The sequence below is a fragment of the Vicugna pacos genome, chromosome 2 (genome assembly GCF_048564905.1).
Source record: "Vicugna pacos chromosome 2, VicPac4, whole genome shotgun sequence".
Lineage (NCBI taxonomy): Eukaryota > Metazoa > Chordata > Mammalia > Artiodactyla > Camelidae > Vicugna > Vicugna pacos.
In genome coordinates, this window is record NC_132988.1 from 67630173 (window position 1) to 67702261 (window position 72089).

Consider the following 72089-nt stretch of genomic DNA (forward strand, 5'->3'; position numbering starts at 1 on the left):
TCCAAGAACTTTGCTAGAGAAGCACTTTCAAATATTATCTCATTCTAATTCACACTACAGTCATTTGAGGTAAATATTATTATCCTTATTTTATGAATGAATATACTGAGACTTAAGAGTGTTTATGTAACTGGCTTAAATCACATATTTAGTGTAAAATCTGGGATTATTTCTTAAAAATCAGTGTGTAAAAATAATAAAGCTGTATTTTCTAAATAATACAAAAGTAAAAAGGTAGTTCAACAACATTTATTGAAAGACTATTATGCACAAGGCACTTCACTAGGTGCTGTAGGAAGAGAGACAAAAGACGTAGCTGAGGAACTGCCTGCTTTCTTCCACAATAAATAAGTATTATTTCAGCCATGACTTCTTAAACTTTTCCAATGAAGTGGTTAAAACAGACAAGTCCAAGAATGCTGAAACTTTTATATGTTATCTCTCAAAAGAAGCTGTCATTTAAAAAATCCAGTACTGTATTATCTATTTCTCTGTGCACATAAAGTTTCAGCTATTGCTCACATATTCACTATGGCTTTAACTCTACTTCTCAAATCTTTCATTAAAAAAAATATATATATCTCCCTGAGAAATATGATGCCATTGTGAAATTAAACATCTAAAATTTGTCCTTAATTTAAATCTCTTCAAATGTATTTGCAGAAGAAATTACTCACATCACATGGCTATAAATTTTATTTTAGTTTGGAAACTCACCTCTAGATACCTGAAAAATACTATTCATAATGCCAGTTTACCTGGATTCATTTTTAAACGCCTTTGCAAAGATGAACTGTATTCTTTCTGTTTTACAAGACCCTAACATAGAATGTCTACTGCAGTTTTCATTATTACTTGATGGTCCTGACGTCTTTCTTCCCTGTATCTACCTATAGCTGTGGGTGCCATCTAGAGTCCCAACTGCAAAACATACTCCAAGGGGAATCAGTTTTTAACAGAACACTGAGAGTAATGTGGTTTGAAATGTACTTGTCTTTGTTTAAAATTCATCATTTTCCTCAATTTTTAAAAAGTATTTCATTAAATAGAATAAAAACAGCTTATGCAACATGTTTAACACTGTCGATTCTTGTCAGATTTCATACCTTATTTTAGCCAAGTGCCTAAAATTTGATCAGTTCATATGCCAATGTTATTTGGGCTAATAAATGCCAGATTTTTCCTACTAATGTTACTTTCAAAGTGGTTATGGTACAATACAGAATTTGTATGAGTAGCTGTATACGCTGAGGAAAGGGTAATGGAAAGATTGAGTGAAATCTCACCATTAACATGTACGTGTGCCATGGCACCAGTGCTTACTTCATAATGGCCCAGGTCACTTGAATGTTGTGTCTCTAACAGCTCAGTAGTGGTTTACCAAAGCCAAAATTATGAAGATGGTTGATATTATGCTTTCTCTTCAGTTTTCTGTCCAGGCAATGAGCAACTCGGTGCCATGCTAGATGTAACAGGGAGGCAGTTTCCAGGATGAATTCCCTCTGATATCTTTCCATCTAAGCCCAGAGGAGTCTAAGAGGCCCATGGTCCAAGTGTGGAGTGCAAATGCGGTAGGGGGAGGAACCTGCAATCATCTCAAAATAGAGGTCCGACCTCCAGCTTTATTTGCACAGCTGCAATTACACACTAACACCTGGACCTTATTCCCCTTCAAGGCTTTGCAGTTTGGGAAAGCTTTAAATATAAATACACAAGCAATTAGTCATAATCCTATTTCATCCATTAGTTTGCACTGAATCTCTCTTCATTCCCTCCTATTCAACTGTACAAAAATCTCACCATATAAGGTATGCTGGTTGATCTTAAGTGAATTTTCATTCTAGTGAATTTTCAAATTTTAAAAGAATTTGCAATAAATTGATTATTGACATTTCCCCATCTTTCCCTTCTTCATCAATTATCATAATGTCAAGTAAAAGGATGATTTATTATTATGATTATTTATTCTTCTTATTATTAAATATTGATATTCTTAGTAGTGCAATGTTAAATAATTATTATTTGCTAGAACTTAGAATAAGCCCATTATATAGAGTTTGTATACTTAGCGTTGGCCACAAGAAAGCAGAGTCTTCCCCACATTTATCTCTGTAGTTGTTTGCTGGAAATGAAAATAAAGCTGTATCTTGGTTTCTCTTTAGTTCCTTAACTTAGTTCCCATTCTTTTTCCATCAAGAAGTATTTGGTATTCTGTTGTCTGTTTGCTTGACCTTTCGTAATGATTATGATCATTTTCCTCATTCCATAAAGAAAAAGAAACTAATGCTTTTCTACACATGAAAAATGTAGTTCTTTCCTTTTCATATTTCCTTTCAGTCTCTGTCCTACACCTTGAAAGTGGAAATTTACTGATATGAGAGAAGCTGAGGAAATGAAGGAAGGGATCACTTCAAATTGTGTACGTGCATGAGAAATTGATGTTAACAAGCTAAAATCGGATGACAGTAAACTTCTAGAGAACAAGTGAATGCAAGTTGGGATGGAATCCATCTGGCAGAAGTTAGGAAGGAAATATATGCACATACAAGCAGACAGTTTAGTTCGATCAGACAAATGTAGGTGATCTGCAAGGCTTCTTCTGCAATTCTGTATCTTTAAGAATGGCCTGTATATAAAAATGTGTTCTACTCTACTGGGTTTTTCTCTCCTAGACGCCGGTTTTGGAAGCGATCCAGCCCCGGAAAGCAGTCACTCTAGTATAAACGCTGGGCTTATTGGGTGCCCCGCAACCATCGCCCCAGCTCACTATTCCAGCGAGGTACCAGGTATCTCTAGCATCTGGAGTAACCAGTGGTCCTCCGGAATCACCCTAAAGGAAAAGGGAGAACGTAGTCATTAATAATTTAGTTCGTTACAGAGAAATCTACTACTTTTCTAATTTGAGTTTAATGAAAAGGGCGATTTTCAAAAGTCCTCTATGTGCTCCTCTCTACCTATGCCAGTGACTCACGGTAAGGAGGAGCTCCCCTACCTGGAGAACTGGCTTAGACTCAGGGTTCAGAACACTGAGATTAAAGGCTCCATCTCTTTGCAGAATGGTACTTATCTGATACATCCGTCAAAACAACTGTCCGTTTTCTTTATGAGTGTGACACAGTTCCCAAAAGAAAGGTGAAGGGTTTATTACCGATGAAAAGCATGGACATTAAAGTCAGACACCTGGGTTTAAATCTCAAGTCTGGCCCTTCCAAGCTAAGACCTTTAATTTACTTCTTTGTAATGCTTCTAATAATACCTACCTCCAAGGACAATTTTGAAGATTACGGAAGACAGTGTATGTAATGTGCTTAGCATGGAGCCTGGCACAAAACAGAACTTAGTAAATATGTATATAAAATCACAAATTCCACACAATTGTTTATGTCTTGCAAACTCCAGAGGACTGTTTCTTTATACAAGTCATAAAAACAAGGTACTGGATGATCTTTCTGAAAAATCCTGGAGTCTCTATTCACTGACCACCCGTCAACACCCCATGAAGCTCTTGATTAATTGATATATTACCTCATTAACTCATGTAATTCCGGCAACCAAACATGGAGGTAGGGCTCATTTTCTCCAATTTAGCCACAGGAAAACTGAAACTAGTGGAAATTAAGCAATTTGCCTGATGTCACATGCTATTCGGTGGCAGAATGGATCCAGAGTGATCTAATTCAGAAGCAAATGCTTTCTTCCCCTACATGATACTAACTTCCTTGTGAATTTTCTTTTGTCCACATAAAAATATTAACTAATTCTAATACTAACTTAATTTTAAATACTGTGTTTGTAGTTTTTAAATCAGTTTACTGATAAGTACTTACATACACTCTCATATGTGGTGGGAGACGTAAAAAAGTATAAACACATGTGCCCTTCCCTCAAGGAGTGTACAATCTGCTTATAGGCGTAAGATGTACCATAAGAAGCTATTTGAAAATAAACCAGTTTGATCATTGCAACCCAGGCCTCTGTGAAGACAGAGCAGATTAGGGAAAAAGAAATAGAAGATGCCAGAGACAGCAAAGCTTAAATCTGTTTAAGAGACAAGAGCAAATGAGTCTGAGAATAAAGTAATTAGAGAAAAAAAGATAGCAGTGTGTCTAACAGCCTTACAAGCTGGAAAATAAGGTGACATCTAGCAAGTATCAAATAGAGAAAGATGTAATCTGCTCTGCTAACACTAGTTAGCTCACACTCGAGGAAAAAGGAAAAGGGGAGTATGGACGTTGCGATGACTTACACGTGTTTTGTTTTAGTAAAGGACAGAATAATGGGAGTAGAATTACAATCTTCAGGAAAAAAAAGGAAAAGGTCTCAGCTCCACTACTGCACAGGCAGAAGCCTTTGAGGCTTTATTTTAAGAAAATGTTAAAAGAATCCCTGTGCCTGGGAACCTTCTCCCTGCCCAGAGAGACACACCCCAGACTTGCTTAATTCTTGGGTCCTGGCAGGTTACACTTCCTCCTCTACTGAAGCTACATTCCCATGGGCATTGTCTAAGCCTCTGCAAGCTGGTATTTCTACTCTGTTGTTTCTGTGCATTTTTAACTTCCTCTAAGTCAGCCACCAGTCACCCCGGGCATTCTGCCTACCTGCACTGTCCACGTTGCTTTTCAAGGTCCAGTTAATTGTGTTGTTAATTCTCTGCTTACAAAATTGCACAGCCTTTGAGGGGGGCTTTTGGTCTGTATCTAACCCTATTTTTCTCATAAATCCAGTTATTTTTAGCGAGCGGTTTAGTGAGAAACAGAACAAGAAGTTTATTCAAGAATATATATATACCACAACAGAAACTTTTAAAACGAGAAAAAGAAAGTCAAACCGGGAAGCAATTAAGGTGATCAAAATATGAAGTAATGATGGACTAGATGAGGATGTTAACAGAAAGAATGGAGACAAAGAGATAAATTTGGAAGAAATGGTAAAGGGGAAAAATATTCTATAACTTACTTGATTACACGTGAAGGAGATTTAAGAGTAAAAGAAGATTCCAAGCATAATAAGATCCAACAACACAAATGAGAAAGTTGAAAATGAAAAAACAGGTAACAGTTCATGATGCCTGTTGAGTTTAAGATGGCACATACACACATTTTAGTCTTATACTAACAATTTAAAATATATAAATGGAAATGGTTTTGAAGTGGGTGGAAATGTGAGACTGAATTTGGGCAAGAGGTTGATTTTGGAAATATAGGTTTGGAAGTCACTAAAGTGACATCTGATTTAAAGAAAAGAAAAGATAATTTCTTTGAGTGAGTATATAGACAGCAGAAAAAAAAAATGAAAAAATTCCTTAGGAATAGCCAAACTTAGAGAGAGGGAGAGAAAGAGAAACCATAATAAGTAACCAGAAAAGAGTGATTGAAGAAGGAGGGAGATTAGGAAGTCAGCATATTTCAGGATCATAGAACCCAAAGAAAGATCATATTTTAGGAGGAGGTAGCCACATGTACCATCATGTTTGAAAAAAATGAAAAAATAAGAAGTTTCAGCAAAGAAATACCATATATAAAGGATCAAATGAAAGTCTCAGAACTGAAAGATATAATAATCAAAAGAAAACTTCGCTATATGTGCTTAGAGAAGAATGAAGATGACAGAAGGAAAAAAAATCAGTAAACTTAAAGATAGAATGATAGAAATTTCTCAGTTTGAACAACAGAGGAAAAGCAGAACAGAAAAGAAAAAATGAACAAGAACTCAGGGACCTCTGAGAGTATAGCAAAAGAGGTAACATTCCTATCATTAGAGTCCCAGAAAGAGACAAAAACGTATAGGGCTGAAAAAGTATTCAAAGAAAAAAATGGCTGAAAATCTCCCAAATTTATCAAAGGACGTAAACCTGCAGATTGAAAAGCTGAGCAAACTCTAAACAGGATAGCCCAGAGAAAGCCATGCTAAGATACATAATCAAACTTCTGAAAACTAAAGACAGAGAAAAATTCTTGAACACAGGGAGAAATGACACCTCACCTATAAAGGGAAAACAATTCTAACAGGGGAATCCTCATCAGCAATCCCAGAGGGCATGATTTAAGTGCTGAAAAAAAAGAACTGTCAATCTTAAATTCTGTATCTGGCAAAAATCACACTTTAGAATTGCATAAGAAATAAAAAATTTTGAAAATGAAGAAAAAAAAGATCTAAGGAAATTTTTCACCAGCAGATCTACATCAAGAGAATGGCTAAAGGAAGTTTCTGAAACAGAAAAGAAATGATAAAGGAAGAACCTTAGAAAACCAGAAGGAAAGAAAGAACAGACCTCCCTTCTCCTCTTGAGTTTTCTAAGTTATGTTTGGCACTTGAATCAAAAACATTGTCTGCTGTGGCTCTCAATATATAAAGGAGAACTATTTAGTCTTTGTATTTATTAATATTCAATATTATAATGAGGAAGGGTAAAGAGCCTTAAGGGGAGGTAAGTTTTCTATTCTAAACTCCACTCAAACTAGTAAAATTCCAACACCAGTAGACTGTTGATAAGTTATGTGTATTTAGCTAAGAGGAACCACACAATTTTTCTACAGAGAGAATCTTTTGTAGGTCAAAAATACAAATAGCTAAATCAAAATGGAATTCTTGAAAAAAAAGGTTACTGTATGGTTCTGTTTACATGACACTCTCAAAATTACAAAAGTATAGAGATGAAGAACATATTAGTGATTCTCAGGTGTTAGTGATGGTGAAGTGGTGGGTGAGGAGAGTGAATGTTATTATAAAGGGAAACCTCTGTGCTGATAGAAGAGTTCTCAACTGCAGTGATGATTACACAAATCTGCACATGTGTTAAAAAAAAAAAAACCCAAAACCTAGAAGCACACATTGTACCAAGGTTCATTTCCTAGCCTTTACATTGTGCTATAGTTATGTGAGATATAACCATTGGGAAAAACTGATTGAAAGGCCTCTCTATACTATCTTTGCAACTTCCTGTAAAGCTATAATTATTTTAAAGTAAAAGGTGAACAAAAAGTTATGCAGCAAACCACTTACGAGGCATGCATCTCTATTTCCCTTCAAGGAGCCAGCACATAACATTCTAGGAGTTATGGTATTATTGTAAATTTGCGGTTGGTTACAGGTTTCAGTGTCAATAAAATCCACTTGTACTTGCTGAAGACAATTTTGACTGATATCTAAAGGGGAAAAAATAGACTTTATATTAATAGATATACATATATTCTGTAAACCTGAAGAAAATCTTTTATAACTACTGGATAAGATGGTGGCACAGAATCTTAGGATATGTATTTTGTCAGATACAGTAATATTTGTGAAAATTTTTTTCTATTTTAAATGAAAAGTTAGGTGCCTAGGAAAGGACCTCAAGTTGTTAAAGTAATTTTTATTCCATTGTTGGGCTTAGAAGGTAATTTCAGTAGGTGAGAATGGTGGCTTTATGAATCTCTGATCCTCACAATTGGGTATGTGTGTTAATGATCCCTAATCTCTGATGTAGTTAATTCCCTAATACAAATTTCAGACATATTAACTCTTTCAAACACCTTACCAAGCACCATGACTATAGTAGTAGTGATGAACTTGGTAGTAACCTAAGGCATGAAGGAATTTACGTGTCTTCTAAATGACTTGGTTCACAAGTAGAGCCTGGCTTGGCCCACGTCCACATGACCAACCATCAACATATTTCGGCATAATGACATTCCATTCTTTAAATGCATTAGAATACCGAATTAGATAACTATGACTTGACTTTCTCCCAGATGCTCACTTTCATTTCGCAGTGCTCCAAATCCTGTCACGAACATCACATTATCAGGGTGGAATTCATAGGATGCATCAGGGAGACAAATTCTGTGTACAGCATTTGTGTAAGGAACGGGGCTAGAAAGCTCTGCAACCGAAATATCATAGTCGTGTGACGGGTATTTGTAATTTTCGTGGACAATTATCCTCCGGAGGCCTCGTTCTATTTTCGGAGGCATTAAGGTTACTCCAAAGGAAGCAGTCCATCTGGCTGGGTCCTTATACCTGAGGAGAATGTATAAGGAACAAATTTCACTTTGTACATGTTATCAGTATAACCATTTATATTAAATAATTCAGTGGACAGGTGTCAATATAAGTTTTATTTTTTAAATTATAGTTTCTATATATAGAAACAAATTCCAAGCTAAGGTTTGGAGGACAGATCTTGTGGAAATACCATAGTGGCATGTTTCTCAGGCTATGCATGCCTCTCTGCATGCTGAGTCACCCACTCTAGATCCTAGGGATGTTTGACATTGCTGGGCATCAGTGTCTCCAAGGGGCATTTGGAGAGCATATCCTGGACAGAATGAGAGAACAGAATATCTTACTCTATGTGCACCATGTTGCCTATCTATGAACATACACAATTCTCTAAAAATCAAAAATGCTGGAGGCAAGGGTATAGCTCAGTGTCAGGGGACATGCTTAGCATGCACAAGGTCCTGGGTTCAATCCCTAGTACCTTCATTTAAAAAAAAAATCAAAAATGGTGCACAATAATTTAACAAAGCATTACTTATCCTATATACTGTAGACATTTTGCACTGGATTGGAAGATTGAATTGAAATTCCTTGAAATATAACTAGTCAACTTATTCAGTTGCATAATTTTTTTCATATTTAAGTTTTTTCTTACCATGTGGAATTTCCCCATTGGTGTCAAACCTATAATCTACCTGGCCTCCATTGCTGATAGATATGCAGCAGAGATATACAGCTCTTCTCTTTGACACCAAGCTCCAAATCCAAAGATGACTTTAAAATTCCTTCTTCTTTTGACCAACTGTTGTGTGGTTGTCAATGGATAATTTATCTACATGTTCTTTGATGTCACTTCCATTGCCAGACTGTAAAACCTCTTACTAAGGTTTATGAGTTCCCCGCTCTCTTTGTGATGTATGTATTATCTTTAATTTATATTGAACTCGTCTCTCATGAGGTATTTCCTTCCTGCCAAGCCCACAATCCTTTGCTGACCCTCAGTCATTCTCATGGATCAGGAGTTACCTTCTAAAGCAGTGGGCAGCACTCACAAGCCATGTGCCATTAATTAAAGTTGCTCCACAGCGATGTCTCCCATCCCATCGCAGACTAGCCTGCCATGGCCATTCATCCTCTTGTGCCTCTGTCCCACCAACAACCATGACCCTATATTTTGCAGTTTTGTTCCTTCGTGTCCCACAGCCTGCCAAAGAGAGATGTTGCATTAGTTAGCAGTCGCTTTTAAGTATCAAATTGTGTCATTATGTCTCAAATTTCTTATACTTTGTATTCCAGTAGTATCAAACATTTTTTCCTACTCTTACCTTTCCTTAAATTGTAGTGTTTCATATTTAACTCCTATTCATTTTGTAAGAGTTAAATCAGTCATTACTTCCTCTAGAATGCCTTCTCTAATAATTCCCCTGCCTCCAAACTGGACTAGTTACAACTTTCTTGATTCTTACAGAATAATAATAAAAATAGTAATACTCTTTCTTTCTATGTGTGTGTATATACATATGTACATATATCTCCATTTATATATTTCTACTGATATATATTAGTAATATATTATATATATGCTTATGATACTAACATATTAGTACTAGAATATACACACATATATATTATATTCTTGTTGCCTAACACAGCACTGGCACATAGCAGGTTTCCAATAAATAATGGTGGCAAAAATATATGCTGTTTGGGTAATGAGATCATCCTTTGGTTTTATGTTTAGTTAGGTTTGTGAACTAACCAACATTCTGAGCTGGTGAGTAGCACATTTCCTTCCAACTTTCAAGATAAATGTATTGTGCGCTAATTCTGTTGACTATGAAATGTATTCTCTAAATCAGGGTAGGGTACTATGCTATAGAGGAAGGGAAACACTAGGCCTAGAGTCGGCACTTTTAAAATATGGGTGAAGGTATTATCTGGACCTTCAGTAATTTCATCACTATATACCCCAATCTCATAATTGTCTGCAATTTTTATAATATGGAATTAATATTATCAAGATTTTATTTAGTGTACAGTAACACTGCTTCTCTCTCTAGCTGAAAAAATATCAACATACAGACCGCTTTTATATAATCTTTAGAAAACTTTCATGAGGGTATATTGTAGATATCTGCAATCAAAACAGTAAGAATTTTTTTGCCTTTTCTTGAAAAACTGCACAACTCACTTCCACTACACATCTGCCACTGGCTCCACACATCTGTTCCAAAGCCCTCCCAATTTTTATCCTTTTGCAATAAAATGTGCCTCAAATATAAGATAAAACACCATAGATGTGTACAGATCAAACTTTATTCTGACCCTATAATACCAACAAAGTAAGCCTAAATAATCTAGAGTTAACTTTTTACATTCAGGTAATGCAACTTTAATAAATAATGTATTAAACTTACAATTGCTCAGAAAGTCGTCTGTTTCTGTCTTGTTGATTTCTGAAACACAGAAATGGTGAATAGAACAGGGTCAGCATATCAGAATTACATAATGCCTCTGAATACTTCAACAACTAAAGGTTGCTCAATTCCATTATAAGATAATAGCTCTAGATTGTTTAAAAAACAAACAAACAAACAAGGAACACAGGTAGTTTATCATAGACTTAGTATGTTCACTGCCTTGAGGAGAAGGGAGGTTTGAACAATGTTTCCTAAACTTAAGTGTGACTGAAAGTCACCTAGAGAGTGTCGTTGCTGTAAACGCCTGCTCCTCCCCGGTAATTCCAATTTGGCAGCTCTGTGCTGAGAGGCAGGAACCTGAGCGTTACAGCAGGTGCAGATGTTCCACAGCCTCTCTGCGGGCAGTGCCATTCTATAGTGCTGATCCCCCAAATACAGTGATATTTTTATTGACCATTATTTCAGATTTTTTTTTTACTAAACTCATAGACATAGTTCCATTTGTATAACATATCTAAGTGGTGTGCCCCTAAATTAGTCCTCACTCCTATGTTATTAAAAACAGTGTTATGGAGGGGAGCGATAAATTAGAAATTTGGGATTAAAAGATAACACACTATTATATATAAAACAGATGAACAACAAGGACCTACTGTTTAGCATAGGGGACTATATTCAATATCTTGTAATAGTCTATAATGAAAAATAATCTGAGAAAGAATAGATGTAGATATAAGTATAACTGAATGACTTTGCTATTTAACTGACGTGTAAATCAACTATGCTTTGATTTAAAAAATAAAAATAAATAAATAGATATATATACAAAAAGAAAACAAAGAAAGGAGAGAAAAATTTAAAAATTAAAACAATGTTATCCTTTTACAGGTCTTCTTTCTGCTCAAGTTTTATTTAGCAAGACAATTTGCCCTCAAATTGCGATTCAGTTTGCCCTGAAATTGACTAGCCAATGACTCCTTAGATTGTTGATTTCTCAACAGTTAGGCCCTAATCCTATCCAGATACTAAACCAACAGTTACATCAAACTCTAAGCACTCAAATTTCATGACTCAGTAGATTTCCAATGACCAAACCTATTTCCTTTGAACGTGGCAAGATGGGAGTTCTAACTGCAAAAAAAATAATGTTAATTTTTCTTATAGTATTTAATAGTACTGATTTACAAAAAAAAAAATCTGTATTCTAGAGAGGCTTCCTTCTGACTTTCTCCATTATGGCTATATTTGAGGAAAATGACAAAAATAAGGAAGAAGTGACCATTTATTCTCAGTAAATATTTAAAAACACCACCACTAATCTCCTTTTTCAATAATGTGTTCTCTATCTCAAGCTTTCCCTAGAGAAAATGCTGGCTTTTCATGTTGCTACTGGTAAAAAAAAAAAAAGTAATAAAGGACCCCAAGTAGAGTCACTTGTTCTAAGCCCCACATCAGCAATTAAGACTTAATATGTAGCCTAATTGTGGTTTCCATCTATCCCAAGAATGTAACCGCTCATCAGTCTATCTGGCATTACCTGGTCAGCACTAGTGAAGTAATCTGCCTGATAGATTTGCAAATCTACTTGCAAAAGAAGGTGCCCTTGCCTGAAACAATCTACTCTGCTAGAAAGCCTCCTTGCCCAACCTCCTTCTGTCTATAAATGTCTTCCATTTTGTACAGCAACTCAGAGCTCCTATCTATCTGCTAAGGTGTGGTGCTGCCTGATTCATGACTCATTAAATAAAGCCAATTAGATCTTTAAATTTATTCGGTTGAATTTTGGCATTTTACAATACTACTGACAGGACTGACTTCACGGATGTGTGACTTGTGTGTCTGCACTGGGTCCTGCACTCATGAACTTACACTGGGTTTAATGCTCACTGTCTTGAAATTCTTAATAATTGTTGTCTCATAACTTGTGCTTGGAAATGAAGTCTGATAGGATAATAGAGCATGGCATGAGCAGAGGAATACACAATGTGTCCATGGGTTCTTGCCACGCCATTTGCTTATACCATTCACAATACCCTGTGAACTAAGAATTCCAGCGGACCCACAATGTTCAGCAAACTCAAAGTGAGTACAAAATGAGTATGTGATGCCTACCATTAAGTAAGTAGAGGACACTGGCAGTTTTTGTTTGAAACAGAGCTTGCTTTGAATGCCAAAGAAGGCGTTGGCATTCTAATTAACATAAATGACCAAGGGACCCTAGCACATTCTTTCTTGCTCCTGTTACTTCTTTGCATTAGCCAGTAGCTTCTGCTGAAAATAATGACATAGAGGGAACTTTTGGTCCTTTGTCAAATAAACAGAAGGTAGAGAGCATTGGTAAAATGTGCCAGTATCAACAAGAAAAGTTTTTTAAAAAGTGTGATCTAGACTTGTGTAGTGTTTCCATTGATCTGGTAACCAAAATACATGTATGTATGAGCTGTGAAATACAGCTGTATATTTTTATTATTCCAAATAAAAGTTAAACACTTTTATATTTACATTTGAAATTGATATATCACAATATAAAGGTGAACAGCGAAGCTCATGCTAGTAATTTTAATTTTTTTCACTTAGAATAGCATTCATTAACAAATAAAAATACCATCACAAGTCGAAAAAGACTGTGAAAGAAGAAAAAGTTTTATATTTTAGTACCTTTAACAGCACATTTTTATTGCTTTTCAGAGTCCAGCACTTTAATTTTGCACTGGGATCCACAAATTATGTAGATAGCCCTGACTAATGAGCCTCTTTTTCTAAGTAAGTAGAGGGGCTGACCACCAGGTTAGGCCTCTAATTTGGTTTACCAGCTTTTATACTACTACTTTGTATTCATTCTACTTGACCCCTATCCTGTAGCTTCTAGTGCTGACATTTCAAATATTGTATTCCCTAGCCACATGTGCCCAGTGAGCTCTTGAAATGTGGCTAAATTGGAATGTGCTATAAATATAAAATATACACTTGATTTCAAAGCCTTAGTACAAAAAATACTCACGAATAATATTTACATGGACTACTTGTTGGAATAGTACTAATTTGGATATATTGGGTTAAATGTGTAAGTATTTAAATGTATTTCACATGTTTATTTTTACTTTTTTTAATGTGGCTACAAGAAAATTTAAGATAGCACATGTAGCAGGCATAGTATTTCTACAGACTAGCTTGTTTTTATTTCCACTAAGGATCGCCTATGTTCCTTACTTTCTAGTCATGAAGATCTAACACTGCTTATTTTGTCCCCCTGCCCTGACAAAAAAAACAAGTACACCAACCACACAAAATTATCAGACTTTACAAATTAGTTGTAAAACATACCAAAAATAAGTTATATCAAAAAATAAATTATAAACTTTTCATTGGTAACCTGGAAGCAGGCAACAAGGTATATTAATGACATTTGAAAGCAAATATGTGGCTGGCATGAACCTTTCAACACATCATACTCACAGGACATAAAATGTCAGCAACAAGAAAAAGAAGGATAAATATACAAAGAAGCTTTCTCCCATTTATCACTGGATTCTATAGCTAAAGTGAAAAACCCAACGTAGACAAAGAACCCAGGCTCAGGAGTTACTGATAGACTTGCATGGGTGGCATAAGTTTAGGGTGGTATTAAAAATTTTTAAACTTCCTTTGGACCAACTTAGTCACAAAGAAATGTTCTGCTGGAGGCAAGACTCCATAATAAAAGACATCCAAAGCACAATTTTTTAAAATCAATGCCCAAACTTTTCCTGGAGCTATTGTATGTAAGAGAATTGAACTAAATAAGAGGAAATAAACTTACTTTTAAGTACAAATAACTCAAGATTTAAGTTAGGGGATCCTACAGCATCTTGCAGCTTTTCATGTAGAACATGCTGGATAATTATATTTGTGGTTTCAGGATCCTCAGTAGAGCGAAATCTAAAAATCAGCAGTATATGAGCCAACACTCTATGTTCCCTGTGACTGTGGGCCGAAAAATAAATAAAGAAATAAAAATGTGGTTTTAAAAGGTATAATTCATAATGAGATTTATGGTAATATCACACTGCATTATTTTTATCATTCATTTGAAACACATTCACACAAAAACAAATCCATAAATGCAATTTTAAAACTTCCAGTTTGTTTTCTTCTATATTCCTATTGTTTACCACATATAGAACTCCCATCTTAGCCTCTCTGATAGCTAATATGCTTATGGTCTCCCTAACCACCAAAGGATCTAGTTAAGTACATGGATTACTAATGTAAAAAGGCAATTCTCTTGTCAATCACACAGAATTATAAAGTACAATATATAGTCAGTATAAAGTCAGCTCTGGCTTTGGCTTTCAGGCTTAATCCTCAGGGGTATAAATCCAGTGATTTCTCCTAAGCAAACTTCAGGTCGCCTAAACAACTCCTAACCCTAACAATATTAGAAAGCTTAGTCAAATTGTCTTGACTTCATGTGATTGTATTTTCAAGATAGAGCATTAATTAGCCTTAGCATTATTTAGATGAATTACTACTTTGAAATCATCTTTGATTACTCTTTCTCATTCTCTGTCGGCTACTCTACCTTTCCTATTCACATACAGTCAGTTCCCTTTTAGTCTGGGTGCAATTGGCAGCCTCTGGGCTAAGCCCTGAGGTAGGTGAGTCCGAGGCATTGGCCCATTAAGAGCCACCTCCTCAACAGCTACAATCTTGTGGGTCTCAGAACTTGAATTCCATTGGTTTTCAAAGTTAGATGTTTTAGAGGCTCATCTCTCAAGTGCAGGTGGTAGAAGTTGTGGTGCCTCCTCATGGGTTTCAAACTCTTTGCCCATTGGAGAGAACCCTGGGGTTTGAGGTTTTTTTCCTGGTGTGCTGGGGTGAGGCTTATGGCAAGACTGGATCCCAGTTTCTCCAACCCTCTTCAATGTGGTTTTCTTTTTCATCTGCCCAATGTGTAGTAGTTGCTCAACCAGACTTTACTTTTTTTTTTTTTAGGAAATTATCTCTTATGTATCTTTGGAAGGCAGTTTTGTTTATAAGTTTGATTATCTATCCTCTCTGATACAGCATTTCTACTTTTAGAAATTTAATCTTTAAATACACTCTTGTGTGTGCAGGGAGATACGTACTTACATGTTCATCATAACCTTGTTTTTAAATCAGAAAAATATGTAGCAACCCAAGTGTCCATCAAAAGAGCTTTGGCTAAATCAACCCTGACATATTCTGAGAGTGAAACCCTGATATACACTATACAACCAGCTAAAGAATGAAATAGATCTATATGCAGTCATTGAAAAAATATTAACAACAAATTGTTAACAAGATGTGTTATTTCTGGGTGTGAAATTACTGGAGAGGAGGCTTTTGCTTTCTGTTTTATGTAATAGTATTTTTGAATTTTATGTAATTTTGTATTACTTTTGTAATCTGAAAAAAGAAACAAATAGGGCTTTAAAAAGATTATTGTTATCTATCTCATCCCTCTTCACAGCCTCAGCAACCCTGTACCTCCATTATTTATTCTTTCTTCTTTCTCTTAAACTATTCCCATACTGGCTGAGTAATAGGAGCAAACAAACAAACAAAAAAAAACAAAACCCTCCCTCTGCTCCAGCTATACAATTTATCTTTCACCTTCATATCACAGAAAACCTTCTTAAATGGGTAAGTTACATTCTGCCTCATATTTACTTCATTGCAGTCGGCTTCCTCCCCTTCTGTTCCACTGTGTTGCTCTCTACCTAAACACTAATGACTTCCTCATTGACAGAGCCAGTGAATTCTTTCTAGTCATTTTACTTGGTCTCTGGGGAGTATTGTCAATGCTTACCACCCCCTCCCTGAAACTCTGTCTTAAGCACCAGCAGAACCTCTCTCTCTCTCTCTATTCTTCTTTCTTCTGCTTCTCCTCTATTTCCTAAGTTTCTGTTTCTCTTCCATCTCCTTAAATATTGTTCTTCAAGCTTTCTTCATCGTCCTTTTTCTTTCATCACCCTTTTCTGAAGTTATGTTTACACCCACACTTCCCAATACTTAGTTGATGATAAGCAAATGTCTGTCTTCAGCTCAGTTCCCTTTTCCTCCCCTACATCAGACTCATATTTCAGGCTTATCTGGTCCCTAAGTATCTCAACTCAGCAACTCTAAGACTGACTTTATCTTTGCAACAAACTTGCACTTCCTCAAACTGTAGTAAGAGAAGAAAGACTTAATAACTAGCAAGATTTCTGGGATGAAGAGTAAAATAAATTAGAAAATGATTTGGAAGATAGAATAGGTAGAATTTAATTATTCACAAAGTGTATACAAAGTCATCATATGACTTCTAGGTTTCTCATTAGTGTGACTAAGTTTTCCCTGCGTTTGAGAACTTTCTGTGAAACCTCCATGTGGAGATGTGACTAGCAGGCATATAGGTCTAGAAATCAGGAAGACAGTTTAGATTGGAAAGAGAAACTTGGATTTCAAAAGCATGTGAAGCCAGGTGCGTGGATGAATTTTTTACCTTTGAGAGAGTAAAAATTTAAGAAGTGAAGAAACAGATACATACCCAAGAAATAATATTTTAAACATTAGAAAGTATGGAAATATTGGGAGAAACTGGTCAAAGTAACACCTCAGAGATGTCAGCTAAGTAATAGACTGAGAAGTAACTTGGAGTTTTTATCACGGAAATAATATTGGAAATAGCTCTTATTTTATTTTTGAAAAATAAAAATAATTTTTATTAAGAATATATTATTTAAGATTCTTAAATAGTATTTTGCTTAAAGTAGTATGTTCTGAACTTCTATTTATTGTTGGTTGATGATTATCAGACCTGAGAGCTTAAATATATGTAGCAGAAACGGGTGGAATGGAAGAAAAGAAAGAAAATTGGTAAGCTGGAGAACCAAGAGGAGAAGAAAAACCTCATCACTGCACAGGTTTACACAGGGCATTATTTGCTATTAGACCAAGAGATATAGTTCAGGTGCCTGCGCTAATTTGAGTTTCCAAAAAATAATGATAATAATTCCACAACATAGCCACCAATAACACTTCTGTCCCTCGAAAGCATCTTGCAAATGCTTTTTTTTTGTTTGTTTTGGATTTGAAGAATGAATAAGGCACATTGTAACCCATAACTTACACAGGACAGGTACCAAATGAATATCTGTTGAACTAAATTATATCGTATCATTGACACTTCAAGCAGTATTTATTACTAACCAGGTTAATAGCCTTAGCTTTAAATTATATTCAGAAGTCAGAATTTTAGATCTACATACCTGAACCTGATAATGTGAGACTTAACAAATTTGTCCCTCAGTGAAGATTTATGAAACATATTTTTCACCTGTTCCAAAAATATTCAAAATGTCAGTAAGATTAATTTTCTGAAATTCTGCAATTTGTTTCAAAGCTTAAAAACATTTTAAAAACAAAACACATTGACTGACATTTCACAATGTGCTGAACTTGAGGAATTTTGAGAAATCTTTTCTTTGTATTCTACTCAGTGATTTCAGCTGAACTCTGCTAGGGAATCATAGCAGAGGGCTAGGAGTGACATCTGCTGCACTATACTCAGAAAGAGATGGTTTGGGGAAAGTGAGAGTTCACACCCTGAGATACAGACTTTTTCTGTAGGTAGACTAAAGGAAATGAAATAACTCTGGCAAGTAGTGGGTCACAGAAATAAGTCAATCTACTGCCACACCACTGTAAACACACTATCTCATCTGATCTCACAAGCTAAGCAGGGTTAGGCTTGGTTAGTATTGGGAAGGGAGAAATGAATGCAGAACAGTGTCACGTGGCTCTCAAACCTGTTGAAAAAGTTACCAAATATCCTGTCAAAATCTGCCCTCAGTTCACCACTCAAAATGCTCTGAGGAAGGCCCAGGTGAACTGGAATACTTCCTATGAGGTGTACTCTATAGAGTAAAAGAATGTATTTTGTAGAGATATTTCTTACTACTACAAATAAGAACTCCAGCCAACTTACATTTTTAAATTAGGAGTCAAGGTAAACATGTCAAGTGTTTCTTTTTTCACTGTATGGATATTTGCCAAACACAAGCTGGTTACTACAAGCTAGTGATTGATGGATAAAACCACTGAACCCTTTTATTTTTGTCTTACATTTTGTTGATTCCTTAAGAAGAGTTTATTCAATATTTCCCTGAGTTGGTGTTTACAAGTACAGAAACAACCAAGATTTGACCTGAGCAAAGTATTCAAATTCTCAGGCTTCTGAGTCTACCAGGCAGATTCAGGTGAATCATTGCCATTCTGTTCGCACTCAGGATTTTGGAACTGGAAGACAATTTGGAAATTATCTAGTCTAACTCCTTAATTTTCACACAAGGGAGTCTTTCCAGATGATAAAGAGATATGTCAAAAGACATGTCACTAGCTAATAGGTGGTACTAGAACTAGGTGTCCCACCTCCCAGTTTAGGATGCTTTCCATCACACATTCCACTAACTGCCTCCCAGACTATCAGGAAGAGTCCAAATTGTTCTCTAAATAATCTGACAATGATAAGAAGTTATCACCCAGGCTCTTGCTTTTTTGGCTTATACTGTTAATTTTCCCACTTTTTATGACAGTTGATTCATCTCTCAGGTTGAATGTTGATGCCTTAGGGTTAAAGATGAGTATCCAAGGATTTCCTACAAACTTACATACTAAAAACTGGTCCAAGGTTAGATATTTTTGGGTACTAAGATACTGTCCAACTATGTGTCTGAATAGTTTCAATCTTGTGGCCTTTTTGCTCAAGGTTTCTTCTTTAAGAAACAAAGGATACAACAACTATGTTTTGGGTCACCCTCACATTTCCAGAATTTCTGGTCTCTGTTGAACAAGAGTGTAGCACTAGCTAAGGAGGGGTCAGTTAGGAGGGACAAAAAGGAATGGCTAACACTCACTAGGCTTAGCTCTGCAAGGCATACTCTTTTAAGTCATGTCAATTTTGTTTATATCTCTTAAGTAGGGCCTCTTCCTACCTTGCAAAGATACATGAGATTGGTTGAATTTGAGAAGCTAAGGTACTAAAAATTATACTAAAAATTGATAACAAATGCCATTGAAGTGGGAAAAAATGCTTACCATTGATTCAATTTTATGGCTCATCTCTGTGAAATTTTTAGAAGCCTCTTTTTCAAAATCATCATACAGCTTGTCACTTGTAAATGATAATGTGCTGTAATAACTGTAGATCTTCCTTTGATCTATAAGGAGAGAGACAAAAACTCCTCATACTTTTTAGCAGATGTGTGTAAGCATCATCATTTCCCCATTTGTTAGTTGCTAGACAGACTGAGAGAGGAAAGATCGTTCCTAACCTAGGTCATCATCTCCGTCGTCCTACCCCAAGCTTCATGGTCATCTAAGAGTAAAAGACAACACCATTCATCGTTATAAGATCTTGAGTGTAAAAGCCATAGGAAATCCTTGGTGTTCCTGTAGGCTAATTAGTCATGTGTTATCCATTCCTGAATAAGCCACAAGGAGCAGAAAGTCACTCCACCTGAGCCACACAAACAGGGATGGATTCAGAAGCTACCCAAGAGTAAATGCATTTTTATGTTTCAAAAGTAGATTTCTCCCAGTTCTATAAACTACACATCCAATTCTGGCCACAAGGATGCTAGTGTAAGAACTTTTATTTTGGCTAAAGAAGGAGGTGAGGGTAGGGATTAGAATGCTGGAGTTCAGTATATAAAAGTTGAGGGAGCTAGAGCTGTCACCCAGCGTAACTCTCTAGGGACCCTGCTTAGTTTCACCTGATCCCCTTGTCACTCCATTTATTTTCTCCCACCAGCCGTAGGAATTGGCTTGTCCGCTCCTTTAGCCATTGTCTCCATTTTTAGCATCCAGTTCAACCAGCCCATGTTTTTGCTCTGCTGAACAATTAATGCAACATAGCTTTTCCTCTACCCTCCTGTACTCAAACATGTCACTAGGTGTCAAAACATATTCCCAATTGTCAGAATTACTTGGCATGTGTAGCTGTTGAAAATATTATTAAGAATGTTAACACAAAGGTAAGAAAAACAAGGATAAACATGAGTTTGCTGATAACTTTCACAGCTTTTTGAATCTATACCCTACAATGATGTTGTTCATAATAGATTCACCTGCTGCCATTCCAATCACAGAGGGGACAGAAATGAAGTCCCAAAGGCCACTGGACACAAATCACATACACAGTTTTATGCTGTCCTGGGCTTTATGCCCAAGTGATGTTTTTCCAAGTCTGATCACCTCCATCTTTATCTGTGTTTCTATTACAGATTTGTTTGGCTTAGTTTGGTTATCTAGGCAGGCCAGCTCCTAAATGCTCATGTGCTGTATCTACTCTGTTCTTAGGTTACATCTGTAAACAGAGCTCAGGTCACAAATATGACAGTAACACATATCAGAACAATTGCTGTTTATTCAGGTGTGCTGTGTGGACAGTGGAAGTTTGTATGTTCATATTATTCAGCTCATTATCCCAACAATAGGATATACAGGAACAGTTTACTAGAAAAATCTAACCAGATTTTTATTGTATGCATATGAGGAAGATTTGTAAGCATTGGGAAGAGACAAATGAGAAGTAGTAAAGAACATTTCCTCTTACTGAGGCCATGAGACCCCCTTCGCCATACTAGGAATTCCTTGTGAAATCAGACAAACCGAAATATGCCCCAAGCAAGTATCATAGGTGTGATTCATTCATTTTTTAAAACTTTTTTAAAATTTAGGTATAGTCAGTTTACAATGTTGTGTCAGATTCATTCATTTTTATCACTCAATATTCAATAAATATTAAGTATCTAATATGTGCCAGGATCCTGCTAAGTTCCAGATATACAAAAGTGCATAAAACATAGTTCTAGGCATCCATGGAGATGAATAATGATGCTTATAACATAATGGGACTTAGTATATCCCGAACAGAACTATAGAATTGTGAAGTTATTTTAGCTATTCTTCTTATATTAAAAACACGTACCAGAGAAATGACCAAAATGCACATACTCCAAATTCAAAGACCTACGTGTGGGCAAATTCTACCAGGAAAAAAAATGACTTTTGAATATTTTTTTCTTTAAACTACCCAGAAATAATCTACCTTATTTAGGAAATTAAGATTGGATTTATGTCTGCTAGCAGAAGAAGATAACCAATTTACAATTGCCATTTCTCTTTATAGAAAAACAACTTCCTGTACATTCCCAATTAAATTAGAATCAAGTGATTACGTTTTTCACTTAGAGGATCTTGAACATCAAAGCATTATCTAGTCTCTAAGGGAGATATTAAACCAATAGGTCAAAGTGGAGTCAACTCATTAAAACCCGAGGCAACTAGCAGGAAACTTCAGAAGGGTTGTTATGCCTGGAAGAATAGTTCTGAAGTACCCCGGGGACCTTTCTAATGACATAGCAGTGTTCACAGTTAATCTAGCAGGGAGGTACCCGATTACCACAGACTGAACCTCTTTATAATTAACCTTCTCAGCATATCTCATCCTCTTTAATTACTTGCAATATATCCCAAGATGATTTTAAAATAACAGAAGTAGGCATTTATTCAACAATATATCACTTTGAGCCTTTTTCCAGCTTGCTAGTACAGTATAGGGCCTACTTCTCTAAGATCTCTGATTGTACAATTTATTGGGCTATCAGGATTTTCAATGAGTTGTAGTTATTATTTTAAATCAAGGTGATTGCCTTATGACCTCCAATAACACAAAACATTGGACTCTAGCTTTCCTATGGTCTTCCCTTAATTAAGGCTCGATTATTGCTTATTATGGAATATAAATACTAGCCTGCTATTCCCAGCAGGAGGCATTGGTTCATCAAAGATGGAAGAAAGACTCCTCCTTGGTTTGTGAAGATTAAACGATTGACAAGGCAGGTAAAGAATTCTTTGCACTAGCTATGCAAATGAGTTACAGAAATGAATGAATAAGCTTGAAACAAATCAAAACAGGAATGTACATCAGGAAATATCTGAGGTAAATTGCAGTCTGCCAGGGCAGCCCCTACTTACTGTATCTCACATAAGGAAAAGTGAGTCCAGTGCACACTGTCAGGACAATTAGGGAGAGAAAGATGATGAGGACAATAATCGAGGGCTCCAAACAAGCTCTCCTCCTGACCTTCACCACTGACAGCCTGAGAAAGAAAGCAAATAGATGGATTATGTTACATTGCACACTGCATCTGCTCCTTAGGTAAAGCAGATATTCCTGGGGAATGAATGTGGGACACTCAGGTGGAAGAGGACTGTTTGGTTTTAGAACGCAGCCTAATCAGGGCTTCTAAGGCCGTTTCTGGCTCTGGTCGCCTGACTTTAGGCAAGTAATTTGACTTCTCTATGCATCAGTTTCCTCGTTCATAAAATGAAGATAATACCTATCTCATAGGATTGTTGCAAGGATTAAATGACTTACTATATGTAAAGTGCCTCCAACAGTACCTAGCATGTAGAAAGCGCTATGTTAGCTATGATTTACTGAGCTGATCGTGTGCAAGATACTGAGTTAGGCACTGCAGGAGCTACAAAAATGTTTCAAGTCTGCTTTCACCCTAGAATCTTAAGTGGCCTATGATATGTATTACAGTTTGAACCATACCAGCTGTTCCAGGCAGGGTTTCTAATTCTATTTTCCTTGTAGTTTTCTGATTTATTTTCAAACAGACTTAAAGGCTACATGCAAGTGATAACCTGAGATATCTTTTAAGAACCTGAGAGAGCTAAACTTCAACAATGCTGCAGGAAATCTCTTCTTCAACCTCTCTCATCGGTTCTGCTTTCAGAAATAAATGTTACTAAAAAAATGCTGATCAACCTGGTTTTTGATTGATTAGCAAAGTTGCTGTTCCCTTTGGTTATAATAATTGTTAAGCAAACCCTCTTCGAGAAAATGAAATAAGTCAACAGTTGGCCAAGTTGGTTAAGTACGATGCTGTTATTTTAAATTTCTTGAGGTATTTATCATGCTGGTTAAATCAATGGCATATATTCTTAAGAGTGCTATCTTGTACATGAGAACTGGGGGAAAGGGTAATATTATCCTGGGGAGAACTGGAAATGGAATCAGAATAAAGAGAATTCTGAATCCAGCTCTTTCCTTACCAGCTTGGACAAATTATTTAGACTCTGAACTATGTTCCTCCATCTGTCAATAAGGGCCAGGCTACCAGTTCTGTCTAAAGGGCGTTGTTGACTGTGAAATCCAGAATGAGATCATGAATGTGAAAACCTCTTGGAAAACTGTGAAGCATTTTGCAATGAATAATTTTTGCTTACAGAAGTCAAGGGGACTCTGTTTCCTGGTGTTGTAGGACCAGAAAGTGGGATTATCACTGTGGTCCCTGGCCCACCATCATCACATCCTGGCTCTGCCTCAATGTCCTGTTCTGTGGGAACTATCGCAGAAGTCAGCCGAATCATCGCTACATGCCCCTGCCCCTGCCCCTGCTGAAGTCACTGGGATGTAGTGGAAGACTCCAAGGATTCTACTTGGTCTCCTCCCTTATTCCTTTTTTTTTTTTTTTTTTTTTTTTTGCTCCCTTATTCCTGAGATTTTCCCATGGGGCTGTAGCCAAGGAAACTTCATCTTCTCCCCAATCTCTTTCATCTCTAGTTCTCCCTTGAGTGGGATTCCAAACACCTGTTCCTAGAATTACTGTAATATAAAAAGACTTCTCCCTTTCTCTTCTGTACATTTTTTATGTGCAAACATGTCTAAGAAGACTATAAGTTGATTCCTATTTCTTCATCCCTGAATGCTTATTATTCACTTGTTGGAGAAGAAAGGAGATGCCTATAGCAGACATAAGCAAAACTTTGAAGGAATATGGGGAGGTAGGGCTTCTCAACTAATGTCAGTACACGCCAGATGAAGAATATGAATTTGTAATTATAGGAAACATGATCTAATAGTCAAAAGCACATGATTGCTATGTAGAATTGTGACATATAAAACAGAAGTTCTTTTTGTTCTACCATAATTTTTAATCAAGACAAAATTAAAACAGTGCAGCCATTAAATTGATGAGGTGGAGCTACATGTATTAACATGCAAAAGGTAAAAGATGCATTTTAGTGGAAAAAATGTTGAAGAATAATATGCATTCTATGTTGCACTTGTTGCAAATAATAAAACTACATATGTGTGTGCATAGCAAAATATATAGAAAGACACAAAAATATTAGCAGTAAGAAGCAGAATAACAGGAGACACTTTAATTTGTATACTTTTTGTGTTTTGCTGGATTTTTGTGTGTGTGTTCTGGTGGATTTTTTTTTAACAAGAAATATCATGGCTTTTGAATTAAATGAGAGAGGAGAGAAATAACAAGGAGGATTGTCCTTTCATGGAGCTCCTATCACCATCTTCGCCAAGGTACTGCTGTCTTCTTTTCCTGTCTCCCACCTTTCATAATGATTTTAGTGATGCTCTGTCTTTGGTGGCTTTGAAGAAGATAAGACCAATAGCATGGAATAAAGGAAAAGACAATCCATTAAAAACACTTTGAATAAATAATCAAGAGAATATGTTTCTGACTCTGGCCACCAACTTACTTATTGTATAGTATGGTACTAGCAGATTCAATTCTCTCTCTTACTTTCTCCATATGAAAAGCAAGGATAAGAATCCCAGACCCTTCCTAGCTCTACAGAGGTAAAAATGATCAAGTATTTTATTGCTTTGCACTCCCAGGTAGAAAATCATTGTACACATAGTAAGGATTATTATTATTATCATTATTATTTTAATTATTAATAATAAAGGTAATGACCATGTTACTGCAGTATTTGTCATCTGAAACATGATCTCTTTCTTCCCAGTCTATATGACATTGCTTTTCAAACTTATTTGACCTGTTTCTTGTTAGTTTGTTTGTTGCTCTCTCAGCAAGTGATTCAATATTAAATTGCTCCAAATTAAATGTCATAGGAGTGTGCTCAAAAAATTATTAAAATGGAGAAATAAATCCTTTTTATATATCAACAGACACTGATGTCACTAACCCCCTCCTGCACATAAACCCTTGCCCAGTCATGATTGGGGCCTTTTGAAACTTATCCAAACCTCCTCATGGCTGAAACTTCAGACAGACTGGATGAATTCTAGTAGCTTCACTGGTATCAAATTTCTTTCTTTTTGTGATTTTTCTTTTCAATTTGAGGACATGTGTGATTAGACAGTGAATATAGTAGTTAAAATATGGGTATATTTTTGTCAGCCCCAAATTGCCAGAAGACAAGTCAAGAATTGCATTATCGTGATCACCTCTTAATGCGCTGTTTTTAGAATAGTACCAAAAAAGAAAAGCAGCAGCAGCAACAACAACGAAAAGGTGAGGGGGAGAAAAGGTACCAACACAAACAAACCTTCTGATAAGCACTGGAGAGCCGTAAGTCAAGGCTCATAGTGCTTCAAAGCAAAGTTTACCGGAACAAATGCCTACCTGACACCACCGCTACGCACTGATTAATAGCGCATCTCCAACTCGTTGCCCATTCTCTGTAATGTAAACATCAGCACTGATGTTTAGTTCTGTTTCCCCAGCTCAGTCTGGCTGAGCTGTTCTGAATGAGCATGTACACAATATCAATAAAGCTGGTAATTCCATTACTATCAACTATTTCATTATTGTCAACCATTTCAGCCAGAGATCAGCAAACGTTTCTGTGAAGGTCAAGATAGTAACTATTTTCAGTTTTCTGGACCACACACTCCATGCTGCAACTACCATACTCAGCTCTGCGTAGCACCAAAGCAGCTGCAGACAGTACACTCAGAAATGAGCAGGGCTGTGTTCCAAAAAAAACTTACTTTGTGTACACTGAAATTGACATTTTGTATAAGTTTCACTTGTCATAAAATATTTTTCTTCTTTTGATTTGTTTCAACCATTTACAAAGTATAAAAATCAGTCTTAGCTCAATTAATTTATAAAAACAGGTGGTGGGCCAGATTTGTCCCTTGGGCCATAGTTTACTGAAAGCTGATGTGAGCAGTAGCCTACAAGTCAAGGCTCAACGCTCTTCAAAGAAAAGTTTACCAGAACAAATGCCTACCTACAAGCCAGTGCTAATTGTGTTGGGAAGTCATAATAATCTTTTCGTTTTCTAATCTCACTCACAGGGCAAATCTAATGTAGTCCATCTCCAATCCCATTGCCACCAACCTTGTTCTAGAAATCCTGACCGAAACTTGTCCTGCAGCTTGATAACAGGTTTCTCTCCTGACTCCCCAATCTCTGAATTATTCTCCAGTACAGTAAGTGGTCTTTCTGGAGGTGAGAGAGCCAATGACTGAAAAGACTTGAAACCCAAGTTGGCCTCAGTTTGCCTGGCAATTGCTCTTCCCCACGAGCTTTCCAGCCCTTTGACTTTGCTCCTGCTGCCTCCGATGTGGAGTAACTTAGTCTGTTCTTTGCTTGCATTGTAAAAATCAGAGCATATTTAAGAGCCAGTTCAAAAAGTCCCCTCTGCCTCAGGAAGTTTTGTTCACCCCGAGTATCTCATTAGAATATGCATTTTGAGCTCCTTAGGGATGGTGTCTGAGACTTACTATATCTCTGTATTCTCTGACTGTACACTCAAGATTTGTTTCCAGAGGGAACTGAAGTTAACTAAACCAAACTAAATGGACCATTTGTCAGTACCACAGTATGGGTTTCAGTCTCTCTCAAAGCACTTCTGTTCTGCCTTAGCCTTAGAAAAGAACCTGGGATATTACCCATAACAAAAGATAGGTCAGACATTGGGAAGAATAATCACCATTTAAGTAAAGCCTTATTTCCATAAAACACTTTATATAATGATCGAGCTTTGTAGTTAATATTTCTATTTCCCCCATGTTTAAAATACATGATTTTCCAACTGATTTGATCTATCTGCTGTGAAGTGATATCATAGTACAGAAAGTGACAAATGAAAATAAAGGGTCATTAATTTCAGGAGACATTATTTGGGGTCATTGAATATCTGTATATAACTACAATATCCAAACAGAAGCATAAAGAAAGATACCACAATGAAATAACAGCATAGGACCTTATGACATTGCTAAGTCAATGCTTACATTTTAAAATATCAATTAATAAATATTTATTCAGTTTTTATTATGTGTTCGGCACTAGCTTATTTCTTTAGCTCATAGACTGTGCCTGCTTGTCCTAGCCACGCAAATACTCCAGATGCTTTTTCCTTTGTGGAAGACTCACAAGCTGGCACTGGTGAGATCTCTACTCTTTCTTACACTTTCTAGAATAAGACTATAAAAATATTCAAGGTGGAACAGAAGTTTTGAATATGTGTGCATGGATCATGTTTTCAGTGCCTTTTTTAAAAGAAATACAAATTACTCATGTAAAATTATGAACCACGTACTTCTGTCTTGTCCAGTCCCACACAAACACACCTACAAAGTGTCTAACAGCATCAGCCAGGCCCTTGAACTGAATGACCTGTGCGTTCCTTACAGTGGTAACTGTGGATACTTCTATTAGAGAAGTTACAGTTATATCAAGGTAGTAGTCTAATTAGGAGACAACTGTTTCCATTTTATTTTATAGTACCAAGACAAATGGTGGGAAACTTATTATTTTTATTATAAATGTTTTCATTTAGATTCCATCTTGTTCTAGACTGGTTTAAGGTAGCTTATAAGGATATTTATATTTATATTATCAAATTATATATTATTAAATTATATTTATGTATGGTATTAAATATAGGGATGCAAGGAGAAAACAAAACATTAAGTGAAAACATAAAGTGGCAATAGTACTAAAACTACATATCCTAATTCGCATCTACATATTTCCTTAAGTCAGGACATAAAATTTGTAGCTTTTTAGCAGCCAACTCAAAAACAAAATTAAATAAAATAAAGCAAGCAAACAAACCCTCCTCCGGTACATTCTCCATGGCATGCATAAGATAAAAACTGAGTAGTTGTTCAGCAGCAATACAATTCTTTTGTATTCTAATAAAAAGAAGACTATGTAATATAATGAACTATATTCTCCACAGTATTCTTAGCATAGAAACAAAAATTAGTTTCATAATACTCTGTTTGTCCCTCAATACTGGCAAATGACATCAATTACTAATCAGTAAAAGCAGTATGTGGGAGAAGCAGTGCGGAATTATTCATACCAAGCTCTAAGATAATTTTTTAAAATATCTGACAATGCTTCCCTAATTACTGAAATGGCTCCATGTGGCATTTTCAACATTATAAAGTACCTAAGGATTATCGAAATCATAGACAAAAAATACAGTATTACTTAGGTAAGTTTTTAATAAATATTGGGAATGACAGAAAACCCTACCATGAACTGTTAATTTAGGCAAAACCCATAGCTTAATGATTACTATATTTAACCACCCACAAAACTAAAGTGATACTATCTTTCCTCCTACCTACTTTAAAAGGAAGTTGTGCATCATCGGTGTTGGATACATGTATTATATGTGTCAGTGACAACTCAGCGGTAAGGAGTGTCTCTGATCTCTGCTATGTTCTTATCAAGGTCTTTATTAAGTTCCCCGCCAGATATGGTGCATCACAGGAAACTACAGACTGAGATTCAGGTTGGCACTTTGCCTGACCTCTAGAAATTTACAATCACACATAGATGGGGTGCAAAAAAATTAAAGGTATTATTAAGTAAATTAGGTGTGGGTTTATAGACTTATAAACTGAGCTGTTTTAACCCTTAATTACACTAACATGTTTGCTTTATTTTCTTCAAATTCTTTCCAGTTCAAGAAATAAGTCAGCATGACTTAAGTAAGCAATTTTAAAAGCAACAGTTTCCCACAGAAAGTTTGACAAGAGTGGCCACTGCAGCTAGTCATAGGGAATTGTATGCACTTTAAAGCGTGGAAGAAAAATAACAATTAATAGGGAAGTGTGAGTGTGTCATGGGAAGTATACCAGAAGAATAATGGTTGAGAAACCTGACTAGAGACACTCTTGAGAATGCTGATATATAGCACTGACTTTCAGAAACTTCTTGTAACATTAGATGCCTTCCTATCCAAACTTTCTCTTGAGTTTGTCTAGATGCCTCTTATGAGAGTTGGTATTATTGAGAGGAAATAACTCTGAACTGGAAGAGCAGTGGCCTGTGTCTTACTCTTAGGATTTTCATGTAAGGACTATGTCCTTCCATTTAAGTCTAAGTTTCTCAGATGAGAACTCTGAGAGCATATTCAGCATCACGTAAGTTCCAGCATCCCCTAACTCTCAACTTACATGATGCTGCATGTGCTTTCATTTTCTTCATTTGTTACAAAACAATGAGGGTTTTAATTGATCTAATTGCTCTTTAATTTCCACCAACGCATGTGTTCCATGTCTCAGATAACCTAAAAATGCTTAACATTATCATGGTTAAAATTCAGGCTTTTTAAAAATAATCAACTTTAACATAATTTTTCAAGTGCATCATTTTCCTGATGGCTAGATGTCAGACCATTTGGAATAGTCGAATTAAGGAACTGCAAGTCATTTGCAATAATATAACTTTCATATGAGGAAGTCATAAAGTTTCTTGATTACTTGCATCCTAAGCCAGTTTTAAAATCCCTACACCCATAAAATTGTATTTTGTGAAGTCACTGATGGCTCTTAAAATTGGAATGTGCCAGTTGGAACATGTGCTGAGACCATGTGGTGACCTTCTGGCTGCTGTTTTCTTGGCAAGCACTGTAAGCCATACAAGGACCTAGAAATTTCTGTATATAATAAAACCCTATCTGAATTTATTTAGCTATGAGGAACAACTGGAAAATGTGTGGATTCTGTTAATGTTTATATTATTCTTCCAAAAGTGAAATTTCTTGCTTAATAAACTTGCTGCCTCAATTGCTGACCCAAAATATAATGGAAATATTGAGTCTTAACTTTTGGATGGAACACAAATGTGTGAAATATTCACCTTAATTACACTCAAATATATTGGCATTTTAATAGGAACATAGTGAAATATGCTCAGATTCATATTAGGATAAGGTAAAATTTGCTATGTAAATTAATACCATAAAATTACAAGAAAAGCATTATCTGAAAGACCTAAATATTTTCAGTCACTAGTGCCCATGGCTTTAATACATATCTATATGCTGATGGCTACCAAATCTTTAACAGCAGCCCAGATCACTTATCTAAACTTCACATCCATGTATCTACCTGTTTGGTATCAAAACAACTTGGGTTTAGTCCTGGCTCTGCTTCTCATTAGCTAGGTGGCTCTGAGCAAGTTACCTTCTCTCAGTCTACATTTCCCCACCTATAAATTAGGATAATGATAAGACCCAACTATAGGATTCTTTTAAGTGTTCAGTGAAATAACACTTACTGCAATTGACATCATGCCAAGTACACAGTACATGCTCATCAAATGTTGGCTTTGTCCTTATTCCTCCTTCATAATGGGCATTAATTTGTTTTCAAAGCAGGTTGAAAAATCCTTCAGATTGCCTCATGTGCCTGAGAGGATAAGGAAAAGATGGAGCAGGTGAGGCTCCCAAGCCTTAGACCCACTCCACCCATCACAACACTGCTCCACGCAACAGGGGCTTGTACTAGGCCTTATGTGTAAAAGGGATTCAAGTGGTAAAGAAAATGTGGAAAACTACTCATCTTTGGACCTGTCTAGCTCTAAAAATCTGTAAGTCAAGCCTGTGGTCACCATGAAGTATATAGTTCAGGGCAAGGATTTTATTTACTAATTTTTTAAATCTTAAAAAAAATTTTTTTTCACTTCTTAGGGGAGAGGTAATTAGGCTTATTTATTTGTTTGTTAATTTTAGTGGAGGTACTGGGGATTGCACCCAGGACCTCATGCATGCAAAGCACACACTCTACCACTGAGCTATACACTACCACCTAGGGCAAGGATTTTAGAACACTACTTATGAAGCCCAACTTTCGCTTCACTGCTGAATCCAGTATTATATGTCCAGGTGCTTTATTATGACTTGTATATGTTGTAAGTTTTGAAAAGTTGGTTTGAAATCTTTTAGATGTATTATTTATTATCTTTTCTATTTTCTGTATTCGGAAAATTAAGAGATTAAGATTAAGCTAACTGTTTGAAAAGCAAGGAAAGTTATCTCTGCTTAACCAAGGGAGCCCTTGTGATTCCGAGGGTCATGATGTGGTGGAGGCAGCAGGCAGCACTGCTAGAAAGTGCAGGACTGGAGTTAAAAATGTATGTTCAAACTCCAGGTCTGCCAATCACTTACTCAGGCATTTGGAGGCTTCGATCTTCCTAATCTTTGATTTCCCTATCTGTAAAATCATGGTAATATTAAAATTGCCTGCCTCTCAGTGTTGTTAATAGGTACCAAATAAGAAATATATGTTGGAATTACATGTAAAGAATATATACATATTATGTGTGTGTGTGTGTGTGTACAGTGTGTATATAATATACATGTATTCCTATTATATATACCCTTTCTGAATTTTTGTAAATGTGACCCAACGAGCTTTTAATGTGCAGTAACTAATTTTTAAATGTCCATATATTTCTATACAAATTCAAATGGTAATAGTAGCAACAGTAATAATAATATTTCCTGTGTCTGGTTGACACCTGTGTTAATTTACCTCTTCTATTTAACAACGTTGGACTCAGTACACAAATGAACTGGCAGGACGGATTCAATCTCTAGTATTGAGTGACTCACCCATTCCTGTGACCACATGCAAATTACCTAATCTTTGACTGCTGTGTCCCTTAATTTATAGAACACAGACAGAGATGCTTCCTGTCTCTCAACCTCAAGGTCTATTTAGATGACTATTCAGTGAATAATAACATTGTTCCTTGTAAATGTAACTTTTATTTTAACACAATAAGACAGTTAAATCAGCACAGTAGTAGCACTGCCTTGGTAGGTAAAGGAGGTATTGTGGGGATAGTATAGCACTGAGGTTAAGAGTATAGATTTAGAGTCAGGTGGACCTGGGTTAATTCTCAGTTGTACCATTTATCATGTCTGGGCAACATGGTTACTTGTCTGAGCCTCAGTTTCCTCATCTGTAAAATGGATATAATAATAAACCATAATTTGTTATAAAATGTAAATGTGCATGATATTTTAGAACAGTAGTTGACACACAGTACATGTGAAACAAATGATAGCAATTATATTGCTCTTCACTGGCTCATAGCTTGACTTTATATAGAGTGCTTTGGGGAGGGATAAATTGGGAGTTGGGGATTTGCAGATACTAACTACTATATGTAAAATAGATAAACTGTATAGCACAGGGAACTATATTCAATGCTTTGTAATAACCTATAATGAAAAAGAATATAAAAAGGAATATTTATATATGTTATGTATGTACAACTGAATCACTGTGCTGTACACCAGAGACTAACACAACATTGTAAATTGACTATGCTTCAATTTAAGAAATACTGTAAATAGAGTGCTAAATCCTTCTGTATCTGCTTTTACGGCTTCAAAAAGAGGTATCATCAGATATTTTCAGAGGAAAGGTAGCAAGATAGAATTTAATGATGACTGTGTGATACTTTGGACTACCCTAGGCTTTGTTCTATCATCTCAGAACTACTCTTCTAAAAATCTCAGAAATTGCTCGACCACGCAGGCCATGTGCATATGCGGGAGATTGGGCTTGCAGGTTCTGGCATGATCTGCTATCTCTGTAGCCCATTTTTGTCTTTCTCAACTTCTTAAAACTTTCCTAGTCTCTAATCCACTCATTTCAAACCTACTAATTTATGCTTGAAACAATGAGTCTGTCCTTCATAATTCTCATCCACCATTTTCAATGAGACTGTGTCCAAAGCGGTATGCTTTGAGATGTTCTTAGTGGGGTACTTCTAAATCCTAATACTGACAAAGCCATGAAGCACGAAAACATCCGCCCTCAAGCAAAAAAGCATCAGGCAGACTCAAATCTCAGTGCTGACAAAGAAGCACGTGATGTTGATTGTTTTCCTTGAATGTTTCTATTTATTCCCTTGTGGTATTGAGGCAGTGACATTTTTCGAGGAAAGCAGACAAGGATGAAGGATAGCAAAGGTCCACCAGACAGTGATAGTCGCTACAGACTGATGAATTCCTTCCAGGAAATGCTGCACTAAGGTGAACTTGATTTTCACACAGTAGCAAATGGTGCAATCTCGTTTAGAAAATGGTGACAATGTAATTGAAGTGCTATGCTCTCAGTTACTGATCACCTTTGAGACAGTGCAGAAAAGTTAAGTCATATTCTTACCTTGTTTAAGAACAGAGTCAGTTTTAAGAAAATTAAATAAGGGCAGCCTGTGAATTCTTCAAATGTTTCTATAGACCAGTAATGAAAGTAAAACTCTATCACCACCCTTCCTCCTTTCACATCTACTTGCATTCTTTGATATTAACCTGTACTGATCTGTTTCTTTGCCTGTACGTCGTGTAGACATGCATGCCTACACAGACATGCACATTTTCTCCTTGTATGTATATGCAGTGTACATGTTTTCCTTTTCTCTGTTAAAGTGCAGTCTTTCCAAAGAGTCTCTTTTTAGCCTCACAAACATGATACACAGCATATTACAGTAGAAAGAGCATAGACTTTAGAGCCAGAAAGGCCAAGGTCAGATTCTAGATCCAACACTTATTAAGTCTAGACAATTTGAGCTGCAGTTATTTCATGTTTTAAAGGAGTGATCACAATAACAGCATCTCAAAGTACTGCCAAAATTAAAATATGAGACAGTATTTTACAAAATGTTTAATACATAATAGGTGCTCAACAAATCGTTTTCTTCCACACAGAATTTAGTACACAATGGGAACTCACTAAAAGTTGTTACATGGACCAGGACTGATCTTAGCTGAAGGAGAAGTGAGGGGCAATGTTAAACAGATGGAGCAGCATCATACAGCAACTCTGCACCTAAGTGTCAGTAGAGTGACTCTTCACTATCACTATCTAATGACTAACCTCAGGGCAGAAAGGAAGGTGTTGCTAGATTAATCTTAACATTGAGATTTTCTCTATAAACAAACAGATTTTTAATCCAAATAAGACCACCCTCCCTATCTAACACAAACTACCCAAATCATGTCTGTATCCTCCCTTCAGTTTCCCATCCCTTCTGAAATTGTCCTCTCTTCCTTAATCATCACTATGTTGCATAAATGACTACTCTTCTCCCTTGGAGGGAAAGGTGATCTGGGAGAGAGCACCATTAAGATATAATTATACCAATTTAGTTAAAACAAAGAGCTACCTCTTTAAAAGCTGACCTATTTCATTTCTGCTTTTCTTTCTTTCTGTCTTACAAGTTCCTTTACTTTTTTTATGGCTTTATACTATATCAGTTCTTCTCAAACTTTAGGTTAAGTAAGAATTTCTTTGTGTAACTTTTAAAGTTGCGATTCCCATGCCTCAACCAGAGATTCATAAGAATTTCTTAGATGAGAACCGGACTTCTCTATTTTTATAAGTACTCAATAAATCTAGGGGAGGGGTCCATGGATTACACATTGTGCAATAATGCTTGTCCTTCCTAGTAAAAATTAAAGTTGTCCATTTAGTTTTACTTGAATATTACTCATCTTACTTTCATCCATGTAAACATGTGTAGATAATAATGTCTACAAATTTGACCTGCTTAATTTTAATTCTTGTTAGTGGTTGCTGGTCAATGTAGTTAGCAGACATCCCATCAACAATAAATCTATTTGATAAATATATTCTCTTCCCAAATCTCTTCCTTATAAACTGATTCTTGATAAATTTTTCTTTAACCTTCTGCTGCATGGGTTTTTATCAGATTAATGTGTTGATTTCTTCATGTTCAAACAATAGAATCAAATAAGAGTTTGGGGAAAATGACAGCATCTGAAGAATAATGTTTACCTGACTCAAATTACCTCTTACATTTACATTCTGAAATAGTGATTTTTACTTAGAACAGGAGAAGTGGGATGGGGGCTATCAGAAATTTGGCTAAAGAAGAAGGAGCATGCTGTTTGATGAAAACTCTCCACTTATTTCTGATGCACCTTTCAAGTTTTGAGCCAATGGCCTTAAAAAGAAAGTTCCTAATATTTCAGTTCAAAGCATTCTTGTCAGTACATTTATTCCTGCAATAAACATATGACTTACCTGTTAGAGAAGTTGATTTTGTGATTAGGTACATCATTGGATTTATTTTAAATATTCAACTATAATACTTTAATTATATTGTCTTTTTGAATTGTTTCTTATTCTTTAAAAACAGACAATTTTTTAAAATTTATATTTACTAACAGAAATAAGAGTAATTTTGATCTTCATGGTTTCAGATTTATATTTTTCTCATATATAACTTTAAAAATAAAAGTATTTCTCAATATAATGTAATATATAATATACTATAACTTGGGACAAATAAAACCCAAGCTAAAAACACATTCTATTCTTCTTGAAACAAAACAAAAGACAGTTGTCAAACACAATGTGCCTTTATCTGTTGTTGAACTCTTCTGAAAGCACATAGAAAACATTTTGGGGTGGGACACATGAGGACAGAGAACACTAACACAGAAAGAAATCTATTTCTTGACATAATTACAGGTTAAATATCAAATATTTTTCTATACTAAATAAACAATAAATTGGAGATCTACATATTTGTTGGTATGGTTTATGCCATTTTAAACAAGCTAATTTAAGACAAGGAGAAGGAAAAGAAAAGGGAACTTACTGATACATTGCTGCCCGCAAGGAACAGTCCTGTGGAGACCAAAGTCTGCAGTCAAGTGTGTATATCCAGGCTCTGTCAGCAACAATGTGGTCTGGATTGAGGTGAAGAAAGAAATCACTGATGACCTAACTAGAGCCAGTCTGACAGGTCTCGGCTAGTGTGACGGGGGCTGTGTAACTGGCAAGACAAAGTCAAATTTTATGGGGAGTGGGAGAACATGAATAATATAAGCACTTTCTAGAAGTGGGGACTTAAACGCTAAGCACTGTTAAAGGTTATAATAATTTTAAAGTGTTAATGTAAACCAGATTTTTAAAAATAGAAACCAGATGTTTAAATATAGAAAGAAATTTAAAAATCATCTTGCTCAGCCTCCTTATGTTTCCAGTGAAGAAACTGAGGTTTAATTGTTGGTCAAAATCACATAGTTTTTTCACCTATTTAGGACTAACACCTTTTTTTTTTTTTAACTAATCTGACATGCTTTCTACTCTACCATGCACAGAATGAAAGTTTTCCTTTGGTACTGACTACAAGTCAGCTGCTGAAAATACAGTAGAGATTAGAAAAGCATTAATATCTTAAAATTATGTGCCACCATTCTTCTGCAAAAGTCAAGTCATTTACAAATATTAACCCCCAACTGAGACAGTGTGTGTTCTTCATTGTAGTGGAAACAGGCATATCAGCCAACACTGAGTCATTACTTTCTTATTTCTGAAAAGTTCATAATGTATCTTTTAAAAATATGCATTGACATATGTATATGCAAATATCTGTGTGTTTGTGTCAGGTGTAATCTTTAGATTGCCTCTCCTAATCCCCATAAACTAGATTAGGTGTTTCTCCTCTGTGTCTTCATGGTAGCTTAATACTTACTGTATGGTACTAGAATTTTTAATTTATATCTCAACTCCTCTAGACTGTGAATTCTTAAAGACATTAACTCTATTCTTTACACATATGGGCTTTCAAAAGTATGCATGAGAAGGAGAGAGGGAAGGAAGGAGAAAGGGTATATGTGTGACCAGACCTAAAAATCACCATAAGGAAGGCAATAAATACTGTTGAATACGACTACACATCCATTTAGCCATCAGCCCCTCTGAACAGATGTACAGGTTGGGATCCATAGTGAAGTGTGGGATTAGTCTACCAAGAATTGGGATCACTCTGTAACAGTAACTCAAGAAGCCCTTATGGTGCGGCACACAGTACTGGGACCAAAGAGAGCATCACATCTACACTTTCTGTTTTAGCCAAGAGATTACTTAACACTGAAAAATAGAATGTGTATTTACTTAAATTTATTCAATGTAGTATCAGGTTTCTGTCTGCTAACTGGAAAGTACAGTTTAGCCAGAAATAAAGAAGAAACAATAATGAAGTAAAAACTTCCAGGTTATGCGATTAAACGGTTCTTTTTATATAGCCTTTAAAAAGTGAAATCGTCATTAATTAAATGTTAATACTGACTTAACATACTATATTCTATTTCATATTCATATATTAAGAAAATATTGATTATATTCTTGCTTTCAAAGGGAGACAGTTTCCTTTTAGGAGTGACTTTGGGCCAAGACTTGTCAGACTCATTTTAACAGAACCCCATGACTTTTTTTCGCTACCAAAATCTAGACTCCAAACTCAAATAAATCCTTTATATTGTTCTATGGTTGCTATATACTCAGGTTTATGTATATCTAGAGATGTAGATACAAAAAATAAGAGAGCTTTCATGAATTTTTTTTAAAAACCCTACAAATATAAACTAGAATTTATAGAAAACCAGAAATGTAGAGATTAAAGATATGTAAATAGAGAATGAGTGGATGTCAGCCAAAAGAGAATAATAACAACATCCTTCCTATTAATAGCCTCCATTCAAAGAGCATTAACTGTGCCATCAAATTTCATGATATTACTTACCTTTTAATAGAAATTTGAAGAATAACAGGGAAAGAAGAAAGAATGAAACATTAGAATAAATTTTTCACCAAACAGAGCATTTCATGTATTTAAGGTATTTCTCTGATAGTTATTTGTAGAGTTGTAGGGTAGAAAAGCACAGTCAATCCATTTTAAATTAACTGATCTCTAAGAGGGGGAAAAGTATCTTAAAGCAAAAGTTTATCTTTCATTCAAATATTTATTTTCTTCATGCTGTTTTCCTGAAATTATAAAAGTTTTCCTACAATCCTTTGCCCTAAACTGTGTTGTGAAGAAAATGTATTCAGAGCTATCCTCCTCTTTGTGTCTGAGATACAGCAGTCTGTCTTCCCTGTGTCCTTCTGTGCAACGTGGAAGCAGAGTCAGAAGGAATGTATTTGTGGACCTGAGTCTCTTGGAAACCCACAGTAGATATATTACATTGCACAACTAGTAAAATAGCTGCTTGACCTCAGGCATTTTTACCAGCCAATAAACTATTCCATAGTCTTTTCTATACATGGCGACATCATAGCAGTGAGGCATCTGATGGCCGTAAACATAAGTATTTTCAAGAGTATAGGGCCAGTATGGCTAGTAATAGCTGATTGTTATCATTGTTTAAATATCCCCTGGCCTGAAGCAAGTTCTTTTATGCCTCATAATACATGGATGCTTATGCGTAGTAATCTGATTAACTTATCTTTATCTCTAGCTTTTTTTTTTTTTTGAGAAAGGGGACTGGGACTGGGGATCTGTCACATAGTTAAGTAGATAAGAAATCTTATTAATCTAGTTTTGTTTGAGAGTTCCTTGTCCATATGATTTTTTTAAGACCAATTAAGTTTCACAAAATTTTTTTTGTTTCCTGAAATTACTTTTGGAATAATATTTAAAATAAGAGATTATAACCCTATAAATTACATAGGGAATAAAACATTCCAGTGTACACACATAAAAAGGCAAGTTTTAAAATCAAATAAAGAGTGTTGTAAAATGTAAAAAAAAAATTCCTCTATGAGATGTTCTGCACCTGCTTTAACTATCTTCACGATTCTATGGATAGTTTTTCTGCACATTGACATGAGGCTCTGCTAAGCTCTATGATACCTAGTGATACATAGAATAAAAACCAGAGATACAGTTTTTACAATTAACAGACAATAACAATACTAAAACAATCTTTTTATTGTTTAATTTTTTGGGATATACAATATAGACTATTTAATGTTGTTAAACTAGTGAGTGAATGAAGATAACATTTTTGGACATATTTTAAGTTTAAAACAGTTTTTTGCAATTAGTCTTTGAAAAACATTTTTTTACCATTTAACTTTTTTTTATTGATTTGTAATCATTTTACAATGTTGTGTCAAATTCCACTGTTCAGCACAATTTTTCAGTCATTCATGGACATATACACACTCATTGTCACATTTTTTTCTCTGTGATTTATCATAACATTTTGTGTATATTTCCCTGTGCTATACAGTGTAATCTTGTTTCTCTATTCTACAATTTTGAAATCCCAGTCTATCCCTTCCCACCCTCTACCCCCCACCCTGGTAACCACAAGTCTGTATTCTCTGTCCATGAGTCTTTAGATTCCACATATGAGTGATCTCATATGGTATTTTTCTTTCTCTTTCTGGCTTACTTCACTTAGAATGACATTCTCTAGGAGCATCCATGTTGCTGCAAATGGCATTATGTTGTCGGTTTTTATGGCTGAAAAAACATTTTTCACATTAATTAATTTCATGTTGGGGGATCAACTTTCAGTCTTCTGAATAGACTTCCTGAGATATACACTAAATTTATTTATCTATATATACTTTATCTCTTTACAAGTAGACACTCCCCCAAAATGTGCAATATATTTATAAAATAGGAATCAAATCCAAGAAAAAGTACAAATGCAAATATGCTCTAAATATTGTTTAATAAACATACTTGCTTTGATAGAGCTGCAAATTTGACTTTGAACTTCCTGGCAGTAAGAATAACAGCAAAAACTTAGAAAGTTATACAGTTGTAATTACTGAAAGGTATTATTATGCCCATTTTGCAGACAAGGGTACTGAGATACAAAGATTTATGTGTTTTTTAAAATTATATTTTATTATGATAAGAACACAATATGAGATCTTATCTCAACAGATTTTTTAATGTACAATATGGTATTGTTGACTATAGGTGCAGTGTTATACAACAGATCTCTACAAACTGTTCATCTTGCTTAACTGAAACTTGAAGCCCATTGATTAGTAACCCCCTATTTACCCACTGCCCTCCCCAGCCCCTGGAAATCACCATTCTCTTTGATTCTGTGAATACTACTATTTTAGATACCCCATATTGTTGGAATCATAAGAGTATTTGTCCTTCCGTGATTGGCTTATTTCACTCAGTATATTGTCCTCAAGGTTTACCCATGTCACACATTGCAGAAGTTCCTTTTCTTTTAAGGCTGAATAATATTCAGTTGTATCTATATACCACATTTTCTTTGTCTCTTCATCTAACTATGGACGTTTAGGTTGTTTCCATGTCTTGGCTATTGTGAATAGAGCTGCAATGAATGTGAGAGTGCTTATCTTTTTGAGATCCTGGTTTCAGTTATTTTGAATAAATACCCAGAAATGGGATTGCTGGGTCATGTGGTCGTTCTATTTTTAACTTTTTGAGGAACTTTCATGCTTTTTTCCAGAGAAGCTGCACCATTTTGCATTCCCACCAACAGTGTGCAAGAGTTTCAGTTCCTCCGCATTCCAACCGGTGTCTTTTTCTTTTGTAATAATTATTCTGATGGGTGTGAGGTGATATCTCATCATGGTTTTGAGTTGCATTTACCTGATAATTTTTTTTTCTATAAAACTCTTTAATGCCACATTCAGCACAAAAAAAATGTACAGTTAAGTGAGTTTAAAATTAAAAGTTACCTGAATTATGACCACACAAAGTTTAAATTCTAGATGAGTCCAATTATTGCTAAGACCCTGAGTGCCAGGAAATACTGATGGCTCAGTAGTCAGTAGAGTGATCCAAGTCAACCTTCACTGCAGAACCATTGCAATTCAGTTCCACTGCATCAGCAACAAGTGCTCCCAGCTTCTGCACATTACCACATAAGTGCTTCGCCTTGGACAAGCAATAATTCTTTCCAGGGGTATATAAAACTTTCCTCTTATACAGAAAGGTTCATCTCTATGGCTTTTTCAGCTTCTGTGAGTGGTTGAGGGGGTGGAAGGTTTAAGATGAACTTTCTTGGGTTGTCAGCATCTTTCTGGGTCAGCTTCCAACACATACCATCTCAGACCATTGAAGATTTTTGTCATATACCTGTTGGCCCTTTGTATGTCTTCTTCAGAGCATGTCTGTTCAAATCCTTACACTATTTTTTATATCAAGTTATCAGTGTTTTTGCTTTTGTGTTCACAGGGGTATTTGTCAGAGGGCCTCAGAAGATGGGAAGCCATAAGATCAATAAGAACCATCTTCGTACAGTGTCAAATTTATTCAATGGTGAGTAATTTAAAACATTCTATTCCTGTTAAACATAGATAGATAGACTAAAATGCACATTTTCACAGATTTTAAGAAATGAGATTTCAAAATAACTCTATGCTTTCAAGTGAGCCTTTATTTTGTGTTCCTAGAGTCACGTGCTTTTCCTCTTGATGTTGGGGATACTGCAGGACACATTTTGGGGAGCATAGGTAAGGTAAGAAACTAAGCAAAACCAAACCTTCCAAGAAATATATTGGGCACAGTTTGGGAAGGATCTTGCTCACCTGACAAGAGCAATATTGGGCTATCCTCAGCTTAATCTTACTGATTTGCATAAAGGTGAATTCAATGGGTTAGAGAAAATGATAAGTAGGCGACTAGATCTTAACTTTTTAACTAAAATCATCTTTTTTCTTATTGCAAAACAATACATAAAACAAGATTTGTCACAAGTTAGTAATAATTGAAGCTGGTTATGGATACTTGAGGGTTCATTATACTATTTCTGTTATTTTTGGACTGAATTGAAAATTTCCATACTAAAAGGTTAAAGAGAACAACAATCATGCTTAGTTATAGAAGAATATTACATATAGATAAGCAAAAGGAAGAAAATGTAAGTGAAATGTAATTATACCACCAAGATACCATCATTTTATAGTATTACTTTTCTAGACTATTCATAAATACAGATAGATAGATAATTTTTTAAATCTATCATATATGTAATTCCATAGCCCCAAATCTTCTAGTCTACTCAAAGACAGGGATTAGATAGGTATTTTTTAAATTGTGTTTGACTTTCCAAATGCACTTTACCCTCTACTCCATTTGATAGCAACACTCTGGTTTAGGAAATTGACCTTAGCTCAGTAAATGAGTCTGACTGGTCTACAGAGAATCACATTCCCTTTGCCAACTATGAGTTTAGAAACTGAACATGATGCAATTCTAGCCTCTCTAGACAAATGAGGAGATGGTTACTAGAGACTCCTAGAAAGGTTCCTCTTCCATCTTAACAGCAAGTGTAGTCAGCTATTCTCTCCTCCATCTGAATGTGAATGAGGAAGCAAGTAGTTATACCCAATGGCACCTGGCATCCATTTTATTTTATTTTATTTTATTTTATTTTATATATTTTCTTATTGAATTATAGTCAGATTACTATGTTGCATCAATTTCTGGTATACAGCATACTGCTTCAGTCATACATGGATATATGTATATTTGTTTTCATATTTTTTTCATCATAAGTTACTACAAGAATATTGAATATAGTTTCCTGTGCTATACAGTATGAACCTGTGGTTTATCTATTTTTATATATTAGTTAGTATCTGCAAATCTTGAGCTCCCGATTTATCCCTTCCCAGCCCCTTTCTCCCTGGTAACCATAAGTTTGTTTTCTATGTCAGTGAGTCTGTTTCTGTTTTGTAAATAAGTTCATTTGTCTTCTTTTTTTTAGATTTCACCTATAAGTGATATCATGTGGTATTTTTCTTTCTCCTTCTGGCTTCACTTAGAATGACAATCTCTAGATCCATCCATGTTGCTGCAAATGGCATTATTTTATTATGTTTATAGCTGAGTAGTATTCCATTGTATGGGTATACCACAACTTCTTTATCCAGTCATCTATTGATGGACATTTAGGTTGTTTCCATGTCTTGGCTATTGTATATAGTGCTGCTATGAACATTGGAGTGTATATATCTTTTTGAATTAAGATTCTCTTTGGATATGTGCCCAGGAGTGGGATTGCTGGATCGTATGGTAAGTCTATTTTCAGTGTTTGAGGAATCTCCATACTGTTTTCCATAATGGCTACACCAAACTACATTCCCACCAGCAGTGTAGGAGGGTTCCCTTTCTCCACACCCTCTTCAGCATTTATCATTTGTAGACTTTTGAATAATGGCTATTCTGACTGGTGTGAGGTGGTACCTCATTGTAGTTTTGATTTGCATTTCTTTGATGATTAGTGATATTGAACATTTTTTCATGTGTCTCTTGGCCATTTGTATGTCTTCGTTGCAGAATTGCTTGTTTAGGTCTTCTGCCCATTTTTGGATTGGGTTGTTTGCTTTTTTCTTATTAAGTTGTATGAGCTATTTATATGTTCTGGAAATTAAACCCTTATCAGTCTCATTTTTTGCAAATATTTTCTCGTATTCCATACGTTGTCTTTTTATTTTGCTTATAGTTTCTGTTGCTGTGCAAAAGCTTATATATTTAATTAAATCCCATTTGTTAATTTTTGCTTTTATTTCTATTACTTGGGTAGACTGCCCTAGGAGTATATTGCTAAGATTTACATCAGATAATGCTTTGCCCATGCTTTCTTCCAAGAAGTTTATAGTGTCTTGTCTTATGTTTAAGTCTTTAAGCCATTTTAAGTTTATTTTTGTGTATGGTATGAGGGCATATTCTAACTTCATTGATTTACATGCAACTGTCCAGTTATCCCAACACCATTTGCTAAAGAGACTATCTTTACTCCATTGTATGTTCTTGCCTCCTTTGTCAAAGATTAATTGACCAAAAGTTTGTGGGTTTATTTCTGGGCGCTCTATTTTGTTCCATTGGTCCATATGTCTGTTTTTGTACTGATACCATGCTGTTTTGTAGTTCTGTAGTATTGTCTGAAGTCTGGGAGGTTTATTCCTCCAGCTTCATTCTTCTTCTCCAGTATTGCTTTGACAATTCTGGGTCTTCTGTAATACCATATAAATTTTAGGATTATTTGCTCTAGTTCTCTGAAAAGTGTCCTGGGTAATTTGATAGGGATCACATTAAATCTGTAGATTGCTTTGGGTAGTAGAGTCATCTTAACAATGTTAATTCTTCTAATCCAAGAACATGAGATATCTTTCCATTTCTTTAAATCATCTTTAATTTCCCTAGTCAGTGTTTTGCAGTTCTCCACATGTTAGTCTTTCACTTCCTTGGTCAGATTTATCCCTAGGTATTTTATTTTTTGGATGTGATTTTAAAAGGGATTGTTTCTTTACTTTCCTTTTCTGATATTTCATTGTTAATATAAAGAAATGCCACTGATTTCTGTATGTTAATCTTGTATCCTGCTACCTTGCCAAATTCTTTTATCAGCTCTAGTTGTTTTTGTGTGGAGCCTTCAGGGTTTTCTATATATAGTATTACATCATCTGCATATAGTGATAATTTTACCGCTTCTCTTTAAATTTGAATCTCATTATCTCTTTTCCTTATCTATTTGCTATGACTAGGACTTCCAACAGTATATTGAATAGAAAGAAGTGGTGAGAGTGAGCATCCTTGTCTTGTTCCAGATTTTAGTGTGAAGGCTTTCAACTTTTCACTGTCGAGTATTATGTTGGCTGCAGGTTTGTCATAAATAGCATTTATTATGTTGAGATGTGTTCCCTTTATACCTACTTTGGTTAGAGTTTTTATCATAAATGGGTGTTGAATTTTATCAAATGCTTTTTCTGCATCTGTTAAGATGATCATGTGATTTTTGTCCTTTCTCTTGTTGATGTGGTGTATCACATTGATTGATTTGCCTATGTTGAACCATCTTGGTGTCCCTGGGATGAACCCAACTTGATCATGGTGTATAATCTTTTTTATGTGTTATTGGATTCTGTTTTCTCATATTTTGTTGAGGATTTTTGCCCTATGTTCATCAACAATATTGGCGTATAGTTTTCTTTTTTGGTAGTGTCTTTGTCTGGCTTTGGTATCAGGGTGATGGTGGCTTCATAGAATAAGTTTGGGAGTATCCCCTCCTCTTCAGTCTTTTGAAGGAGTTTGAGAAGGACTAGTATGAACTCTTCTTTGTACGTTTGATAGAATTTCCCAGTGAAGCCATCTGGTCCTGGACTTTTGTTTGCAGGGAGGTTTTTTATTGCTGATTCTATTTCACTTCTAGTGATTGGTCTGTTCAAATGATCTGTTTCTTTTTGATTCAGCCTTGGTGGATTGTATGTTTCTAGCAACTTGACCATTTCTTCTAGGTTGTCCAATTTATTGCCCTATAGTTGTTCATAGTATTTTCTTATGATTTTTTGTATTTCTGTGGTGTTGGCTGTAATTTCTCCATTTTCATTTCTTATTTTGTTTATTTGTGTCCTCTCTCTTTTCTTCTTGGTGAGCCTGACCAGAGGTTTGTCAATTTTGTTTATTCTTTCAAAAAAGCCAGCTCTTGGTTTGATTGATTTTTTTATATTGTCTTTTTAAATCTTTATTTTATTTCCTCCCTAGTCTTTATTATTTCTTTCCTTCTGCTGACTTTAGGTTTTGTTTGTTCTTCTTTTTCTAATTCTTTTAAGTGGTATATTATATTATTTATTTGATATTGTTCTTACTTTTTGAGGAAAGTCTGTATCGTTATGAACTTCCCTCTTAGGTCTGCTTTTGCTGCATCCCGTAGAGTTTGTGTGGTTGTGTTTTCATTGTCATTTGTCTCAAAGAATATTGTATTACCAGAATGACTAGGATTATCTAAAGAGATTAAACAATAATTCCTCTTTTAATTGTATCATTCCTATCCATTATTAAGGACTCATAGTATGGGTTGAGAAAATGTGAAAAAGGGCAGCAGTTCATATGTGAATATAGTCACTTTAATAAATAGTTATATCAAACTGTATCATGATCAAAAGAACATGAATGAACCATAAATATTGCAAATATAAGTGTTCTAATAAATTTGACTGCATCTGTGTCACTACCCTGGTTACTTGCCTTAATTTAAGGTGAGTGTTGTCAAAATCTCAAATATTTATATCATTTTGGATTTCATGCACAGACAGGTAAATTCATGTGCTATTATACTCCTCTGCTCTTCTATAACAGTCTTGCCAAATTGGCAAGTGTCTTAATCCAGATTATTTTATGAATAGAAAATGGAAATAAAAATTACTGGCATAAAATAGAACCACAGTGGATATTCAATACAATTTACTCTTCTGTTGCCTAGCATATATCCAAAGACATGCTTATAACTCCAAAAATGTCTCCACCAAGTAATTCATGTGCCACCAAAAACACCCACCTCTTGCCCAAGAGGAAACCACAGAAAATCATGTCTTTCAAACCTTCCCTCAGACAATGTTCCAAGCTCAGTGTTCTTCAAGTCCAAGCTTTCTGTACAATCTCCTTTAGTACAGTTGAATCAGACATTAGTATGAAGTTTCAATATACCAGTGTGGGTTAGACAATAAGTTTCTCTCTTCTATCAGTCAGGGTCCCCCAAATAAATGAATGGTACAACTAAATAGGCTATTTTCAAGGAAGAGTTGTTTATAAAAGGACTATTTCCTAAGGTGTGGATGTAGGGGAATAACAGGATATAATGCAGGAACCCAGAGTTTTGTAGCAGCTGAGCTGTTGCCCCTAGGCCAGAAGTTACCAAAAGAGGGATAGAGACACATAGAGTGATTTGGCTTGAAATGAACAGTGACATTCAGTTGAGGAACACAGAAGGCAACCTTGTAGGGAGCAAGCCAGGAAATAATTCCTCTCCTCCTGTCTGATCTACTGCCAAGCCTCCCCATTGGCTGAAACTAACTGGAAGTCAAAAGGGATAAGAATCTATTAATGTTGACTATACATGTATGTCTCCCAGGACAGAGAATAGTAGAGCAGGGTGAAGGATGGACAGTGGATTCAGAGGGGCAAATAAAGGCACACCAAAGGTAGAGTAGCTATAATAAAATATGTCATGTAGAAAGAAGAAAAGGGAAAAAATGCTCTCTTGTTAGGAGCATGTGCTATAAAATGTCATTGACTTGCTTTCCTGAAAGTTGAGGAAATATTCTTGATGAACCAATATGCACCTTGAAACTCCCTTGTTTATCACTGTTTATCCAATGCCTGACTTAATAGTTACTACAACTGAGGCATTTGGTGCTATTATTCTTGGAGAAATGTGTCAAATTCCTAATTTTTTTTCTTTTTTGCATCTGGTCTTGTTCTCATGCAGTACACTTACCCACCTCTTGCTAAGATGATCATTCTGAAATACCAATCTCACCATGTCATGCTCTTGCTAAAATTCCTTCAATTACTGTTAACCATTTTCAGAATAAATTTTGAACTTATTAGTATAATATCTAATGCCCTTCCACTGCCTACCTCTTCAGCCACATCACTGGTCACGGCATACTTTGTATCCTGAGCTATCTTCTCTTTAATCAACATATCTTTATAAATGCTCTACTTTCTTAGTCTGGCTGAAGTACTCATCCATCAGCACTTAATTCATCTTTCACTTTCTCTAGGTAGCCGTTCTCCTTCGGTCTAGATTACTTATCCTTCCTAATCTGTACTTCCGTTTGCTATTGTATCTATTATAATGTATAAGCATTTTTACTAGGTTTTATTGATTTTTATTATTAGAAGTGACTTTGAGCCATTGTGAAAATTTCAGAAAAATATAGAATAGAAGTTTGAAGAGAATAAAGTTAATGTTAACCAATCTGATACTATCCCAGGATACTCACGTTGTGCCCACAAGTGAACACACTTTGTTACATATCCTCCTCCCTGTGTGTGTGTTTGTGCCCCTTCTTATTCTCCACAATGCGGGCAGTGATCTTTTTTAAACTATAGATTATTCAAGCCTTTCCTCTCAACTCTTTTAAAATTGGCTTTAGGGAAAGGTTTTATACCCTTACTATAACCTGTGAAGCCAGGAAAGATCTGATTCCCTACTTACCTTTCCATACTTACTATATGCCCCTCTCCCCATGCCACCTTGGAGTTTTCACCTCTTTGTGCATACCATGCTCTTTCTACCTTAGAATTTTGTTCTTCTGTTCTTTCTGCTGTGAACACTTTCACTCCAGCTCTTCATGGAAGTAACTTTATTTATCATTCGAATCTCAGTTTAAACATTACATTTTCAGAGAAGTGATTTTCTCATCTAGTTTAGCTCTGGAAAAGGTGCTATAACATTTGTAAAATCTTTTTTGAGGGGGGTGGGTTATTCGATTCATCATTATTATTTTTAAATGGAGGTGCTGTAGGTTGAAACTAGGACCCTCCTGCATGCTAAGCACGTGCTCTACCACTGAGCTATACCCACCCACCCTGCTTCATAGCATGCATATTGTTTGGAATCCCATGTTCAGTACCAGCTTCTCCACCACCAAATCTGTAAACTCTGTGTGTACGTCTGCCTCTTACTCACCTCCATATTCCCAATACCTCTCACGTACTTGAATTATTTCAGGTGCTCAGCATTGCTTACTGGAAAAATAATAGAATGTGTAACAAAAATATATTTATGTGTATTTTGTATTTGGCAATATATTATGGATATCTTTTCATATCAGTAAGTCTAGGTCTAGTGTCAATTTTGGTGGTTCATTGTATGAATTTATCATCTCACCTCATTGTTATTTTATCTTTCCCTGTATATTTTCCTGGCTAGACTATGATCTTCCTTAACCCAGGGACTAGACTTCTTTCTCTGTGTTTCTCTCCAGTGCCTAGCACATAGTAGGAGTCCGATAAATATTATTGAATAAATGAATGAGAAAAGTTTACAAGCATAGCAATAATGGCTACCATTTACTGACAACTTTCTGTGTGCTGAGCACTGTTCTAAATTCTTTATGTGTATTAGCTCATCGGACCCTCACAACAAGGCTATTAGCCCAATTTTACAGATAAAGAAACAAGAGGCCTAGATAATGTACCCCAAGTCTCCCCATTAGTAAACAGTGGAGCTGGATTAGGACACAGTCAGTCTAGTTACAGACCTGAGTCCATAAAAAGAATCAAAAAGCGATTGCTGGATTGGGCAAAGGGGACTTCAGTAGTGACTTTCAAGATAGAAGATCTGTGAGGGAGAAGTTGTTTAGGGGGTATGCTGAGGACAAAAGTAGGAAGTTTGAACAATGTATCCAAAAACCAAAACTTCTCTATCAGGTATGAGGATAGGGAATAAATAGAAATGAAAGGAATGGACCTGGGCAGCATTTCTGAGAACCATGCAGAGACAGAGTAAGAGGTCTAAGTATAAGAGAAGCATAGTTGAACTTGGATTTGCATGTAAGAAATAGGTATAAGTCCCACCAAACAGGACTTCCCATGAATGTCCATGGGGCCATAATGACAGTGGGTGGTCCTGTCCATAAACTGGTCTGAGAGTTGAGAAAGAACCTTCCCTTAGGATAGTTACTACAACATTCAAAGCACAAGAACTACAAATCCTGAAGAATTTTTTTCTGGGAACTCCCTATGTCTGTTCTCCATTATTCCATATTGTTTGTCAGTTCTTGATATCATACTTAAAAAAGCTCATTTTTCTTAACAGTAGTAGTCATTTTATCTAAGATATGATGTACTTAATCAAATGATTGAAGTTTTCATTGTCATTACTTTGAGAGATTGAAGGATGAGACTGTAACAAGGTACTTCCTTGGATGTAGAATAATACTGAGGATAGGTACAACACAAACACTGTTTATTTTTTTTAAATAGAGGCCTCTTCCAGTCAAACACAGGTTCAGTAAATGAAAACTCAGAATACATGCACATACAGGGTCTATTTCTGATTTTCTTTTGATATTTAAGAACTGAAGGGAACTTAGAAATAAAATTGCACAAATGCAGGAGATCAACAGAGCTGAACACGGTAAACTCTCCGTGCCGAATACCTATAGTGAAAAAGAAGTGTTTTAATGATAGATCTATTTTATTCATAACTTTAAACATGATATTTTTTAAAACAAGAAAAACTTTGCCCTGTGGAACTGTTATTTTGACTGAAGAAAATGATTCCTTCCCCTGAACCCTAATATTTAGGCATTAGGAAAAATTAAAAGAAAGAGTATTATCAAGCTGTAAATAAATAACTTAAAATCAAAATGAATGTTTCACCTGTCTTTGTTCTATAGTCATGACTAATAAGGTTAAAAGTCAATTGTTTCAATACTATCAACCATAACCTCTAGGTTTGCCTTCACTGCTTCTCCATCAAACTAGAATTAAATCTACCTGTAATAAATGTATATACTAATATTAAGTGTATGATATGTATACGTATGTTTGCGGGAGAATAGACAGAGCTGGGGAATAAGAACTGAGGTAAGTTTATAAGGAATAAATATGGAATACAAAGGGACAATCTAATTAGTTTTTTTTTAAAGTTTGTTTTTTCAGGTAATTCCATGGGTAATTATTTGACTATATTATTAAGTACAAAACACATGTTAATAAAAAGAAGAGTGGAGGGCAGACTTCCAGTTTCAAAATGGTAAACATTTGGTGTAATCTCCTTTCTTACACTAAAGTCACAGAAATTAAGGAAAAGATGTTTAAAAAACAAATAAAATAGCCATAATCAAACAAAAAAGAATGACAGAAATAGTAATTGACCTTTGAAAAATACAGAGACAAGAGAAAGGTCAAGTCCAGAATTCTCTTGAGAAAGTTCTAACCTAGCGAGGTGAGACTAGCAACACAAATGCTCCATGTATCGAGATGAGGAAATCCAGGAGAAGGAGCTAGACCCAGATGTAACCAGCAGGATGATTAGCTGGAGTACCACAAAGGGAAGAGCCAGGCATTCAACCCTAGCACTCGTCTCTACCCACCTCCTGCAAGACAAATAGTATTTACCTCCCTGCAGGAAAGGTGAACATAAGCACTTACTGCAGGGAACTAGGGCAGTGTGCCAGAGGGCTGGTGGCATGAGGGGGAGTAAGGCGTCCTCTCGGCCCAGAAGACTATCATCAAGGCTTCCTGGTTGTAACCATCAGGTATAACATCCTTCAGCAGATTTAGAGAAAATATAGAAGAAATATTTCAGAAGGTAGTCAGTGGAGAGTGGGGTATAACTCAGTGGTAGTGTGCGTGCTTAGCATGCATGACATCCTCAGTTCAATCCCCAGTACTTTCATTTAAAAAATTTTTTTTAAGGTTTTTAAAATTTTCCTACAATTTTCCAGAACTTCACAAAGGCATGATAACTCAAAAGAGCCAGCAAAACTCTCACAAAATTAAAAAACAGAGAAGAGATGGCGAAATCTTAGAATATCAAGTTAAAAAAGAAAACATCTAGAAAGAAAAGACAGATTCCTTACAGGATATTATAAAACAGACTTTTTATCAGCATCCTGCTCACAGTGAAAGAACTGAGCAAAATTCTGAGTGAAAAAAACTTTGAACCTGAAATTCTACACCTAGCCCTATTATCAAGTAAACAGAGCCATTTTCAGAGAAAACAATAACTGAGAATTTGACGATCTTGTTTTCCAATTCTGTATGGATTTAATTCAACATTAAATGTGTGAATAAGTCTTAGCCACATTTCAAATATAGCATATGGCTGATCCTACCCGTAGGCCTCCTGCCAATTGCCTGCTATGCATGAATGTATTCAGTTGTTTCTCTGCAACTGAATTCATTCTTTGGAAGCTACACTGTTTGTCCCTTTGACTAATACACTTATTTTCTACCCATTCCCCTGTGCCTCCCCTCTACCTTACAAAGAATGATCTAAGTTTTAAATTTACCTGAAGGCTAATGTCTCTGGCCTGAATCTCCTGTCTCTAAAGTCCATCTGTCCACAGCGTCACATGTCTGCCAGACTTGAGTCACAGCCTCTCCCAGTCTGGTTCATTCAAATACCACTTAAATCTTGGTTAGAGTAGATTGAAACTTTTAGTAACACGCAAGATTATATGTTCTTTTAGAGTTTTAGGCTACAATATGTCAATAATAAATCAGCAGAAATACAAGAGTCATCTTAGCCTCTTTAAATTTAAATCCTAGCCTTGCCATTTACTAGTTGTGTGACCCAGGGCAAGTTTTACTAAACCTGTTTTTATATAATGAGGAGAATACCTTTTTTTACCCCAGGGTTATTGTGCAGAACAAATGACATAATATATTTAAGGGACCAAGCAACACTTTATGTCAATAAATGTGAATTTTCTCTACTTCCTCCCTCTTAACAGCAATGCAGATTCTGCTAATAGAGAAATGTGAATTTATTTAACCTTGAAAAATAATTTGAGAAACAGAAATTAAAATGTATTTTTCCAGTCCATGAATAAAGAAAAGTTAAAAATGAGTTGAATACACAGGATGATATTTTAATTTACCTACGTTGCCACCTGTGAATGCCCATTTAAATTTGAATTATCAAATATCTGAGCATGCAAAATACATAAAGTGCCCCCAATATATTTATACATGTTAGGAATATGATATATTTGTGTAACTAAAGTATATAACCAAAAACCTCATTTGTAAATTCACAATGAGAAATACTGTCAATCTAGTCAAGTAGGACGTATTTTTTGATTTGGCCTGACAAGCACATTCTCTTCTGGGAGGCAAATCTCTTGGAAAAATCAAACTATCAGAATATTGCCTAGTGAGCATGAAATCAGACCAAAAGGCATTCGTTACATAATTCCAGCACTCCTGATGCTTTCTCCCCACAGTGAATATCTGTGGCTGGGTATCCAAAACTAGAAGGTGGCCCTCACTTTCTCCTCAGCGTGATGTTGTTGTTTTACTACGAGTGGTAGACTTTGGGATTCTGCTTGTTTCTGCTTCTGTGACTGAACTGTTCTTTCTTTAAATTTGTTTTGCCATCAGTCGAAGTTCCAGAACTATCTTGTGAAGAGTGATCTTTAAATTTTGTAGCAGGAGAAACTTCCAGTGAGAAGGTAGCACACAGTTTTCTACACTCTGTTGTGGGAATTGGGTGGGTCCTTTTACACATGCACATGAGTTGTTTCCTTTATTCCTGAGGAGAGTCCTGAATGTGGAGAAGTGGCCCCTAGGCAGAGACCTGACATTGGGCTGAAGTGTTCTGCTCAGTAACATAAATTTGGTTTACTAGCGAGACTCTACATGAAACATATTGTACACCATAAACTGACACAACATTGTAAACTGACTATACTTCAATAAAAAAGGAAGAAAGAAAAACAAAAGACTGCTCCACAGAGATGAAGACAGTTTCACTTAAGTCTGGATTCATTCTATTCTCTACCTGAAAATAACTATTTTGTTCTTAAAAGTTGTGTTTATATATGTGTTTTTGTTCCAGAATTCACTCTGTGATGAAATCATATTATACGTGCAGTTGCAATTTTTCTTTGCGTCCCCTTGAAGGCAAGACTGAAAGCAAACTGTACTGAATTTGGTCCAGTGACATCTGGTCTCTTATGTAACTCTTTCACATAAAGTGTTATTTGAGATGGAGTTGGGCGAATCACTGTGACTGTTTTGGCTCGTTGAAGCTAGACCCCATTAGTGGAAAGGACGCCAGTTATTCCCTGATAAGAATGGAATTCTCACTCACAAGCACTGTGTGTGTATGTGTGTATGTGTATGTGTGTGTGTGTGTGTGTGTGTGTGTGTGTGTGTGTTGGTGCATGCCACAGGAAGTCTGATGGTTGTTATTCAGGGACTTGGAAGTGTAGTTGGGCTTTGGATTCTAAGAGTAGCTACTTGTGCTAGCAGCTCTTAGTCAATGATTATAAACTAGTGACTGACAGTCCCAGTGTGTTCTGTAAAAGTGTTTGACTTGGCCATGGCAGTGTCATTTAAAAAAAAAAAAATCAAGTGCCAGTGTTGAAAAGTAAGCTTTCACTTAAAAATATAAGTTTCAGATTTTTCTTGCAAAATCAGATCTGGCAAAACTAAGTCTTTGTTCTCACAGGTCAACAATCAGTTGGCTTTAAAAAGTAGCTTCTCATTTTAAATGGGGCACATGCTGGCCAGTTCACCACCACTCTCACATGGCCTGTTATTTCCTGATACTGCAGCCAAAGATCATAGCCACTTTTCTTATACCACACAGCCTTCATACATTTCCATGACCAGCCAGACCTCAGTTGACATTTGAGTTTGCAACAGCTATGACACCCAAACCTTGCGAAGGTCTTTGCAGGGTCTCAACCATCTTATAGAGAATTACAGGAACAGCGTCCCCTCCCAGGAGCTGGGCAGCTAGAGGCAGAGTGGCAGTCTGATAAACATCACTGACACCAAAAGTAATGAACACCTCCTTGGCCAGCAGGATGGGAAAGCTTCAAGGAGGGACCAGACTGCAGCAAAGCTCCTAGCCACATGCGAGGCAGTAATTTGGAACCTCTCCAGTGTGGGAGGTAAGCAGGTGCCAATCTCTGGCAAGCAGGTAGACTTGCCCAAAATTATCTAGACACAGAAATAAAAGGTAACTCCCATTTGTAGTGATAAGCTGATCAAGCTGGAGACATACGTGTTGCCCAAGTTCTGGTTGTGGGGGTGGTCATCTCCCAGTCTCTTCACATTTACCTAAAACCACTTTCTCACTTGTTTTTAACTCACTTGTCTTACCTGCTGAAAAGGCATGTTACCAGGCTTTGGCTTTAAATAGAGCAGAAATGAAACACTTTTTCTTTGGAGTCAGTAAATGGAAGAAATTAAAGCAGTGACATGCTTTTTAATAGCTACATGTCACTGAGTCAGATGTGGGTTACAGCTTCTCACAGAGAACACATCTTAAAGCTTATACTTTCCTCTGTTGTCATGAATGTTTAACCCGTATGATTGTTTTGCACACATGTATAATAGAATTGTACAGAAGAGAATTCTCTATGTTAGAGAATTGACAATATGTAAGTGTGAGTGGTTGTATTTGTGTTAGGAAGGATCTGCTGCCCTGCAGCTTAAGATTGAGAATTTTGACAGGAGTTGAACTATCTGGATTGGATGTAGTGTGGAAGTGGGGTGGGTACCTTCCGTTTGGAAGGAACTGCATACACACAAGAGGTGAAGCTCCAGGTGATCATCATTATGCAAGGAGACTTGGTATTTTAGTTTTGCTGAAGAGTCACAAGAGAGTCATTTGTGAACTCACGCTGTGCAATGTCACAGAGATTTCAAAGTGTCAGAAAAGAACACAAGAAGGATATTGAGGCTTTTGTGTGTTGGGTTATTTTTAACAGATCCATTCTACTTATGTGAATAAATTTTAATTAACTTCATAATTATGAAAAGTACCTATTTCAGAAGGTTCACTGATTATAAATTTTGTATAATCTATATAGTATGTTGTAAATGAAAGTGAAACAAGTGCCTTTTTAAGTATAATCCGAGACTGGGATGGGGGAGCGGATAGCTCATTGGTAGAATGCATGCTTAGCATGCGCAAGGTCCTAGGTTCAATCCCCAGTACCTCTGTTACAAATCAATCAATCAAATTACCACCCCCCTAAAAAAAATCCAAGACCATAAATGCTGGAAAATAGGGAGTGTCCATGTGCAACTTTACAAAATATTGCCAAATTGCTCCTCAATGTAGTTTACCAATTTACACTCCCATCAGCAGTCTGTGGGAGATCCTATGTCCAGCCATGGTTATTTCTGTCATTATATCTCAAGTACCTAGCACAATGCTTAATTATACCTAGTATAATGCTTATAGCGGAAGTGTAAGTGATTTTGACAAGTGAATGAATGAATGAGGACCATGATTTGTTTACCAGTGAGACAGTCCAAAATACAGGTCCAGCACCAGCTTCAACTAAAGGGAAGCAGGGGCAGAGCCAGCATTACACAATGGGTCTGCTCAGAGAAGCAAAGTAGAAGACACTACCTGAAAAGAATAATGGCAAGGAAACAATCAAATCCCAGGTGAGAAAAATGTAACAGAAGATAGATAAGACATGGCAAGGAGGCAGTATGTCAGCAGGCAATATGCAGACGTCCAGGCAGCAGTCTGACTGTCTCAGCAAATTCTCACCTAGTGGGAACCTTAACTCTGAAGGGAAGACCCCAGTTTCTGGAAGGTAGTGTCAGAGAAACTTTGTCTTTTATGTGGAGAAAGACAGTAGGAGATGCAAAGGACGTTAAGGATGATGGGGCATTGAGTAGAAACTAGGGAAAATACCATAGCTAGAAATCAGAGTGGATCTATCAGACCACCTATGCCTTTAATCTCAGCCCTAGACCCACAGCTTTCTTAGATGTCAGTGTATTTGTGGCTGTGCTTCAAGATCCACAGCGTCAATCCTAAAGAGATTTCTTTCCTGTTTGTAATTCATTTCACCCTGACCACCTCCTCACTGATGGCCGTTATTTGTATCTCATTCTTTCTGTCTAGTCTTTCCTGCTCTGCAAGTCAGTTATTTATTCCTGGTTGTCATCCTTTAATACCAAATCGTGGCTTCCCAAATTTAGCTCAGTCCACTGATGTGATTATTCCAAGGTAATCTGCTAGTATTGACTCTTCTCCTCACACATTTTATTTAGTCTGTTGGATGTTTCTACTGTACCATCTTCCTTATACTGCTCCTTCAGGATGGACCATTTTCCAGTACAGTGGAGGAGGAAAGGGGAACAAAATGATGATCAGATATTGACTATAATAATTACTGCATCAAGGAATTCTAAATTTACTTAAAGTTCTGAGAGAAAGAATACCTACAGTAGTAGCTCAACGTTCATTAACTCCAACGGTGCTAGAATTCTGTATTCCAAAGAAGTAGGGACATAGTATCAGGAACTCAGTGCACAGTCATGGCACATTATGATGGTGGAATAATGCAAATGATAATATTATCTCTAGTCTTCCATCTTTGTCCATGTTTCCTAGGGACATAATATAACACTGTGTCTTTGTGATCCCTGAGTCTTCCTATACACTGAAGAGATAGGGTTAAATTTTATAAATTCATTAGCTCACATTAATTTTGAATTTGAGGGTTAAAACTTTAAAAGCATGTGTAATGGAGAACCATATTTAATAGATACATAAATATCAGTTAATGAAGGGAGAAATTGTACTTATCTCTGAAAGCATTGCTGATTAATTGAGGGTCTTGAACTTCAGCTATACTCAGAGATGTGGATTTTATTAGTCTAGTGTAAGACAGAACGGTATGAACTCTTTCATGAATTTCCCTAAATCAGTAGTATTCCCTGCTTTCATTCCTTTCCCAGCACTCATGAGGCATATCTGAAACATTGGGCAAGCATTTTGTACCACCAATACAGTGTAACAAATCTTGCATTAAGTGCATAACATGCATAATTAAATTGAGGATTTCTGATCAGCCCTACTCTACAAAATCCAAGCTCACGCCTACTACCATGGCAGTAGGTTCTGTTTGGGATTTAGGCTTCACAGTCCCTCCTCAGTCTGTAGAGTCTGTGAGATGGGTCCCATCATGATGTCAACAAGTATCTCTTTAGTAGGCTACATTTTGCATCCATTTCACTGTGAGGATTCAATGAGATTTAAAGGATGGTACAGAACTCAGCACAGAGTAAGCTACTGGTTCATTCATTTATTCGTGCAACAAATATTTATTCCTAGAAGTATTCCAAATAGGGGGTCTAACACTATGGTCTTGTGTTTTAAGTCAATCTAGAGTATGGGATATACCCATCCTAAAAATTTACATACAAGCATATGGATATGCAGATCTATCTATATTGAGGGAGACAGAGAGAGAATATATATATTCTTCTTAGTTAGGACTAGAATATTTTCTAACTACATAGCCTTGCCCTGGGATATCTTAGAAATAACTTGAAGGAAAAGAAAGAAGAAATATGGGGAGGAGGAAAAAGTGAGAAAATGTAGGAGGAAGAGGAGGGCAAGGAGGAGAAAACATTAATCCGATGATGCTTCAAATGATTCCTTTCTATTTTTATTTTATGTTATCTGTGTTTTTTAAACTAATTGATGTACATTCTAATTTTTTTATTCTTTTTCTTTTCATCTTCTCAAATTTTTTCCATTAGTATGTATAACTTTAGAGAGTATGCAAAAAAAAAAAAAAAAACTAGTGGAAAAACTGAAGACAGAAGGAACAAGACAACTTTTTGAGGCTCAGTTCTCACCAGCCCATTTGGGCCCTTGAGTAGACTTGGTGTACAGGCCACCCTCTTTGGCAAGCTGACCTTGGCAGCTGATGTGTGGGTTGCTGCCTGAGGCACAGGTATTATGAGGTAATGACAACAGGTAAAATTAAGTGAAGGTGATGACAGCCAAGAAATAAAAAACCCTCTCAGGATAGTTTTAATCCAGTAAAAAACGAGTAGGATGACTGGGAATCATTGCAGTCAGTGGCAAGATGTCCTTTGCTCTCAAATCAGTCACAGTTAGGAACCAGGCAAATAGTAAGTCTCATCCAAATAAAACAAATAAGCAATTCAAGACAGCTTCATCTGAAAACTCTCTCACCCGTGCACTATTTATTTAATTTACATCCTTATCTGGGTTTTAAAATAATTTGATGTCTCTTTATTTCCACTGTAAAGGGATATGCATTAATAATATATGCCTTGTCCTGCCCTTTTTTGAAAAGCAGTATAGCAATGTTTTTTTCTTACATATACATACATATATATACACACACACGCGCGTTTTCAGATTCTTTTATATTATAGCTTATTACAAGAAGTTGAATATAGTTCCCTATGATATATAGCAATGTTTTTAATGGATTAGTTGCCAGATAGTCCTGACATATCCACATATGCACAAACTCTCATTAAGCACGACAAATGCAGAATGATATGTAAAAGCTAACTTTGGCAAAAGTCCTGACATGTGGCGTGTGCCCTTACAGGAAACTTGCCTGATACAGCACATTTGCAACTAGAGACTTTGTCTTAAGAAAAGTACTGTAAGTACATATATTTTGCTATTTCTCTGACAAGTGATTTGAGACTATTTGTTTAGATCACACGATGGGGGCTTGTATCCAGAGAGGTATGTCAAAGCAAATTATGCATTACAAAGATTTGCCAAAAGAATAAATCATTTTTCTTGGGCCAGCCTCTAAGCTTAAGGTTTCTCTCTCACTCTGTAGAAAGATAAATATTACAAGGTAAAAGGGACTATATACTTTCTATAAAGCCTATGTACAGTCCTCCTAGAAGACAAAGCAGAGTCATTTGGGGGGAATCTTTCTATAACCTTTTTAAATATTAGATACATAAATGTACATACTTAAGCTAAATTATGGCCAGTGTTTAAATTCAAAAAATAAGGGAGAAATAATCAATAAGATTTGTGACATGCTTTTTTTCTGCCTCTTACTCTCAAAATTAATTAAATTTTCCATTGGTTAGACATTCAGTTCAATAATTTTTTGTTTTAGTACTGAAAAATGATATCTATAAGACCTTATGCTAAAAGGTAACATAGAAAATGCAAAGACAATAAATAAACAGATGTCTTTCCTCATAAGCTAGCACTTGGAAGTTGGAGTTTCTACAAATATTGCAAACCAGAGTCATAGACTTTTCTTATTAACATCTTTCATGGAGGGGGTGTTGGGGAAATCCTTAGCTTAAACCATTTGAGTATTGCAAAAAAGGCATGATTCTCCACTTAAGCAAAATTTGACTTTCAATGGAAACAATGAAATCTGTTTAATCCTGATTACCACTGAACAGTTTTTTGTTTTTAAAAAGATGTTGTTTAAGAATCCAAAACCATCAGAAGCAGAAAAACAGAATTGACTGATTCCTGTAGAAAAGTTGGTATCTTGCCAAGCTTGCTTTTCTTAAAAGGAAATAAATTTCCTCTACTTCTGTAAATGACATTTAGGGCAAAAGGTTAGCAAATAAGTCCCCTAAACCTTGAGCTCATAGCCAGCCTCTAGTTTTCCATTTCTGGTATAAAATTCCTCATCCTAAAAACCACACGTATGTTCATAGCTGTTGGTTGATTACTAGAAGATTGGGAGAAAATCCTTCCTCCTCTTTTCAAAACTCCTCAGTTCTGGGATTATTGTTTCTCCACCCTCTCACTTCTTTTCTACCTGATGTCAAGGCCAAATGCTTTCCAGCTGGAGGCCTCTTTTCATGTCCTCATAATACCAGGGAGAGATTCCCTCTTATTCAGATCTCAAGATGACACGAACGAAGACAGAACCCATGATGACCCAACTCTATTGCAATTCAAAAGCAGAAAGACAGTTGAGTCAAGAGAGAAAACAGCATCCTGCCTTCAGCTGCACTTTGCAGGGAGGCAGAAGTGTGGAGCCCACAGAAGAGCACCTTGCCCATGTAAGCAAAGCTGATGCGTGTGCGCTCCACAGCTCAGGAGCCTCTGCACCCTACATCTTCCATGACACCCATGTTTATAGCTATAGCAATTGCACTATGTCAGAAAGGGTTATTCCACTGTCACAGTTCCTTAAGGGCCAGTCTTGTTACAAGAAAATGTCAGCTTGGATTTTTTTTTCCACCTTTATTGAGATGTAATTTTTATCTTGCATAATGATAAATAAGGAACACTGCACAAATTTATGTGTCATTCTTGACAGAGGTCAAGCTAATTTCTCTTCATGGTTCCAATTTTAGTATATTTGCTGTGAAAACAAGCACGAGGCTTTATTGGATATCTATTTGGAGTGTTTGTATTTTTTAATTATTATTTTGATATTATTTAGATCTGAAAAGTCATCAAATCCCAGATTAATACACACACAGTAAAACAAACAAAAAATACACAGTAATATGAGTGGATATCTCTATATAACCTAGATTATTTTTAAACTTCTTTTTATCAATTTTGTCTGAAGTTTCTGTAATGAGCATTTATTTACTATTTATAGGTTAAGAACAAACATAAAATTTCTTTTTCCTACAAAAAATGATTATCTCATATGAAGTGATTTTTCTCCTTTCTATTTTAATGCATTTTTTCAAATGTTTACAATAAACATATATAATAAGAAAAAGTAATAATTATTTTATTTCTAAAGAGACCTTGGTGAGGAAATTGTTTATTTTTTTTGCCTGAGTGCTGGGAGCATACAAAGATGGAATTTAGGACACCAGCACAATAAAAAGGCTTAAGTACTCTATAAAAAATGATGAGTCAGCAAAGGCAAATTGCTATGTCACTGTATAGAAAGATGTTCTCGGCCCAGCTGGGTGAGCTTTGGTTCAGACTTAGGCAAATTCACCTCTGCTACTAAAGTGAGCTGGTATACCATGTCCTAGTCTCCACCTGGCCAGAAAGATAAACAGCTAGAAAGAATCTGAAATGGAAAGAGCAAGCCCAGCTTATTCAATGTCAAATATTATTTGATGAACTGTTTGATCATTTATATAATGTTAATTTGACTTAGAAATTAAGGTAAAGGGCCCAGAAATAACGAAATTTGCAGGCTCTACATAACCAAAATGTGCAAGTAACTTCATCTCTTGGACCAAATGCCTTATTCTAGTAAAAATCAGTATTTCTGTGGTCTTTCTCAATTCTAATAGTCTATCAAGTGTGTTGTTTCATGATAAATGAATTTGCATATATGCAGGAAATTCCTGTCTTCTAATTTCATTTTGGGAAATATTTGACAAAAGTGAAATTAATAGAGAAAAAATTGTCAGTGACTGCTTATCATTTAAAGACACAATAAAGCATCTTCAAGAAGGTAATTTTAGCTGTGGTTCTTAAAAGAAATATTCTTTAATGTCCACTCAAAATACTGCATGATGTTCTTTTTGAGGGAAAACCTCGAAATAGGCAGCATACAGCTAAGGCAGCAACCGTTACAAATCCTCTTAATTCTGTTCTGAATTGCCAAGCCAGTAGCATGATGTTGATGAAATCTTCAAACTTTCCTACTGATGCTGACATAACAACATGCAAACATTTTAACAATGTGCACATTAATAACTGTGTTCATCTGCACAGTTTCTCTAGGAGTTTGCCTACTAATCTTACCACTCACTTAAGCAATTGTGAAACTGTTAATGTGTGTAGTAATTTTTTCTTTTCTTTTTTTTTTTTTTCTTCTTTGTGAGTTTGGCCAGAGGTTTGTCGATTTTATTTACTTTTTCAAAAAACCAACTTTTTGTTTGATTGATTTTTTCTATGGTCTTGTTAATCTCTATTGTATTTAATTCCTCTCTGATCTTTATTATTTCCTTCCTTCTGCTGCTTTTTGGGGCTTTTTGTTCTTCTTTTTCTAATTGATTCAGGTGGTGGGTTAACTTGTTTATTTGAGATTGTTCTTCTTTTTTGAGGAAGGCCTGTATCGCTATAAACTTCCCTCTTAGCACTGCCTTTGCTGTGTCCCATAGGTTTTGAGTGGTTGTGCTTTCATTATCATTTGTCTCAAGGTATTTTTTAATTTCAGCTTTGATTTCCTCATTGATCCATTGTTTTTTCAATAACATATTGTTTAATCTCCATGCTTTTCTTTTTTTCTCCTTTGTTTCTCTGTTGTTGATTTCTAGTTTCATGGCATTGTGGTCAGTAAAGATGCTTGAGATAATTTCTATCTTCTTAAATTTGTTGAGGTTTCTTTTGTGTCCAAGTACATGATCGATCCTGGAAAATGTTCCATGTGCACTTGAAAAGAATGTATGTTCTATTTTTGGAGGGTGTAATGCTCTGAAAATATCCACCAAATCTAGTTTTTCTATTGTAGTATTTAATTTCTCTGTTGCCTTGTTTATTTTCTGTCTGGAAGATCTGTCTAGTGATGTTAATGCAGTGTTAAAATCTCCAACTATGATTGTATTCCCATCAATATCGCCCTTTATCTCTGTTAGTAATTCTTGTATGTACTTAGGTGCTCCTATATTGGGTGCATATATATTAACGAGTGTAATGTCTTCATCTTGTATCACTCCTTTAATCATTATAAAATGTCCCTCTTTATCTTTCTTTATGGCCTTTGTTTTAAAGTCTATTTTGTCTGAAATCAGTACTGCAACACCTGCTTTTTTGGCTTTTCCATTTGCATGGAATATCCTTTTCCATCCTTTCACTCTCAATCTATATGTGTCCTTCTCCCTAAAGTGGGTCTCTTGTATGCAGCATATTGAAGGTTCTTGCTTTATTATCCACTCTGCCACTCTATGTCTTTTGACTGGAGCATTTAGTCCATTAACATTTACAGTAATTAATGATGGATGTGTGTTTATTGCCATTTTGAACTTATCTTTGCAGTTGAATTGGTATATCCTCTTTGTTCCTTTCTTCTTCCTTTTGTGGTTTGGTAATTTTCCTTTGTATTATCATGGATTTTATTTAATTTTTGTGACTCCCTTGTAAATGTTTGACTTGTGGTTACCCTTTTTTGTAAATCTATTAACCTATACCCGTTTTTATTAGACTGATAATAACATGATCTCAAACCCATCCTCCTGTTAAAAAAAATTTTAAAAAGAAAAAAAATTCTATATTTCCCTGCCTCCCTCTCCCACTCTCAGTGACTTGTATGTCTTCTTTTATAATTTCGTGTTTTCTTTATTTGTAATTCATGAGTTATCACCTTTCCAGTTGTGAGTTTCTCATTTCTGTAGCATCCTGCTGCTTTTCTATTTAGAATAGCCCTTTCAATATTTCTTTTAGCATGGGTTTAGTGTTGCTAAACTCCTGCAGCTTTTTTTTGTCTGTGAAACTCTTTATATTCTCCTTCTGTCCTAAAGGATAGCCTTGCTGGATAAAGTATCCTAGGCTGCATCTTTTTTTCATTCAGGGCTTTGAATATATCTTGCCACTCCCTTCTGGCCTGTAGTGTTTGTGTAGAGAAATCAGCTGAGAGCCTTATGGGGGTTCCCTTGTAATTCACTCTTTGCTTTTCTCTTGCTGCCTTTAGAATCATTTCTTTATCCTTGACTCTGGCCATCTTGATTATGATATGTCTTGGTGTGGGTCTCTTTGGGTTCTTCCTGTTTGGGACCCTCTGAGCTTCCTGTACTTGGATATCTGATTCCTTCTTTAAGTTTGGGAAGTTTTCAGTCATGATTTCTTCAAAAACCTTTTCAATCCCCTTTGATCCTTCTGCCCCTTCTGGGACCCCTATTATGCAAAGATTGGGATGCTTTATATTATCCCATAGGTCCCTTATGCTATTATCATTATTTTTTATTAGCTTATCTTGTAGTTCTTCTGAATGGGTGCTTTCTGTTGCCCTGTCTTCTAGATCACTAATTCGTTCCTCTGCATTAACTAGTCGGCTTTGCTCAGCTATTAGATCATTCCTCATCTCTGTCAATGAGTTTACCCATTCTGCTTGGCTCTTCTTTATAGCTTCAATTTCATTTTTGACATATTTTATTTCTCTAAGCACTATCTCTTTTAATTCCTTCAGCAATTTGATCACTCCTTGATCTAGTAGGCTATCGATGTCTATTTCATTGATCTTTCTTTCAGGGGATTCCTCTTGTTCTTTTAATTGGGAAAGGTTTCTCTGCTTCTTCATCTTGCTCATATCTCTCTGGCACTGTGGTTTATGGAGTATCAGTTGTCTATTTTGGATCTTAAGGATTTTATCTATCTAATGCCTATTTAGGAATAGAACTTAGGAAAAAAAAGAAAGAAAAAAAGAAAAAACAAGAGAGAGAGAGAAAAAGATTTTTAAAAGAAGGGAGAAAGAGGGTTTGAAAACAGTGTATAATGAATAATAGAAGAGCGCGTTGAAGCAGAGTATTAATTGGGTGGAGACGTCCTTTTAAAACCTTTAAAAAAAAAGAAAAAAAAAGGGGTGGGGAGATGACTATATGTGTTTGAAGCCTGTGTCTAATCAATAACAGGACATCAAAACCCAAGAGAAACAGAAATGAATTAAGAAGTAAAAATTAAGAAAGTAACTGAAAATAGAACAGGTAAAAACAGATTTAAAACAAAACAAAAACAAAAAACAAAACCAAAAAAAAAAAAAGGGGGGGGGGTTGTCGGTGTTCTCCTGGAGTCTGTGTGCTTTAATGTGAAGTCCTTCTGTCTTCGTCCTGTTTTGGAAGCTCAGCTTGCTTTCAGAGGCCCTCCGTTGGCGCCCTCTTCTGTGCTGCTCCCAGCACCTGTTGGCAGGCAGATCGTGCCTCCTCCTAACACGGGGTCAGATGCAGCTCTCCTCTGCTGCGGGCGGGCAGGTCACTGCCCCTCTGGATGCCGCAGTCAGATGTTGCAGACTGGCCAGGCAGGAGGGCGGGTCGTGCCCCCTCCCAGCACCTCGGTCAGGGGCTGTGTTCCTGCCCGACAGGCGGGGGGCCGCTCTCCCCCTGCCTGCGCAGCCGGTAGCTCCGCTGCTCTGTGCGGCTGCGCGCTCCGCCCTGGTCGCGCTCCGCGGGTGGGCTCGGGGAAGACCGAGGGACAGCCTTGTCCCTGCTCCGAGCCAAGACTCAGCTCCTTGTTTGTCCCTGTGGAGCAAGTTCTCCTAGGGACCAGGATGGAAGGATCCTATCTGCCCTGGGCTGTAGGCCCGTCTCAGTCTGGCCTTTGAGGCTGCTAAGCCCTTCCGTGCGGATGCAGGTTTCACCCCCACCCCTGCCTGGGTGCTCAGCGCCGGAGGATATGGCGGCTGTGCCTGGGCCCCGCCTCTCTTCCCCTGAAAACTTTCCGTGGGTTTTCAGAGATGGGGGTATGCACCCTTCCCCCGAGAGCACATCAACCTTGCTGTCTTATGGAGGGCCCAGGCTGTTCTGTCCCGTACACCCACAGCCCCGGCGCCCAGTCCCTTGCAGTCCCCCGGAGCTGCCTCCGTGCAGCCGCCCCCGTCCTCCGCCCGGCTTGTGCAGCCTGGCCCTGCCCGCCGCTGCCGGCCCGCGTCTCAGGCTGGGTGTCGGGGGGACGCTCTGTGCCCGTTTAACTTAGTTCTGTCAGACAAGGGCTGCTCTGTACAGATCCGAGCCTTGGAGGCTCCCCGTCCGTCCCACTGGCCTCTCAGTTGGAGAGGGGAGACCCAGCGAGCAAGCGCCAGTCCTCCTTTGCCGCTCCCTCCCCGCGGGACCCGTCCTGCGCTGCTTTGCCTTTTGTTCTTTCTTTTTTCCTTTTCTCCTACCAGATTTTTGCGTCTTTATCTTTTGAAGAGGGAGATGTTCTGTCGGAGTTCCGCAGGTGCTCTGGTTGGCTGAGTGGGTCTGTAGATGTGGATCTTGGTGTATTTGTGGGAGAGGGTGACTTACAAGCGTCCTCCTTCTCCGCCATCTTGCCTCTTCTCTAGTAATTTTTTAAAAGCTTCAAGAGAGTAATTATAATGTAAGGCTGGGTGGATGCATATAAATTGGTATTTTTAACTCAGAGATCCCCATCTAGAAATTTCCTGACGATGAAACTTTGTCAGAGAGAAATGCTGGTATACATACAGGAGAGACTACAATGCCTGGAGAACAGAGGGTGTTGTCACCCAGAAAGAAGTGGGTGGTGCTTTGGTTGCAAAGCCCTTGGGCAAATGCCCAAAACTGGTGTCTCTCTTCAGCTTTCTTCTGTTTGCTTGCAGCGTTCTAAATGCTGGGCAGAGCCATTCACAGTAAAGTCTGAAGTTTTGAAAATCCCTGGGAATGAAATGGAAACATTAACAGTTTCTCATTTTCAAAGAGCAAAGAATTTTGTTTATAGATAAGAAGCAGTCATTTTTCAGTGGATTTGCAAATGCCTTCATTCTTATCTGGAAAAGGCTTCTTAGAAGTTGCTTGATCTTTTGTACTCTTTTAGCTAAATGAGTCAGTTGAAAGTTGATATGTGATTTATGTTGTGAGACACAGTGGATCAGCTGGTGGGTGACATGGTGACGCATGAGTTGGTAAAAGAATTTACCAGAGATAAAGTATGGGAATAGAAAAAGAGTTTATTAGGGATACTCTGCTATAGATAACAGAGGGCCACACAGGTGAGGGGGTGGAGGTGACTGTGTGAGCACAGGTGTGAAGAACAAGGGAAAGTTTCAACAGTTACACTCCTGTAGATGACGGTGGCCCACACAGGTGAGAGGGGCCTGTGTGAGCGCCCAGGGCTGGTGGGTGGTGTTTTATAAGGCAGGATCACAAGGTGCCTGATCAGCTTGTGCACAAGTCTCTAATTGCTTGTAGGTGAGGTAAAAGATTTAGGGTTCTGTAAAGGGCAATGGGATTCATGACTCTGATAAGGTGGGCTGAAACCAGTAGCCAACCTGAGCTATTGTAAGATTAGGCATTACCTGGTGCTGTTAGTCTGTTATGGGCAACATGCCCAGTAAAGAATGTCTGAGAGCCCAGAAATGGGGGTCATAGGGCTTTGAAGGACATCAGTTGGCCGAACAATTTAGATATATTTTCTGCTGCCATTGGAGCTAATGCTGTTGACTCATTTTGTTGCTGAACACAATTTTATGTGCCTAATGTACACTGAGTACAAATAAATGGAAACATCAGAGTTTGGATCAGAGAAAGGTTTATTGCAAGGGCCATGCAAAGAAAACGGGTAGCCCATGCTCAAAAGACATAAACTCTCCTATGGTTTTGGGGGAAAGGTATTTATAGGCAAAATTTAAAGTGAGGGCTGCAGGGTGTGTGACTTTCTTCTGCTTGGTTGGTGGTGAGGCAACAGGGTGATATTCCAGGAATCTGAATCATCAGCTTTCTGGCTGCAAACAGTGTGGGGTCTCAGCATGTAGTAGTTACCATCCTACACCTGGGCAGGGGCCTTAGTTGAGGTAGAAGAACTCAAAGATACATTGTTATGTATATTCCTTGAGGAGGAACTAGAACCCTGCTTTATTGCTTCACTACTGTTTCTTGACTATTCCTCTTTTATTTCTTCATTTCCCTGATGAGCAACTGTTTGAATCTGCCCTTTGGAACTCTGGGTAGGTCTAGGAGGCTGAAGCCTTTTTCTTACAAACAAGAAGAAAGGGAGATCGGGAGGCAGAGAGGGTGGGGGGGGGCACTGGAAAGTCTTTTGTACCCTGGAGGGTCCCACAGGGTTCTACCTGGTTTCAGTTTCTAAGAAAACACTGTAAAACCATCAGGTGAGGAACCACTAGTTATTACTACTAAGTTGAGCAAGTTTTAAAACTAGTGTTCACTGAAATAAATGCTCAGCCTAAAAGTTGGGAGTTATGTTTTATTTGGCAGGAGGACTGGAACTGGGATGATAGCCTCTCAGATCACTCTGAGGAACTGCTCCGAACAGGTAGGGGAGGAGCTAGGATATATAGGAGCTTTACAACAAAGACCAGGTAGTTGGAACAATAAAGATTACTTGTTATCTAAAGAAAACCAGGCATCTCAAGTTAAAGAATTTAGTGCTTTTCCATGTATGGGAGGAAGCAAACATTTGGGCTCAGTGAATTCATTCCTTTGACAAGCACCTAGCTATCTAGGGCCAGTGTCCTGTCCTTTCTTATTCTGAGTCCCCTCAGGGTGCACCACTGTGAGTGGCTGCGGAGGCTGGGCTGCAGGCTTATCTTCAGTGGGGGGTGGTGGCAGCCGCTGATGACTTGATGGTTTCAGCATTCTTTGTTTACTGATAGGGTTTGTAGTATTTTTTGTTCACAATATGTAACAGTATATCTTTGAGATCTTCTGTAGGAACTAAGGCCCCCACCAAGCTGGATGATGGTAACTTTAGGCTGAGTACCAGAGTCCTGGAACACTGTTACCTCACCATCAACCAGTCAGAAGAAAGTCATATACCCTGCAGGTCTTCCCCACAAATTTTGCCTATAAAAATCTTCCCCATAGGAGAGTTCAGGTCTGTTGAGCATGAGACGCTCATTCTCTGTGCATGGCTCTGCGATAAACCTTTCTCTGCTTCAAACTCTGACGTTTGGTTTGTTTGGCCTCCCTGTGGGTCAGGCACATGAACTTGGGTTGAGCAACAGATTCTTCTGCTATAATGATACATATAGTTTTACTATGTGCTGGACATTGTTCTTGGTTCTTTAGATACATTAACTCAAACTTCAAAGTAACAGAGTTACTTTGGAAGGTTCTATTATTATCCCCATTGAGTAAATAATGTTAATTCTTCAAAGGTCATGCACCCAGTAAATAGCTGGTTTGGAACCCAGGCAATTTGGATTAAAAACCTATGCTCTTAGACACTATGCTAACTATTTCACTGGGTTATAACTGTCTCTTTACATGTCTAGGTCATTGTGATACTGTGATTTATTATAAAAAATATATATTTGGTCTTCATCCCCATTCCTGGTACAGAGCCTTTAAAACCCTAGGAATTTCCTAAATTCCTAGAACCAAAAAATATGTCTTTTGTTATGTTAATGGTGACTTCTGGAAAGCCCCTAGATCACCTAAGGGTGAGGTCTGGTTGGCTGGGGAGCAAACCACGTGGTTAGAGGGCTGGATCTTTTAGTCCCACCTCTGACTCCAGGGAGGTGAGAGGGGCTAGAGGCTGAGTTCCATCATCCAAGGCCAGTGATTTAACTATTCACACCTATGTAATAAAGCCTTCATAAAAACCCAAAAGGAAGGAGTTCAGAGAGCTTTCTGTTTAGTTGCTGAACAAAACACTTCCACATGCCATTGTGCCAGGTCCCAAACTGCGCGGAGACAGAAGCTACTTGGCTCAGCACCTTGCCCTATGTATCTCTTCTTCTAGCTGTTGATTTATATTTTAAAAAATATCATTTTTAATAAACTGGCAATCTAGTGAGTAAACTCATTTGCTGAGTTCTGTGAGCTGTTCTAGCAAATCAGTTGAACCCAAGGAGGTGATCATGGGAACCTCTGCTTTATAGTCAGTTGGTCAGAACCACAGGTGACAGCTGGGACTTGCGATTGGCTTCTCAAGTGGAGGACCGTCCCATGGGACTAAGCTTTTAACCTGTGGAATTTAATGTTATCTCTGGGTAGATAGTGTCAGAATTGAATTGAATTCTAGGACATCCAGTTGGTGACAGAAAATTACTTGGTAGTGTAGGGGAAAAACCCACACAGTGGATTTGGGCAAAGAATAATAGTCCCCCTTAAGAACTGACTGTTCACTCCTTGAGGATAGGTGTTGTGACTTAGTCATCTTTCTATCTTTATGGCTGAGTACAGTGTAAGAGCCAAACAGATTTTGTTGAAATAAATTGCAAACTCTTTAAAGACTAGAATCTTTATTCTTTTCACATGCATGGTATGCAGTGTATTTTGAATGCTCTGCACACTAGGAATGTAAATAAACATAGATAAAGGAATGGATTTATCTCCTTATGAATAGGGTAAATTTTAAAGAGAGGATAGCAAGTGCTGCAAAATAGTAAATATAAATGGAATTTATTTCTAGACAGAAACTGCTAAAGATTAAAAAGTTAAATGTGACTCCCTTTCAAAAACTTGATCCTTCTTTCTCCTTAAACTCTCCAATAATTCACTTCTCTTAAAACCAGGTATCCATCATCTTATGCACTAACTAAACTTTTTCCTTGAAGTTCTTAACCACTCATGTCTTAGATGAGCAATTCTGAGCCTTTTATCCTCCTTGGCACAGAAGACGTTCCTTCAGGTAAGAAAACTTCAGGTAACACATAATTCCCATCCATAGGATTCACTAAAAGGCCCTTTCCCTTCACAAAATTCTCTCAGGTCACTTACATGATTCCCCAGCTCCTCCTCTCATTCCATTCCCAGGCAGGGGAATCACTACTAAGACTACTTCCTACCTTCCCCTTTCTTGTTGCTGGTTTTTATTCTGTTTTGAAGAGCTAATTATTTATTTCCATTTTTCTGTTTGCCAACTGAAAGAAAAACACACAACCTAAAAGTTGAGAATTATGTTTTATTTGGAGACTTTACTGAGGACTATAGCCTGGGAAGGTAGCCTCTCAGATAGCTCTGAGGAGACTGCTCGAAAGAGGTTAAGGGAGGACCCAGGAGAAAAAGGAGTTTTTGCTGGAAAAAAAAAATGTAGTCAAACATCAAATGATGACTGCTGATCACAAAAAAATAAATAAATAAAAGAAACTTCCTCAAGTTAATGATGTTAGTGCTTTTCTGTGTATGGGAAGATAAGGGTCAGGCGCCTTGAAATGATTCCTTTGGTATGCATCTTAACCATCTAGGGCTACTACCCTGTTCTTCTGCATCCTGAATTCCCCTCAGGGTGCACATTGCTGGTGGCTGAGTGGCTGAGGCTCGATGGAGGGCAGCATTCTTTCTTTACCAGAATGGCTGGCAACATTCTTTGTCTACATATCTATTTCTTCACTAGTGATCCTATCTATGCTTAGAACATACTTTGCTATATTCCAAGGAATCCAAGAGTCCCCTTTAAAATGGCCCCTTTTCTTTCCAACATTGCAACAATAAAATTCAGACTGTACAAGGATTATTTATTAACCCTATATACAGATTTGTTTAATGTGCTTACATAAGTTTTTCTATATTGTATCTTTGAATATGAAAGATATCTGCCATCTGTATTTGCCATCTCAAAATTTTAGTGACTTGAGAAAGTCACAATTCAAAGTTGGTCCAGCAGCTCTGTTCAGCAGCTCCCTTCTAAGTGTTGACTCAGGGAAGCTCCACTTTCTAAAAATCCTTTGCTTACAATCATGGGACAATGGAGAGAGTGCACAAAAAATTGTGAAGGACGTTTAAGGAGCCAGATCCAGAAGTGGCAAAAATAGCTTCTGTCCACATTCTATTTATCAATCTATCAACCTAAACAAATACAGGAAACAGTAATCAAGTAAAAAGTATTTATTTGGGATCAAAGGATGGCAGTTCCAGGCACTCAGTTACTCAGACTCAGGAAGTAACCCAAAGAGTGTCCCTAGAGAGTAAAAGTCAGGAGCTTTTAAAGGCAAAGAAGAGAGATTTGCATTACAAAGAATTT

At 36.7% G+C, this 72089-nt stretch overlaps 1 protein-coding gene and 1 pseudogene across 1 annotated transcript; both read right to left on the reverse strand.

Annotated features, from left to right (window-relative positions):
- Positions 1-2394: 2394 nt before the first annotated feature.
- LOC102538975 (transmembrane protease serine 11E-like) lies at positions 2395-36204 on the reverse strand. The gene is made up of 10 exons (XM_072940828.1): positions 36140-36204; positions 22428-22552; positions 19485-19606; positions 17657-17724; positions 14203-14366; positions 10401-10439; positions 9010-9187; positions 7742-8001; positions 7003-7145; positions 2395-2830 (listed from the first exon to the last, which is right to left on the reverse strand). Coding segments are annotated over exons 1-10 (1263 nt in total). The 5' UTR covers positions 36142-36204; the 3' UTR covers positions 2395-2668.
- A 24607-nt stretch (positions 36205-60811) lies between these two features.
- LOC116276737 (U6 spliceosomal RNA) lies at positions 60812-60912 on the reverse strand (annotated as a pseudogene).
- Between the last annotated feature and the right edge of the window lie 11177 nt (positions 60913-72089).

Excerpts from the sequence above, each read along its gene's own strand:
- LOC102538975 (XM_072940828.1), bottom strand. Across the intron at positions 17,725-19,484 it reads GCCATAAAATTGAATCAATG|GTGAAAAATATGTTTCATAA; the intron begins GTAAGCATTTTT and ends TTTTTGGAACAG. Across the intron at positions 14,367-17,656 it reads TCTCACATTATCAGGTTCAG|TCACAGGGAACATAGAGTGT; the intron begins GTATGTAGATCT and ends TTCGGCCCACAG.